This window comes from Euleptes europaea, chromosome 11 (genome assembly GCF_029931775.1).
Source record: "Euleptes europaea isolate rEulEur1 chromosome 11, rEulEur1.hap1, whole genome shotgun sequence".
Classification (NCBI taxonomy): Eukaryota; Metazoa; Chordata; class Lepidosauria; order Squamata; family Sphaerodactylidae; genus Euleptes; species Euleptes europaea.
Window position 1 is genome coordinate 45,555,239 of NC_079322.1, and position 72,089 is coordinate 45,627,327.

The 72,089-nt window shown below is 41.7% G+C and overlaps 2 protein-coding genes across 2 annotated transcripts in view; both read left to right on the plus strand.

Moving 5' to 3' along the window:
- Positions 1-28,307: 28,307 nt before the first annotated feature.
- Positions 28,308-41,129, plus strand: AGR3 (anterior gradient 3, protein disulphide isomerase family member). Its single transcript, XM_056857348.1, has 8 exons — positions 28,308-28,500; positions 30,681-30,819; positions 32,263-32,326; positions 35,268-35,320; positions 36,472-36,548; positions 36,649-36,712; positions 38,799-38,882; positions 41,015-41,129. Exons 2-8 carry the CDS (start codon positions 30,717-30,719, stop codon positions 41,062-41,064), a joined length of 495 nt encoding a protein of 164 aa, XP_056713326.1. The 5' UTR covers positions 28,308-28,500; positions 30,681-30,716; the 3' UTR covers positions 41,065-41,129.
- Positions 41,130-60,827: 19,698 nt separating this feature from the next.
- The window catches only part of AGR2 (anterior gradient 2, protein disulphide isomerase family member), a 12,724-nt gene continuing 1,462 nt past the window's right edge, over positions 60,828-72,089 (plus strand). The window contains exons 1-7 of the mRNA XM_056857345.1: positions 60,828-60,966; positions 66,243-66,395; positions 67,775-67,838; positions 68,052-68,104; positions 68,783-68,856; positions 69,353-69,416; positions 70,449-70,532. Coding sequence (XP_056713323.1) covers positions 66,251-66,395; positions 67,775-67,838; positions 68,052-68,104; positions 68,783-68,856; positions 69,353-69,416; positions 70,449-70,532 — 484 coding nt within the window. The 5' untranslated portion in view covers positions 60,828-60,966; positions 66,243-66,250. The remainder of the gene's footprint in view (positions 60,967-66,242; positions 66,396-67,774; positions 67,839-68,051; positions 68,105-68,782; positions 68,857-69,352; positions 69,417-70,448; positions 70,533-72,089) is intronic.

Sequence of the window (72,089 nt, forward strand, 5' to 3'; positions counted from 1 at the left end):
ACCAGCTATTGATGACTCTTCCACTCAAAAGAGACCATTCTTTAAAAAAAAGAAAAGAACTCACATTAAAAATGTTCAGCTTTAACATAGTTCATAAGTTACCATCTGCATTATGTGTTAAAAGGATACATTTTGAGATAAAAATTTCAGTCCCACAGAATGAGGTGGCAGAGTAGAAATGTACATTGTGCCATAGATTACAGCAAAGCTTTGACTATGTGAAACATGAAAAGCTATGGCTGGTTTTAAAGGAAATGGGTGTGCCACAGCATCTGATTGTTTTGATGTGCAACCTATACTCTGGAAAAGAGGCTACTGTTAGGACAGAATATGGATAAACAGAATGGTTTCCAGTTGGCAAAGGTGTTAGCAAGGATGTTATCTCCCTATCTCTTCAATCTGTATGCAGAACTTATCATAAGGACAACTGGATTCGATTTAGATGAAGGTGGAGTGAAAATTATGGGGAGGAACATTAACAATTTGAGATATGTTGATGATACTACACTACTGGCAGAAAATAGTGAAAATTTGAAATGACTACTGCTGAAAGTTAAAGGAGAAAGTGCCAAAGCTGTACATCAAGAAGGTAAAAGTAATGACTACTGAAGAATTACTTAACTTTAAGGTGGACAATGATGAAACTGAAATTGTTCAAGCCTTTCTATTCCCTGGCTACATCATCAACCAAAAGGGGGACTGCAACCAAGAAATTAGGAGATTGAGACTGGGAAGGGCAGCCATGAAGGAGCTGGAAAAAATTCTTCAGTGTAAGGATATGTCAATGACAACCAAGATCAAGTTAATTCACACCACAGTATTTTCTATTACTATTTATGGGTGTGATAGCTGGACAATGAAGAAAGCTGACAGAAAGAAAGTAGATTCCTTTGAAATGTGGGGTTAGAAGAGAGTGTTATGGATACCATGGACCGCCAAAAAAAAAAAAGTGGGTTCTAGATCAAATCAAGCCTGAACTGTCCCTCAGCCATGGAGTTGGGGGAAGGAACACCCAGGGTGGGGGAGGAGGGAAGGGGTGTGCCACACATGCTGGAGCCAGGTACCAGAGGCCCTGGTTCCCACTGGCCTTCACGTTGTGCCGACCAAGCTCGGTGGGGCTGTGGTGGGCTTGGCAGCGCCTGGATGAGCTGGTACACGATGTTCATGGGCAGCTCATTCCTGCCACCAGCATGGTGGGCATGCTGATGTGGGAGGCAGCTGGGATGGCCCTGCTGGAGGATGAACGGGGAGCGGTATGGCTGGAGGCCCTGCTGTGGTGAGACTGAGCCCGGTAGCAGCCGGCCCTGCACAAGGCGCTCCAGGCAGCCTCTTCCTCACAGCAGCCAGGCGGCGGCCACAGCCTCCGACCAATGACTACTGCCTTGGCCCATGCCGCCCCCTCTCTGCCGCCACCCCCTCTCTTCCCACAATGGGGGCAAGCACCCCCCCCCCAGCCCTCCTCTCGATTCAGCCCTGCGGTCCCTAGCAGCTAAAATGACCAAACTGAGGCTATCAATTATCAAATGAAACAAAAAGGTCTTCACCCACTGGCAGAAGATAAAGATAGAAGGGGATAAAGAAGGATAGGGGGCCTTCCTGATGTCCACAGGCTCATTCCTGTCCACATGCTTATTGACACTTTCAAAAAACTCTAAAAGATTAGTGAGCCAGGACCTACCTTTACAGAAGCCATGTTGGGTTTTGCTCTCATAACTGGTTCTAAATCATTTCCATACTTTCAGCCTCTGTTTCCCAGAGACAGATTCGCTAACCTTCTTTTTAAAGAAGAAATGCTGAGGCACGAAGATGAGAAGCTATTTACCTAAGAGCAGTATGTGCTAAATTTGTTACCAGGCAGGGGGGATAATAATTGTATTGTTTTCAATTTGGGCTGGCTCTACCCTTCTCCACCTCCCTTCACAAAGGTGACTTTTTTTAGCCACTACACTTTTTAGTTACAATGTCCACCTCTAGAAGCTGGGCAATCTATCCACAAGATCCTCACAGCTGGCCTGTCGGTTCTGCCTTGCCATTTGTACATGACTGCTCAATACACCCACACAGCAATGCTAAGCAGACTTACAACCTCTAAGTCTATGGACGTCAACAGCCTTTGAAGAGTGTACCTCTGCGTTGGGGTTGCTCTGAAATTCACAACACTATTGGCAATGCCAGAAAGCATGCATTACAGGATTCCTTTACAAGGTTATACCTGGCCTCTTTCCCTGTTGCTGGGTCCCTTGTGAATCTCATACAACAGCATTTCCCACAGATATCTCTGCAACATATAGATCTAGGGTATCACGATAGCTTCTTTTAGACTATCTCTTCTTTATCAGTGTTACAAATAGAACTAAAATCCTACCTCTAACATGTCGAGATCTAAATGCTAGATTTGAGCTGAGTTGGTTAGAGCACAGAATAAACTCTACAACTATACACCACAGACTTTGCCTCAACTTTTAAATAATAAAGGGACTAGGGAGATGAGAGTTGACAATGGCACTTTCACACATGCTGAATAATGTACTTTCAATCCACTTTTGACACACTTCAGCAATAATTTGCTAGTAGGTTTTGCCATTTCTCATAGTAAAAGCCAGTTGCAAAGCGGATTGAAAAGTGGATTGAAAGTACACTATTCAGCTCGTTTGAAACCGCCCATGATTCGGGGGGGGGGGGTTAGTTTGTTTTGTAATAGCATCTATCACAGTGAAATCTAAACATGAGGAGAGGGGAAGGAAATTCTAGATGCTGCCAAAAATATGAAGTCAATTTGGTGCATGTTAGTTTTTCCTATAGCCTCCTATGATCAGAGGTGATATTTGCCATGCCAGATTTAATTCTCATTTTTAATGGTTCACTTTGGCACACTAAATGCCAGCTCCTGAACAACACAATTAAATAGCCACTAGGAAGATACCGTGGAAGGCCAAAAAAACAAATCAGTGGGTTATAGATCAAATCAAGCCTGAGCTGACCCTAGAAGCTAAAATGACTAAACTGAGGCTGTCGTATTTTGGTCACATTATGAGAAGACAAGAGTCTCTGGAAAAGACAATCATGCTAGGAAAAGTTGAGGGCAGCAGGAAAAGAGGAAGACCCAACAAGAGATGGATTGACTCAATAAAGGAAGCCACAGCCCTCAATTTGCAAGATCTGAGCAAGGCTGTCAAAGATAGGACATTTTGGAGGACTTTCATTCATAGGGTCGCCATGAGGCGGAAGCAACTTGACAGCACTTAACACACACACACACACAGGAAGAAACTAGCCTGGAAAAAATCACTTTCAGAAGCATTTCAATGCAGAAAAAGAGTGTTAGACTGGAAATCTAAGACAAATATATCATAGCACAAAGTGTGATTGACATTGAACTATGACACCAAGAACTGATGCATCAGAGATGTTATTTAATAGTGTTAATTCTCTGGCCAGATGCCAGCTATTATTTGTTAGATAATTAAGTATATACTTATACTTTAGATGAAGATGTACTATCTGTAGCAAAAATGTTCTACAACATCTACCACTCTGGATTACTGTCAGGATTAGGGATATTATTGAATTTCTCAGCTTGACTGGTTTAGCCCAAAAAGCCTTGTTCTGATTGCAGTGATTCTTCTGTGAGTTGAACCCGTGCATCTTTATTGTTGAACCAGTTCCTTTTGCTTTCCCCCAAGTGTTCTGATTTCAATTAACACATTTCCCAACATCACTTTTATGCCTGTTGCATATAAAACAGTATAAAAGAAACAAACAAATTGGAGCCACTGGCAATGGAAAGGGGTAGAACAAAGTTCTCACAGAAAAAGCATCCAAAATAAAAATACATTGGGGAAAAAGCATGTTGGAACTTCCCTAGACTAGCTCTGCAAACCTTACAAACAGCCCTAATTCTTTGAAAATGTGAACAACAACATAGGTGGGAATTACTTCATGTTGGGACCTGGAGTAACAACTGATTTCCAGACTATAAAGATCAGTTCCAGTGGAGGAAATGGCAGATTTGGAGGGCTAATAGGGTTTCAAGATGTCTGCTAGGAGTGAAGGATCTCATGCCAGTATTCCCCATTCCTCACTGGTCCTCACTGGAGTAGCAGGGGGTCAAAAAGGGAGAAAATGGCATTGTGTGACATCACTTCTGGCTAGGAACCTGAGAGTGACATCACCACATTGTGCAATGCTCTAGGAATTCTCCCAATATCTATGGTTTTTACCATAGAGTTTAGGGGGAAATTCTAGAGTGTCGTCACTTCCAGTAATGCAGCCAGAAGTGACATTGCAGCACTGCACGATGCAATTTCACCAATCTCCACACCCCCAGTCTCACATCAGTTGCAAGTGCTGGACAGCAATCCTATGGGTAGACTCATGGCATTACATCTCTTCGGAGTGCCCTTTCCAAACTGTATCCTTCCCTGGGACTGTTCCCCAATCTCCATGATTTCCCAAACCACAGGAAAATGCTTCTATGGCAGAGGATGCCGCTTCCCAGCATATCTGACCATTGGCACCTCTCATGTTAGAAATTATGCAAATGCTACTCATTTATACGCTTGGTCTATAGAAAGTGACAGAAACAGTTATGTATAAATGAACAGTGTGTCCCCCCCCCCCCTTGTTTAAGCAGCTAATTGCCCTGGAAATTAACTCTGTAAAGAGTTAAACAACTGTCTCCAGAGCAGGCAAATAAAAAGAATTTATATGAGGATCTAACATCTTATTATCTATTCTATTCGGCTATCTGCCTTCCTTTAGGACACCATCCATTTATTAAGGGTGTGTATATGAATGTGATTGCATTGAAAAGTCTGGCAATTACATAGTCATAAGTAATGAACAGCATTGTTTAATGTTGCAACTTGAAAGTTGTTTTATAGATCACATGAGCTTATTTGGAATTTTTACTAATTGTTATAAATAGTTCCCATTTTATGGGGACCTTTTTTCCTCCACCTAAATCCTTGTTTGAGTTGAGAGGAGTGTTTGTTGGTTTTTAAACATAAAGTTTTATATTTGGTGCCCTCTAGTGACCAACACAAAGCTTCGTGCAGAGCCCTTTTTAAGGCTATAAAAGGCACTGATAACTATGTTTTTAGCTATTGCAAGCTGCCCAGTCTTTACATTTAAGTTGCTGGTGGATAGGAAAGGTTGGCATACTGCTGTCAACATATCCCAAGCCAAGTACTTCCAGTATATAAACCTGAGGCTGTCAGACTATTATAGCAAGCTTTCAAGAACAAGCTATGTAGGCACTTTCCTAAAATCAACAGAATGGCTGGCTGGCTGGCTGGCTGGCTGGCTGGCTGGCTGGCTGGCTGGCTGGCGGGAGGGAGGGAGGGAGGGAGGGAGGGAGGGACGGACAGACAGACAGACAGACACCAACTGAAACTGATGTAACTGTCAAAAGACATAAATAGTCTCACTGTTCTATAGTAAAATACAAAAACAAAAGTCATGTAATACCTTTTATTACTATCAACCAAAGAAACACAATGCAGCATGCAAGCTTTTCAGTTCTCTGAAACTCATCATCAGACTAGATGTTAAAAAACAAAACGGGGGGGGGGGGAGAAAAAGGAACATTCCAGCCATATTGACCTTATAGCTCCTTTGTTCTGGACGTATTGCTCTGCCGACTTCAGAGGGTGTGAAGTATGGTTGGAGGCAAGTACCTCCCCTGGCATTCAGCAAATCGTAAGCATTCCGGGTTGAAGAAGCAACAACAGAAACCATTCCACTGCCAAATAGCATTCTGATTCCAAACTGAACGCACAGGTTCTTGAAAAGGCCAAGAACAGAGGGAAAACGTATTAGCAACCCTGGAGATTAATTTTAGTCCATGTGGCTTCCCATAGGGTTGTTTTTTTTGGGGGGGGTGTCTATATTTGGTTTCAGTTTTTGCTTCTTTATCCCAGAATACTTAGAATCCCCAGAATGCCAGGGTACATCGCAACATTAACCATGCCTACACCTCTAAAATCAGTAGAACTGAGAGGAGCTATGACACCCAAGCTGGGCTTTTGTTTCCTCTTCCTGACTTAGGTATAAATTTGGGGTTTGGCCGGAGGCGCGAGCCCTTGGGCACAAACTGAATGGCAAGAGCCAAAGGGCACTAGGACCTTCGCCTGTGGCTTATCCCTTCTGGCCTAGGACCACCTGATCCACTGGATTCAGGACTAGGGTTGCCAGGTCCCTCTTCGTCACCGGGGGGAGGTTTTTGAGGCGGAGCCTAAGGAGGGTGGGGTTTGGGGAGGGGAGGGACTTCAATGCCATAGAGTCCAATTGCCAAAGCTGCCATTTTCTCCAGGTGAACTGATCTCTATCGGCTGGAGATCAGTTGTAATAGCAGGAGATCTCCAGCTAGTACCTGGAGGTTGGCAACCGTATTCAGGACTGACTTAGGACACCATTGCTTATTCTTGTGGGGGGGGGTTGTATATTTTAAAAATTTATTTCATTGTATTTTGATTGCATTTTAGTATTGCAAGCTGCTTTGGATCCTGTTGGGGGTTATGGTAAATAATCTTAATAACTATTCCACACTGAACAAAAGGGCTATATAAGGTCAACATGGTCTAAAGGTTACCCCCCCCCCCACCTTTTTAACTTTCAGCTTGATGAAGAGTTCCAGAGAAGTTGAAAGCTTTGTACTGCACCATGTTCGTTTGGTTGGTCTTACTGAAAAGTATTACATGGCCTTTGTTTTGGGATAATTTCTTAGCTCTTCCTTTCCTCCACTCCTCTTTTAATAAACCCGGATGTGACATTGTGGAAATCACTCACAAAGCATTCTTGGGGTCAAAACAGATGTGAAGAAGACCATGGATCTTTACCAGGCTGGAAAAAGTAAACTGTGTACACAGCTGCAATTTGGATGAGAAGAGATCATTTAACCTGTCAAGCCCTGCTCAGTTTCCTAGTTGAAACTAAGCTCTTTGTGCTATTATTAGCAGCTTTAAAGGGGGGGAATGCCATGTCCTTTTAAAACCTAACTTATTTTCTTAAAATGCTGATAGCAGCATGAGAAGCCTAGTTTTGATTAGCCAAACCAAGTTTATTTATTTTGTTTATTTTTGGTCCCCAAAAGGGACCTAACATAAACAACCTAAGCAATTAATGAAACAAATAGGACAACGAACAAGTCACACAAGTCCTTGGGGATCCTAAAGGTAAAAGTCCCCTGTGTAAGCACCAGGTCATTCCTGACCCATGGGGTGACTTCACATCCTGACGTTTACAAGGTAGACTTTCTTTATGGGGTGGTTGCCAGTGCCTTCCCCAGTCATCTTCCCTTTACCCCCAGCAAGCTGAGTACTCATTTTACTGACCTCAGAAGGATGGAAAGCTGAGTCAACCTTGAGCCGGCTACCTGAAACCAACTTCCATTGGGATCGAACTCAGGTCGTGAGCAGGGCTTGGACTGCAGTACTGCAGCTTACCACTCTGCACCACGGGGCTCTTTTGGGGATCCCAAAAGATGTCTTATACTGGTATAAAATTAGAAGAATTTGTGTAGAAATTAGTGTAGAAATTTCCCTCTAATCTCTTTGATCAATACCATAAAGACATGGGGGACTATCCTAGAGCCGTGTTGGCGAACCTATGGCACATGTGCCACTTCCGGCACGCGTAGCCCTCTCTGCCGGCACGCGCAGTTCCTCCAAGCTGCTGGCCTTTCCGGCTCTGCCCCACCCCGGATGGGGGAGGCTGTAGCCCAGGGGTGGGGAACCTCCGACATCATTGGCGGTGGCCCCCAGACTCTCCCACAGAAGCTGCCGCCATTGCCGCCGCTGGAGCGTGCGCGGCCGGCCAGGCAGGTGGGAGAGCGGGGAACAGAAGCCGAGCGCCCACACTCGGCATGGCCGGCGGCTTCTCCGGTGCCCTCTGGGCCTGAGCGGGCAGAGGGGCGTGGCTGGCCGGTGGGTACGAAGGAGGCGCCCTCTGCCCCAAACCCCGCCCTCCTCAGGCGCCACCCCCAAAACCTCCCACTCATGGCGAAGAGGAACTTGGCAACCCTAGCCTCTCCCTCTGGGCCCCCTCTGGGGGTGGTATTCAGGTTAAATTGCCTCGTTGGCACTTGGCGATAAATAAGTGGGTTTTTGGTTGCAGTTTGGGCACTCGGTCTCTAAAAGGTTCGCCATCACTATCCTAGAGCATAACCATGGAGGCCATTTTTCTACCATTTTCACCTGCTCCTCAATTTCTCAAGGGTGGAGAATTGGGATGGAGGGCGGAGGTTTACCCATTGCAGGCAGGCAAATGGCAAACCTACCTCCACGAGACAGGACTGTCTTAGAACTGGCATGGCTGCCAAGAAAGGCATGCACATCAGGTCTAATCTTCTGATCTACCTAGGGTTGCCAGCTCCGGGTTGGGAAATACCTGGAGATTTTGGGGCGGAGCCTGAGGAGGGTGAGATTTGTGGAGGGGAGGGATTTCGATGCCATAGAGTCCAATTGCCAAAGCAGCCATTTCCTCCAGGTGAACTGATCTCTATTGGCTGGAGATTAGTTGTAATAGTTGGAGATCTCAAGCTACTACCTGTAGGCTGGCCTGTTTAGAGGTCTATTCAATGGGGCTTACTTCCAGGAAAGGGTACTTAGGGTTTACATTGTAAAATATTCAGCCATTAGCATTGTAGATTAACATTTCAAAAGATCTTCCTTATAGAACCAATTGTTTCTAATTCACAGGTTCCAATCAGATTGAGATATGCAGTGTAACACTTCCAGATACAATAATAATGTAGTCCACATGATATAAAAAAACATGATATGAAGTCATGTTTATGAGCAAATTGCCATGAGCAAGATGACACCACATTAGAAGTTATCCCTTTCCCGGTATACTTATGAACAGAAGGTGCCCAACCCAACTCAATGCACACCCCAGTTAAACTGCAGAACATGAATTTAAACTGATATATGTTTCACTGAAGTTCAACTGACTTAAATCTGGAGTGGCGAATTATAATCTGGGTAATTTTACAGTCGCATGTTGCTCTTTTAGCTATTAGTTTTATTCTTGTTCACCATTTTATGTCTTGTTGTTAGCTGCCTTTTGGAAGGGCAAGATACAAATATTTTAAATCTAAATAAATATACGGACTGGGGTTTAAATATGGCATGGACTGGAGTACTGCCCAGTGCATATATCCACAGAATCAATTAACTTCCTTCCATGAAAAGTCAATTCAGCATACATAGCACAATCAGTATCACCCCCATAAGATCAAATCCATGCATGCTGGCAGCTGCTAGCCACATGTTGCGGTGAACTGGTTTTGTTCAAGTGGCAAGACCATTCCTCGTTCACTGGAGGAACATTAATAGCTGTTGCCACTCCTGTTGTTCTTTTCAGCTATGTTTTCATTCTGAAAGCTGTACTTAGTACAGGGAGAAAGAAGAACCATGTATGCCACTCTGAGCTCCTTGGAGGAAGGGAGGGATCACAGTACACTAGACACAGAGAGACAGATGTCACTCAACAGAAGGAAAACACCAATGGGAGCTTTAAAAAGAGGGGCAGAACCTGAATACTGGAGGGAGGTAACAGGTCTTCTGTCTCCATAATGAATACTAATTAGATATGTAAAATGAAATAAAAATAATATGTGCAAAACTAATATTTGCAAACTTCTTTGTTTACTTTATATCCTGCCTTTTTAACCAATGGGGATCTAGAGTACACATGAACACATGAAGCTGCCTTATACTGAATCAGACTCTTGGTCCATCAAAGTCAGTACTGTCTACTCAGACCGGCAGCAGCTCTCCAGCGTCTCAGGCAGAGGTCTTTCACATCACCTACTTGCCTAGTCCCTTTAACTGGAGATGCCGGGGATTGAACCTGGGACCTTCTGCATGACAAACAGATGCTTTACCACTGAGCCACAGCCCCTCCCCTAGTAGCTTACAGAATTTTCTTCCCCTCCATTTTACCCTTGAAACAACCCTGCTTGGTAAGGTGAGGCTGAAAGTCTGTGACTGGCTCAAAGTCCCCCAGAAAGCTTCCATGGCTGAGTGGGGATTAAAATATGGGGGCTTTTCTGCATTCCTATTTTTCTCGTTTGTAAATTCCTGTTTTTTTTTGGAGGGGGTGTCAGTTCCACACATGTTTTATTCCCTCTAGTGGTTGATTCGATATCAAACAGCTTTAAGTCCAGCATAAAAACTTGCAATTCAAATCTGCAGGGCGATACGTTGGATTTAAAGCTGTTTGATATTGAATCGGCCACTAGAGGGAGCAATCACATGCGGAACTGAAACCCACCGCCCACTCCTGAAGAAATGGAAACTTACAAGTGAGGAAAATGAGAATGCTGGAAAGCCCTAAGTCTCCCAGATCCTAGTGCAACCTCTACACCACAGTGGTCTTTATACCACACTCTAACCATTACATCAACTGATGTATCATATGTTTTCTATTTATGATGAGCATGTAACTTAAAAAAAAAATAGAAGGGTGATATTAAAATGATTAGCAAGATCGTGGGGCATACAGCTACCTCTTTCTTGCTTAGTTAGGGTCCCTAATAGATACTGTGCAGAAAGTGGATATACAGTGCAATTCTAAGAAAACTTTTCTAGGAATAAATCCCATTAAGCAGACTCAAGTAAGATTCTACATCGACCTGCTTAATGTGGTATTGACAGAATATAACTTGCCTATCAAATACCTTAGTCTAGTATTTCTTCCTTATTTTTGCTTTTAAAGACATAAATCTATAGGATATGATTGGACATAAATCTATAGAATAGATTTAGCTCTATGGATTTCCATATATTCCAGAATTTGAAAGACAGGCATTCAGACTCACAATTTAAATGTTTCCAACATTTCCAATAAGGCAGTTGCTGACAGCTCATAACACTGCTTAATGCTTCAAAAAGATAATATTCAAAGCCTGGATATCTGCTAATTTAGCAAAGTCTTGGGGCCTTCTATAAACCACATTCCAATAGAAGGGAAATACAATACTGTAGGCCTGCAAATACTATTGGGAAACAGTTCTACAAACAGAGTTGGACATGGAAACTTGGCTTAATATCTGGAGACCTATCCAACTCTTTCACTAAGTGCCAATATAAAAGAACCATCTAACAAAATCCATCTAACTTTTATACCAGGAGTAAAGGCAAGCTTATGCAGGAGAGAGTGTGACTGAAAGGAGACTTTTTCATCTATGTGATAGGAATGTGAAATCATACAAATCTTTTGACTGAATGTATTGGATCTAATAGGACATATGACAAACTCTCTCCATTAGATCCACCCTGTATTTTGCTGTTAACAGTGGCAGTTTCCCAGCAAATGTCTAATGTATGTAGGAGGAGAAGACGGTCTGCACGCTTAATGCACTTACCTCAGCAAAACTCCTGGTCAGACAGAAGTGGACTGTCACCCCACCTCCCACCAAAACCACACAAGATATGGAGAGGATGTCAGTTACATCTATTCGTTTAAAACATTTAATCACAACTCGGGGCTGCTGGGGAACATAAAACCATCTTCAACTACCTCTTAAAGATCAAAACTGAGGGGGCCAGGTGCACCTCCCTGGGGAGGTTTTTCCATAACAGTTGGGCTGCCACTGAAAAGGCCCTGTCTCATGTACCTACCAAGCAAGCTTCTTTGATTAATGGGACAGTCAAGAGGGCTGCTCCCTGTGATCTTAATTCTCAGACAGGAACATATGGGAGAGGACAGTCCTTCAGATACCCTGGTCCCAAGCCATATAGGGCTTTAAAGGTCAAAACCAACAACTTGAATTGGGTTCAGGAGTGGATCGATAGGCCGTATAACTGTAGTACTATCAGGGTCACAGCTCCCAATAGCTGGCCCCAAACATCAGTCTGGCCACAGCATTCTAGACTAGCTGCAGCTTCCAAACACTTCCAATGTAGCCCCAGGTAGAGCACATTGCAACAGTCCAGTCTAGATGTAATAGGGTTGCCAGGTGCCCGCTGGTGGTGGGCAAACCTCCGGCAATTTATCCCTCTGCCCGCTGACCACCTGAGGGCCGGCGGGCAAACGTGCACACACGCGTGCATACCTCGCGCTTCACTTCCGGTTTAGAACTGGAAGTTCCGCCTCGCAAGGGGCCTTATACCTCTTCGTTTGAGTGGTAAAGGGCAGCTTTACCACTCAAACGAAGAGGTAAAGGCCCTTTGCGAGGCGGCACTTCCGGTTCTAAACCAAAAGTGATGTGCGTGCGTCGGCGTGCGTGCATGTGCGCGCACACACATGCTTTCCAACAACAGCCTTCTGCTGGAGGAGAGGAGGGACCTTGCAACCCTATGATGAACCCATGGCATAGATCACTGTATATAAGAACCAACTCACAAATGCAACCAACAAAATTGTTTTAATGTCATCTCTAACATCTAAGGATATCAGCCTCAAACCAGACTGCAGTCATTTCTGTGTTTGAGGTGATACCTCACAACCTCCATGAGCAACCAGGTTAATTTTCAGCATATGCAAACTAAATTTCAGCTGTTGAGCAAGTGCCAGCGGTTAAAACTGCTCCTGGGCTCTTTATGGAGTCTTTTAGAAAACAGTGGTGTGTGAAACGACCTTCCACAATGACATTTGGTAAGATTCTGGAAATGGCTGCCCTGTCATATTGAGGTATCCCTATGTAAAGCTGCAGTTACTATTTTTATTTATTTGTTTGTTTCCCACCCTTTCCCAATAGCGTTAGGCTTGGGCGGTGAACATATAATTCAACATATAAATATACATATACATTCAACATATAAATAATCTATGACGATATAGGCTTGTTATGGTTACTTATTATATAAAGACTAAGCATACTTAATAGAAAGTATCAGTTGGTTATAAGCACTTAACAAGCTGAAAAGATCAAACATCTGGAAATGGCATAACTAGAGAAAGGATGCTGATTAATATCGGATGGTTTGGAGTTGTGTTCTAATAACATTTTCTTCTGGAAAACTTAGTAGGGAGGTTTAGAGCTAGTCTGAATGTTCTCCCATTTTAGCGTTTGGGTTGAAAATGGTGCAGTCAAAGGACAGAGATTATGGGTGCTTTCACACATGCTGAATAATGCACTTTCAATCCACTTTCAGTGCACTTTGCAGCTGGAATTTACTGTGAGAAACAACAAAATCCACTTGCAAACGATCATTAAAGTGCATTGAAAGTGCATTATTCAGTATGTGTGAAAGTGCCCATTGTCCCAGAACGTCTTGTAAAAATGGGCACTCTTTCAGTTCTGTTCACCACTATTGTACCCCCTGTGCTCCCGCTTTGGTGCCACACACACACACCCAATTACTGCACATTTTCCCAGACTGATCTACAGATAATTTCAGTTGTGAAGGGATTGTTTAATCAATGGAGTGATGTTACAGTGCTACATAGCAAATGAGTTCTGGCTGCATGCTGATATTACTGAGGGCAAACAAAGTCAATCCAGAGCAAGGGTGATGCTTCCTGGATTAATCACATGGACAATCCCAGCCAGTTGTTTGTCTTACAGTAAACAGATTGCATCACAAGACTATGTGGCCAATCAGATTTCACTCGGTGCTGTAGGCAAATGAAACTAACTCAGAATGATGGCAATACTTCCTGAATGGACTTTGAACCCCTTTTCAATAATTTTTTTTTAATCTTGAAATTAAAATTAGATGCTGATAAAAATATTTGTGACGTGTGTCCTCTTTGGTCCCAGTCTGCACATTTCAGAGACTAATTCAGGAAATAAATTGCCCCAGTCTAGTGACTCCATTTGCCTCTCAGCGGATCAGTTGATACGCTTCTTTGCCCTTCTCTGTAGCATGTAGCTTTGGTTTGGCTTCCCTGCTTGAGTTACCTTCAGCCAGAGTAGTGCAGTAGATTCCTAGCCAAGATCCAAGTAGTGGATGCCTAACCAAGATCCAAGTTCAAATCCTGTCTCAGCCATAACATTCATTATCTGAACTCTGCAACCTACCCCAGAGGACATTGTGAGGAAAGAATAAGGAGAGAACCATGTGAGCTGGGGTCTTTGGCAGATGGGTGGATGGATGGAGACAAGCAGGGAGAGAGAGGGGAACAGGGAGGGAAGGAGACAAAGAAAGACTGCAATCTGATTTGCACTTAACCACATATGAGAGATACTATATCACTACCCAACAAATTATATATGACAAAAAATAACAGTTGTTGCAACCAAGCTATCTATGCCTCTGCAGATCATTTGTATTATGCAATAATGTAAACTTGCTACCCAGGCATTTCCAGAGGCCCTGGATATTTCATTTGTGACTAATTATCTTTGATACCACCCATTTTTATGGAGCCAGCTGCAAATATGTGCTCATAGCCTCCAGGGGAAAGCCAGAAAAAATTAATTATGGCAGATGCTATACTACCATGAAGAGTTCCCAGGAGGACCATCATTCAGCCATTTAAAATTTCATGTGGCTGTATTCTATATTCTTTTAAAGATTATATAAATTTTATTTTAAAAAAATAATAACTGCCCTGGTATGGATTTCTTTTTTAAATTATTCTGTCACTTGGTGTATATTCAAAGAAAGATGTTGTGACAATTAAACTTATTAAAATCTTTTCTCTCTTTTTGCATGCATATTCAGCTATCAACACTGAGTTTCTCATTATCCAAGATTTTTTTTTTTTTTAAAGGCATTATAAAGGATCTCTAGAAGAATAAAGCAGGGCTCACTGTTTTTTGGAGGTGATGAATTTTTAAAAGGATGTAAAAGTGAAATGGTGTTGAATAATATGTTTATCCTTGGGACCATATTTAGTCATGTATGTAGACATATGAGGTATAAAGACCCATTAGATGCCTGGTACAAAACACAATGTGTCTTTCTTTAACTGTATTTATGGGCCGTTGAATTATCTTTTGGGGCTATAGTGCTGTTATGATCTCTGGGCGCCACTCCTGGGACTTCGAAGAAGGAAGAGTGACCTTTCTTGTCTGTCAAAGGTGTGTTTCAGCTGTGAGTGCCCTCTTCTTTTATTCTGGAATCCTTTAACACAAATGAAGAAGATATTCAGTTACCCCTTCAGTTTTTCCACTCTGAATAATTTACAGTTGCTCTTTTGTGAGGCTAGTGTGATCCATCACTAGGCCTCACTGGAGGGAGGCAGCGTTAAAAAAAACACTCTTTCACAAAACACGAACACACACAAGTTCCAGTTCCAGTCAGATCTTCCACTAAATATAGAAAGCTTATCCTCCCTTTACTATTATATTTTGGAGCAAATTTTCAGTAACAGCAGTTGGTCTATATAGCCTAGCCTTATCAGCCACCATCTTGCTTCATGTTTTCTCTATTGCATAGATGTCTGAAATGAGTTACTGAAGATAACTGTTCTTGTTTTAAGAAAATTGCCTTTTCAACTGCAACTTCTTGCAGTTCGGTGGTATTACATTAAGAGAGTTCCATTTCATGATAAAACATTTTGGTATGTCTTAGCATCTCAAAGGACTCACTGCCTCTGAAAAAGCTAGGCCTCCCTGTTATGCCAGCCTTTAACATGGGATGATAAATTCAGACATATTTGAGCAGGCTTTTAATGAGAAGACAACATTAAACTGGGTGGAGTTGAGTGTTACTGTGGACTAGGGCCAATACTATTACTTCTAATGAGCTGCAGGATTAGGGTTGCCAGCTCTGGAGATTAAGGGGATGGAGTGTGGGGTTTGGGAAGGGAAGGGATCTGTGCAGAGTTTAATGTCACCCTCCAAAGCAGCCATTTTCTCCAGAGGAATTGATCTTGGTCATCTGAAAATCAATTGTAATAGTGGGATATCGCCAGGTGCCACCTAGAGATTGGCAACCCTATGCACGATGCCTAAGCAATGATAACAGTGAACCATTTTAACAGACAGATTATCTAAACCAAAATGATACTGATATGGGGAAAGGAGGAAAAAAGAGGAAGAATATACACCCAATCAGACAAAGTGAAGTAAAAGAAATTTGATTGGGAAACAGGGACGACTTCATATATGTTGACTTGAATTTGTAACCAATTTACAGAAGTTATACCTATGGAGCTTCCACAGGAACATACTTCCAGTGCATTGTTTGGAAGGGCTTTGGATGGTTCAATCATGTTCACTAAGTTGGCAAAAATGAAACAAGCATCTGTACAATTTTGTTCTTTAGAAGGTGCATCCACGATAAACCTGTCCCTGCCTGGGGTGCTGTAAATGGGAAACAACCACGAATTAACAGTGCCCAAACACATAGGGATGAAAATGGCTGGATTTATAATGGATTGTAATTTATAATTTATACCATTACAAGGTATTCATTTTTGCAACTAGGAAGTTGGTATGGGTGTCGCTTTTTAATATATAGTCGGTGTTCAATTAGTATATGAGAAATCTGTCTGATGGTACCAGCTTAATCTACTGGTGTTACTCTACAAGGAGGCCATTTTTAATGACACAGTTAAATGCTGTGGCAGCATCAGGAACAAAGAGATGAAGAATATAACTGGCTCCACAGCACTGAACATCTTGTCTTTAAGGAGCAATTTGCAGCAATAAAAAGAAAATGGAAAACGAACAAAATGTGATCCAGACAGGCGTACATTTTCTAACAATTTTAAAATGTTTTCCATGAGACATCAGTTGATCATTAAAAGGTCCAAGTACAAGAACACACACATTCCATCAGAGTTTGTCCATAGAAGCTGGCTTTGCAATACAGGGCAGGATGTATTATTGGGCAACATTAGGTTACCCAGGCCAAACCACTAAGAGAAGAATCATAACTAAAGCAAAATAATTTTAGAACTGCCTAAAAAGGTGTAAGAAAGTGCTCAAAAAGACAGAGCAGATGAAAATATGGACACTAATACCACTAAATGAGATCCAGCACATTGTCATGGTTAGAGTGTTGGACTTGGATCTTGGCGATCGGGGTTCAAATCCCCACTCAACCATGAATTAGACCGAGTGTCCTTGGGCTGGTCACTGCCTCTCAGCCTAACCTACCTCAGATGTTTGTTGTGAGGACAAAGAGAGAGGAAAGCCATGTATACCATCCTGAGGAAGAGCTGGATAAATATGTGATAGATTAGATATATAAATAAAACCCAGTGTGTGCCCATGAACAAGCCTCAGTCCTTTAATCTAATCTGTTTCACAGGACTGTTGTGATGATTAGGGATACTACATTTATTTTTCAGGAGACAAAAATAAAGTCGTTAACCTGCTTCTATGTCATTGAGTCATAGAGTTGGAACCAATACATTGTCTGGAATCAGTTCTGGTTGTAACAAGGCTGAAGGTCCCAGAAGGTGATTGAGGGCAGGATAAAAATCAAAATAAATAAATATTGGGAGACTACCCCTGTGTTGTGCCCACTGGCCAAGGTATTCCCTACCTTCCTTCTTATTTTGAAGGGCATGTTGTGTTGTTAGGCTTTTGTTTATTTTCTTGGTTGAAGTATTTATGGCTTTTTGATGTTGCTTCTGCCTGATATTTTTATTGGTGGTTTCTATCAGCTTCTGTTTTTCCCATTTTTAATTACTTCCTGATGCTATTAGCTCTCATGTGGATTAATTTTATTATTTGATTTGATTCCTTTCTAAATGTTAACCACATTGGGTGTTATGTCTAAAGCAGAAATATATGCTATTTAAAAAAAAATAGAAACACTACAGCATGTAAACTGTAAATAGGTGCATTGGTTGGCCAAAGACTATGAGATATTTGGTGTAACTGCCCTTTAACACTAGGACTCAAAAGGCTGTACTGTAATGCTTTAAAATAATGCCATCACAGACTTAAGAGAAAGCATCATTGAAAACCTTGGTCCTGATTTCCCCAGTGATCATAAGGAACACACACAGAATCAATAATTGTGCTAAAGTGCATGTAAATGCTTCACTGGGCACATGACAAATCAGAAGCAAATAAAAGAAAGAAAGTGCATAAAGACAAATATGACACATGAACAGAGATATCATAAAGAAAAATAGCAAATTGTTATACTGCAACATGGTAAACAGTAAGGCTCCCCTGCTCTTAGTTGGTCTTGTGGTGGTCTTAGTTGGCTACGGTGTCCTGTAGCATGGTGGTATTCTCTGAACAGGCCTGGTCTTTTGGCAGGTTAGGCTATAACTAGTTTTGGCAAGGATACTGCAAGTTTCTATAGTATAGGTAGGGATCATTGGCAAGCACCGTGAGCCATCTATGGATGGGGCTCTTCCCAAGCAGGGTTGCCAGCTCCAGGTGGGCCTTAGATTTCTACCAGAATTACAATAGATCTCCAGAATATTGAGATCAGTTCCCCTGAAGGAAATGGCAGCCTTGGAAGGTAGACTGTATGGTATTACACGCTCATTGCACTCTCTCCTCTCCCAAAACCAACCCTCAAATTCCACCAGTCCATCCCCAAATCTTCAGGAATTTCCCAAGCTGAGTCGGCAACCCTATTCCTAAGCTAGCCCGTTGTTTGTTCCAGTAGCCTGATGGACTGGGGAAGCAATGCCTTTGGTGATTGAGCAACCTCAACTGAGCCTTTCGTTGCTGAAGCAGCAGGTGGAGGATGAGGCCCCTTAATCATAAAACCTCTCAGCACTGTTTTACATGGAAGTGTGGATCAACAAAGCCAGTAGTAATGCTGGCTAAATTTACAGCCACAGTGGACTTGCCCATAAATCCTGGTAGCTACATTAAGCTACTTGTTATCACCAACTTGCACTAATTTGGGGATGTTTAACTGATGTAGATCAGCCATTAATAAACTACCAGATCTCCTGCTAAGGTAGGAGACTTCATGCTGGCAACTGGCTCTTCCTGCCACCACTCCTTCAAGGGGTGGGAGGGAAAAAATTGACCACTGGCGTCACGCATGAAATGACATCACTTCTAGGGGAAAACTAGATGTGATGTCACATTGCTTCAGGAATCACTGGAAGCTCTATGGTTTTACCATATAGTTTGTAGCAATTCTTAGAGCAATGTAGCATCACCTTTCATCTCCCCCAGAAGTTACATAACATCGTGCACAGCTCTGGTGCCCCCATGTTTCTGCTCTCCATCTCCCACCAGGTTCCAGCCATTGCCTGGCTACCCTAACCCGCATACTGGTGTCTTGTGTTTTTTATTTGGGGATACTGGTACAAAAACAGTACCAAGAACATGCAGAAAGCACAGCAATTCCCCAGGAGCCCAAAGGAAAACCGCCACGAGTTAGCAGATGGAATCCATTAGTTTCAGCTAGGAAATTACATTGGTTTGAACTGCAGCTGAAAAGGTATATTCTGCAGATTGATTCCCAGCACAGCCGTAGGTATGCAGGTTTCAATAAATGTAACTTGTTTTCAATGAAAGGGATTAATGCAAAAATAACCTGTAGCTTTGGCTAGGATTTCAAACACACATGAGAAACATTTCCCAAGTCTTCAGTACATAAGAACATAACAGAAGAACATAAGAAAGGCCCTGCTGGATCAAGCCAAGGTCCATCAAGTCCAGCAGTCTGTTCACACAGTGGCCAACCAAGTACCTTTAGGAAGCCCACTAACAAGACAACTGCAACTGCATTGTCCTGCCTGTGTTCCAAAGCACCTAATATAATAGTCGTGTCCCGCTGATTGTGTATCCATTTCTAGTTCTGGCTCTGTATCCCTTGTTCTCCTACTTGTTTTAGCACTTACTAAGCACATTGTGCCAAATCTTAGGGTTTTTTTTTTTTTAATGCCTTGGTTTCTAAGCCTTTGTGATCAGCATTAATGAGACAGGATAGCTCACAGTCCAATCTACTTTTCTCTCCCATTTCTTTTCTTTGTGATCCTGCAGTTCTGAAAGCCCATTAGCAAATCTGACTTCCTCCAACAGAAACATCTGTGATATATTTCCTGCAATCGTGTGGTTGAAACTACTTGCCTTATTAGCGTGCAGATATTCACGTGCAGATTTTGTTCTATGGAACAAAAAAGATGGCAATTAACCGGAAAGCTCTTTCTGTATGTTGTGTTGCCAAGATAAAGAAGAACAGATTAAGACAAAAGGGGTCATCTGACAGAGAGAGAACAACCTAACACATTCTGTGCAGTTGATGAAACCAGTTGCCCAGTTTGATGCTATGTGGCAAAAACAGTCTATTTAAATATTTTATTTGAACTATGGTAGAGCTGAACGCTTCATTTCATGTTGCTGTCCTGTTACACGCTTCCTGACCCACAAAAATAATTAATAGGAATAAGTTCCGTTGGTGTTGATTATATTAGTTTGTTTAGTATATTTTTATCCCACCCTTCCTCCAAGGAGCTTACGTAGGGTTGCCAACCACCAGATTCTAGTTGGAGATCTCCTGCTATTACAACTGATCTCCAGCCGATAGAGATCAGTTCACCTGGAGAAAGTGGCCGTTTTGGCAATTGGACTCTACGGCATTGAAGTCCCTCCCCTCCCCCAACCCTGCCCTCCTCAGGCTCCACCCCAAAAACCTCCCGCCAGTGGTGATGAGGGACCTGGCAACCATAAGCGTAAAACAGTATGTACTCTTTCCTAATTTATCTACACAACAACTTCCTGAGGTAGGTTAGGCTGAGAGTTTGCAATTGGTCCAAAGTTACCCAGCAAGCTTCATGGCAGCATGGCTATTTGAACCCAAGTCTCCCAGAACCCAGTCCAAGAGTCTAACTGCTACATCCACAGTAGTGGTGTAGCTGTCGTTCCCCCCTTCCCCCCCCCACACACACTGGCTTAAAAGAGCCAAAACAGCATTTTTATTAGAGAAAGAGAACAGCGATAAAGACTTAACGATACACTGATTAGACTTAATCTAATGCTGTGGCACTGAATTATCTCCTCACCTGGCTACTAGTTAGGCTAAAGTTCACATCTGGGGGTTGGATCTAGGATCTCCAGCATCATATTAAATGCCACAGTACATAGTTCAGTTTTTTAATGCTACAAAGCCAATAGAAAATTAGCTGGAAATGTTACAAAATAGAAAGCTGTTATTTTAAGTCCAAGGTATGAAAAGGCATTAATCATACATGAGAAGTTTCAGTCAACAATCCTGTTTCTTCCAGTCAGAATATAAAATAATGCTTCCCTAGTTTTTAGTTATCAACAATTAATGATTTGACTTTTAAAATCTATTTTTATTTTTTCTGTGTACTGATTTTTTATATCTATTCTATATCTGTTTTTATATATATTTCTAATAATAAAAATTACAATTAAAATCAATGAAAATATATTCTGTTACTTACATGCAGAGCTATCACGTTCTGTGAGACAGCTATCAAGGTGTTTTTTCTTACTCATAATAAGCAATAATCTAAAAAGATCACTGTCATGAATGCTTTTGGAAAATATATTTTGATCATTTTATTATTATATTACTCCTGTCTCCACAGAACATGTACGAAGATGTTACTTTTGTAATGTTAAGCACTGAAAAATGCCTTGAAACCTGGAACCAGACTTAATATCTTGCTTCTCCAGGATATCATATCAAGACACCAGAAGAAGCTCAGCAGATATATTCCCATAAGTAAGTTCAGCTTTGGAAACTATTGCCTATGGCAACTAGGTATCAATCAAAATGTTAACAGAATCCGTCCTGTGACCTTTCCATGTCTTGCATAGATACTAAAAACCACTAAAGGCACCAACCGCCTACTCAGCCAGAAACAATGGCTAGTGGCAGAAAATACAAAATTCCTAGCAGACAATTAAAACCATCAACACTTTAAAAATCAAAATGGCAACTTCAGCACAAGTGCACACATAAAGGAAAGTAGGAAATATCTCTGAAAAAATGTGGATGTCTTCAGAGATTAGGATTGCCAACTGCCAGGTAGTAGCAGGAGATCTCCTGCTAATTCAACTGATCTCCAGCCGATAGAGATCAGATCACCTGGAGAAAAATGGCCGCTTTGGCAATTGGACACTATAGCACTGAAGTCCCTCCCCTCCCCAAACCCCGCACTCCTCAAGCTCCGCCTCAAAAATTTCCCGCTGGTGGCGAAGAGGGACCTCGCAACCCTATCAGCGATGGCCCAGGACCTATTGGGACCTGAGGAAGATTAAGTAAAGAATGATTAAGACCCAGCTTTCAGCTGTATTAAGCTACTCAAGAACACTGAAGTTTCAAGTACTAATCAGATAAGCCATTTCTTAAAAGGCAGTTCAACCAGACCTTCTGTTTTATTATCACTAGGTTTGAAGCTGGGACAATCAAAGCACAAGGCCAGCACAATAATCTCACCCAATAACCTCCCTGTCTTTTTGATCATGACCAAACAGGAGGAATGGGGGGAAGACCAGATATGGAAGCTGAAGGGGAAAACCCTCAGCCACAAAATTTGCCAAACAAGAAAGTAATGAAATCATTCCTTACAATAATACAGCAACTAGCAAAGATCCACCATACACTTTGAAGGACAGAATAAACAAATAAGAGAAAGTTAGGATAAGAATTGTGACAAGTGATATGGGATTATATAGAAGCAGTTATGTCCACCCATCAAATCTCTGACTGGGTGAGGAGAGCTGACCGACACAGGGTCAAGCCAACCAGATGTATGCTGATAATGCAATGTTTGTATCAGAAAAAAATTACCTTCAGTTCTCACCCACAAAATACTTCCGGTCAAGCAATATTCAAGAGGAGGTGTTGTGAGTGAGCATGTTCCCATGTATCTCCATAAGCAAAAGGATTATAGAGTGTTATGTTTCAATAAAGGTGAAAATTGAAGAAAGGTCCCTAGAATACACAAAAGAGAACTACAGCAAAACCCCTTCCATGCATATCTATGATTTTTCTCCCTGGCTCTCATCTTCCTTTATACAATTTTCTTAATTCAGAGATACAACAAGATCAGTGCAGGAAAAGTACTGTAAAGTGTAAAAGTACAGTAAACATGTAATCCTCCAGCAGATGGCTGGCTGGCTCATTTCATCACGGCCACAAAGTATTCCAATCTGTTTCCGGAAAGCACTCTCGCTTCTGAAGTCTTTACTGGGACATTTTAAATACGAGGAAATTAAGTTGCTTTTCATTTCTTGTGGTAGTCAGAGCATTTCATTGGGGGCACTTAGTGGTTTCCCAGCACATAGTAATTTCCTGCCTCTTGACCTTAAAATCTGGTTTGGCTTTTCCACCATGGCTTTTCCACAGTTCTGCCCCCACTCTTAGAATTTACATTCCCATATTTATAATGTTTCCATTTTTATGAGAGCTTGTCATTTTATTTAACTCACTTTAATGACATTATGTCTATTACAAGAACATTTACAAAGAAGCATCCCTGAGAAAAAGACATTTGTTGCATTTATTTGTATATTGCTGTATATTGAGGATCCTGTGGTCCTGAAATAGATTTTGCTGTTTTAGTAGTGACTTCATAGCCAACAAGTGAAAAACCCAAACTACATAGTTTGTATTCAGCCTTAAAAATAACCCTCCTCAAATATTGATACATGGAATATATATATGCAGCTTTTCAGCCAATCTGAACTATTAGGGCTTAACTATTAGTGATTAGGGTGAAGTGATTCTGGGGCCCATTTAATTGGACAAGTCATGTGATTTGTCATTATCTGCTATTTGGATTCAGTTTGTATAGGGTTTGGGAGGTAAGAAAATCTTTGGGGAGCTTCTGATGGCCCTGTGTATATTGCTATTAATATTTATTTAAAATATTTATATTGCCATTCCATAAAAGAACTTTGGAGCCCAAACTTTATTTCCACTGAGTGCCTAACTACACATTACATTTTTCCAAGTCAATTCCTGGATCAGGTTGATAGACATAGTCACAGCCACACATGGACCCAATTCAGATCATGACTGTGGTGTATGGGGAGAGGGTCTTCTGTTTTCACCCTGCATCATTTTCTTCACCTGAAATTGATTCAGAGAGCTCCTGTTTGCCCCCCCCCTGGAGGAAACTAAGCAAGACAGAGACTACTTCAGTTCATCAACAACTCAGAAATCATTCTTGATTGGTTTTTCATCAAATGTAGAGCTTCCTGTGTCAGCACAACAGTCAGGCAATCATCATCTGAAGTTGCCTCATACCAACTTAGACCATTAGTTAATTAAGTTGCCTTCTTTGATTAACAGCAGCTCTCCAGAGTCTCAGGGAGAGAAGAATCTTTCCCAACACTTGCTACTACCTGAGATGTTTTAACTGGAGATACCTAGGACCTCCCGTATGCAAAGCATGAGGTCTACCTGTCAGCCATGGTCCCTCCCCAAATCTCTGGTCTGCTATGTTCATTGTCAATTCAAACATAACTCCGCATCATAAACAAAACTTATGTTTGAGGCTCTACTAAGCAGAGTATCATTGGAATTTCTTTCTTTGAGTGAGTCTCTCTTCCCAACTTTATCCTAAAACTTAAAGTGAAAAATTCCCACAAACCACCACCACCAACTGGGAATTTTCCAACTTGATTCCCTGTCACAAGTTCTTTTTCTCCCGGTTGCATTTCAAAATTGATTTTGCATGCAGAGGATAGCAGATCCTCTAGTAGATGATTGGGAATACAGCTGTAATTAATTCTTACAAATGTACATATCATTGCTGTACCAGCAGATGGCACTGCTAGTATGAATAATGAATTCAGTTACCTACTGGAAGAATATTCACTTTCACCTTCTCAGGCTAAACTGTCAGTGACTTTAGAATGGCATTATTGTGCTTAAAAGTGAATGAAAAGACGTTCTAATAGCTAGTACCTAAACTAACATTTAGAATAAATAAATACATTGCCATTTGGGGGAGGAAGTTCTTTCCACCTCAAAGTAATCATCAATTACACCTGGAGCCTGAAAACCCATGACATCTAGAAGAGAGAATATTTAATACAAATGCAACCCTTGACTTCTAAAAAGGCCTCAAGTTAGAGAACACAGGCTACAGCAAAAGAGTGTGAATGTTAATTATTTATTTGATTATTTATTTATTTATTTATTTATACTTCTATTTATAGCCCACCATCCCCGGCATAGCAGGGCTCAGGGCGGGTAACAACAATTTAAAATATACTAAATAAATACATGGATTAAAACAAAATCAAAACAGTACACTAGGTGGTGCTAAAAAAATCAGCAGTGTGCAGGTTCTAATAGTACTCCTGGCCTAAATACAGCTGTCAGTTCAGGCACTGGGAGCAAATGCACACTGGCTAGCCGGACTGGTATGGAGTCAGCCAAAAGGTCGGATGATCCAATAGCGCATAATGTGGGAGAGGGGCCCCACAAGTGAACTTGCTGATTCACTCAAGGATTACCCATCTTCAGTCCTGTTGAACAAATAATCAATAATAATGTTCAGCTGTAATCCTGCTTTGGCACTTTCTGCCTTTAACCTTCATCAATAGTCATTTCAAGTTTTCACAATTTTCTGCCAGTGATTCCAGCTAAACATCAAGATGATGAAAGTAATGACTACAGGGGAATTACACAACTTTAAGGCTGACAATGAAAAAATTGAGATTGAGACTCGCTGGGAAGGGCAGCCATGAAGGAGCTAGAAAAGATTCTTAAGTGTAAGGATGAGTCACTGGTGACCAAGATCAAGTTAATTCATGCCATTGTATTCCCCATTACTATGTATGGGTGTGAAAGTCGGACAATGAGGAAAGCTGACAGGAAGAAAGTAGATTCCTTTGAAATGTGGTATTGGAGAAGTCTTTTACAGTTACTGAGAACTGCCAAAAAGACAAACCAGTGGGTTCTAGATCAAATCCAGCCTAAACTTTCCCTGGAAGCTACAATGACTAAACTGAGGCTATTGTACTTTGGTCACATTATGAGAACACAAGCGTCACTGGAAATGACAATAATGCTAGGAAAAATTAAAGGCAGCAGGAAAAGACCCAACATGAAATGGATCAACTCAGTAAAGGAAGCCACAGTCCTCAGTCTGCAAAACCTGTCAACAGCAAGGCTGTTAACGATAGGACATTTTGGAAGATATTAATTCATAGGGTCACCATAAGTCAAAAGTGGTTCATAAGACAGCATTTAACACACACACACAATGTTATGGCATCTGCATATCTCAAATTGTTAATGTTATTCACTCCAATTTTCATTCCGCCTTCGTCTAAATCTAATCCAGCTTTCCTTATGATATGTTCTGCATATAGATTGAAGAGATAGGGTGAAAAAATACAACATTGTCTGACACCTTTGCCAATTGGAAACCATTCTGTTTTCCCACATTCAGTCCTATCTGTAGCCTCTTTTGCAGAGTACAGGTTGCATCAAAACAATTAGATGTTGTTTCTTTTAAAATCATAGCTTTTCATGATCTATACAGTTGAAAGCTTTGCTTTAGTCTATAAAACACAAACTAATTTTCTTCTGAAATTCTCAGGTATGCTCCAGTAACCAATGTACATTTGCACTATGATCTCTAGTGCCTCTTCCTTTTTTGAACCCAGCTTCAACATCTGGCATTTCTTGTTCCATATAACGAAAGAGTCTTTGTTGTTAAATTTCGATCATGGGAAATTAATGCAGTAGTCTGGTAGTTGCTGCACCTTTGCAATTGGAAACCATTCTGGCTTTTCATATTCTCTCCTGACAGTAGCTTCTTGTCCAGAGTAAAGGTTGCACATCAAAACAAACAGATGTTGTGGTACACCCATTTCTTTTAAAACCAACTATAGCTTTTCATGATTCACACAGTCAAAAGCTTTGCTGTAATCTATGAAATACAAAGTGATTTTCTTCTGAAAATCTCTCGTATGCTCCAGTAATCACTGTAAATTTACAATTTAACCTCTAGTGCCTCTTCCTTTTCTGACTCCACCTTGAACATCTGGCATTTCTCAATCTATATAAGGTAATATTCACATAAGAAATTAAAGTGATGGTCCAATAGTTGATGCAGACTTTGACATTTCCTTTTTTCAGAATTGGGAAAGTAAATTGACTGTTTTCAGTCTGTAGGCCAATATTTTGTTTTCCATATCTATTGGCATATTCTTATTAAGATTCTGATGGATTCCATTTTGGTGGCTTGGAACATTTCTGTGGCTTGGATTCCATTTCTGTGGCTATTGATATCCCATGTACTCCTGGTGATTTGTTTATCCCAATTGCCCTCAGTGCAGCTTTCACTTCCCTTTCTAAAACTGTAGGTTCTTCAAAAGTTTCTTCTTCAAAGGTATCTGTCATCCTTTCATCTCTCCTGTATAGTTCTTCAGTGTATTGTTCCCATCTTGTTTCTCTTCAGCCTTGGTCAAATAGGCTGTAACCAGAGTTCCACTCAGGTAATTCACTCATCCTACCTAGATCATTCTACTGTCTTATCACCTCACCTAGCATGATCCTGTTTGGACTTCCAGTTCCTCTAGTACATATCATCCTCTGCTTACCCAAAAATTCACACCCACCAATAGGAAACAAGTTTCGGCAGAGGTGCCCAGACACAAGATAACATTCCCATTGCCTCAGGTTCAGGACCAGCCATAGTTTTCAGCTATATTCATAGGCAACAACCTCAAATACTTATAACAAGCTGCTTTTTAACCCATCTATACTCAGAGTGACTCACCAATCAGGTAGGGCTTTTAAAAGTCAGATAGAAAGATGGTGACATTTTAACAGCAAAGCTTTAATGAGCTGCTTTGGGGTGGGGAAGGTTGCCAATTTTCTTTTTCAAACAGATCCTCTTATACTACACACTGAATCTAACTCTGTAAGAGCTTCCCCCCGGCCATCAGGAGCAGCTCTTTGGAGGACTGCAGAAGAGACAGGCCCATAGTCTGCTCAGCTCCTTTTAGATTCCATACAACGTATTCAACCTCCAGTGCATTAAATGTAAATGAAAGGGCAAAGGCAAGGAGGAGTGTATTCAAAGATAACAACAATACATTGAAACCAAGAAAATCAAGTGAGAAGAACAACATTAGGGAAAAAAATCCAAACCAATGATGTGCTTTAGCTTAACTATTCTTTGAAATCTTAGAACTTTTTTTTCTTGTTGGGCTCAATATATTTTTTTACTTTCATTTCTTAATTACATTCTTCTGCACAAAGTAACTCTTGTATCTTCCTATTCGTTTCATACCTAATCTCAGAGTCCCACTGAACTCAGCCATTCATTGGGAACAATAGCACCTACAGTTCCAGCTTTCATTGCTGGTTTCTTATTTCACTGAACTTGAGCCAGGCGGGAACCATTTGGGAGGAAAAGTCATGGACGTACACAAAACACCACTTTTTTTCAGTTCCAATATAATGACACCTGATACACGCAAAGATGGGAGAGAAATCTGAGTATTCATTCAATATGCCAGAATGAGAACTCGCAGGAGCAGATCTTCAAGAAGAGGGAGGGAGACAGGGGCAGGATGGGACAAACTAAGCATTTCTATCCCTTTTACTGTTCTCTGGATAAACTGCCTGGGTTGGTCAGCTGTTCTTGTGTGTATAAATCACACCCACTTTATAACATTTCACTTCCTTGACAAGGAACTTCCACCAGCACAACTGAACAGCTACGGTGAGCAAATCCAAGGTTTAATGTTTTCTCTTGAAAATTATTTTAACCGAAATAAATAATACAGTGGGGGGGGGGGGAATGAGATACAGCTTATCAAGTGACTGTGAAGAATGTGTTAAAGCAACCTCTTCAATGTAAGCATAGTATTCAAAATAGATCACATAAAACCATATCTTCTGACAATGAATTTATACTTGTCTAAGAAAAGGCCAAAGGTTTTCCTTAGAAGCCATCGTGACTTCTATAAAGGTAGATAGGCGTTGGGAAAAAACATTGCAGTTTTAGTAACAAACTAAGCATATATGTGAATGTAAGGGTAATGTTAGTGGCTCAGGGATTTCTTCCACAAATGTTTGAACTGTTGTGCACAATGGTTTTTGAAGCTGAGTTAATAGCTGAGACTATTTTTCAGAAGCATTTAGAAATTGTTGTTATTAAATGCTTATCAGGTTGCTTAAAAGTGCTTATTTAAGATTATCGTTTTACCCATAATGATCTACTATGTAGAGGGTTTGAAGTTAACTTTTCCTGTTCCTTGGAGAGATTTCCTGGCAGAGGAGATTAAGTGCCACTTGCTTCATTAAAACTTTATCACTAATGTAAATGGCAACTCCCCAGTTTGTTGCAATGCCAGTTATTTGGCTCTTTTTTTTTAGTGGGAAAGACAGGAAATGAGATGTATAGTCCCAAACTGGTGTCCACAAAACTAAATTAAGAACATTTTGAGCTTCAGAATTTCAAGATAAAGGAAAAGCCACAACATTTGTAACACCTGCGACCTATTATGACCCTTTTGAAAATGTATTTGGAAAGAATTCAATGCAAAAAGCAGAACTGGGAATCATGATGTTTATAGAGTGGACAAAGTCATACACGGCTATGCACCAGAAAACAAGAATGGCAAAGATATGTATATCGTTGACATTTGCAATAATTTTTTTTGTTATTTAACAGGAAATGGATTGGGGCAATGGAAGGCAAAATTCACTTGAATTTTTTTTTAATTTTTTTACAAGAAGGTCCTGTGTTTTTCTATAACTTAGTGTTGACCCAGCCCCGTACTTGAGTTTCTGGTTAGAAGTGAAGATCTGGTCATGTGTCATCACTAAGTGAATAAGTAATACTATAGGAGGTCCCCAGTTCACGTCTCTCCTCTGCCACCAAGTAACTAGGTAGCCTCAGGCAAGCTGCAGCTTTACCCACCCACCGACCCGTCTGCATGCAATATGGAATAAAAATGCTCACCTTTGAATACTTTTGAAGGGACAACATATACACCAAGCACTTTGAACACTGGAAGTAGTTTTTTACATGTTATGTGCAATAATGCTAAGGATGATCAGAAATAAATTAACATCAGAGATATCGCTGGAAGCACTGGGTATTTGATGTCCACATTCAAGGACACAAACAATGGTTGACATTAGTTTATTATTTTGTTGCTATTAAAATCTCGCTTTGCAAAATATGATTATTTCCTTAGAAAATGAATTTGTAAACATCCCTGCATGGCAAATGCTACTTCTCTTTACTGATCTGGAAACGCAACTCCTGAGATGCTTACATGAGTCCCAGCTTCTACAATCTACTTTATTAGATTTTGTCCACAAGGTGAAACAGTTGTTGTGAATAACTCTTGTATGGTCATTTACAAGAGCACATTTTGAAAATACCTGCTGCACAATGAATCACTGCAGCTACCGCTTTTGAAAAGCAGGAGTGCCTGTGTTTGTTATCGTTCTTTTGTTTCCCCTTTGAAAAAGTCTCACACCTAATTTCCACAGTTATTTGTAATAGTTCAAAGCATTGCACAAAGGGTCTTGGAGGTGTCTTCTGGAAAAGCAGCTGTTGGGCACCTGCACAGAACAGGCAAATGTGTGTCTCTGAATCCCAGCAGCTATCTGAAAGCACAGTTGATCAGTGCTGATCCCTGTCCATCAAAGGGATTATTTGTAATATAGCAATTAGTGATAGACTCAAAGTTGCAGGATTTTTAAAAATGATAGATTTCATTTTAATGGAGAAATGAATTCATGATAAAAACCCTAACAGTTATTCTGTTTATTCTTTCAGTGAAGTTTGTGTTTAATTGCAGGAGGCATTTATCAAGGGAATCAACCCTTTGTTTCTAGTAACAAAACTATATATTTAATTTATACACTTAATTCTTTCATTATCAGGAATTCCCCCGAAGGAGGCTGAGAAAAGAAAAGAAGATGCATTCAGCATTAGGATTATCTTTCCTGCTCATTGCCATATCCTCCAATTTTGCAATGGCAATCCAAAAGGAAAAAAGAGTTCCACAGACACTATCAAGAGGTTTTATATTTTCATTTTAGTCTATTAAATCAAAAAATACTCTAGTATATCATAAACACATTCACTCAACACCCCCATGTTTCTCCTTTCCCCATCCTTCCAGCCAGTAGGACTGATCTTCAGTGTGGTGGGAATACCCCTCCAAACCCGCAGAAAATAGCCAGAGCATGTGTTCCTATAGCTTCCATCATTTTGCTGCTAACCTGTTTATTGGGGAGACAAAGAATGTTTTGGATTTCTGAATTGGGAAGACAGTCTGGAAGATGAACATTGTGGAGAGCCCACGCGGAGTAATGGTTAGAATGTCAGACAAGGCTGTGGGAGACCTCGAATCAAAGCCTCATTCTGCCATGGTATCTTGCTTGGTGACCTTGGACCAATCACTAGGGTTGCCAATCTCCAGGTGGTGGCTGGAGATCTCCCGCTATTACATCTGATCTCTAGGCAACAGAGATCAGTTCATCTGAAGAAAATGGCCACTGTGGAAGGTGGACTCTATGGTATTATACCCCATTGAAGTCCCACCCCTCCTCAAACCCCACCCTCTTCAAACTCCACCCCCAAAATCTCCAGGTATTTCCCAACCCAGAACTGGCGACCCTACCAATCACACACACTCAGCGTAACCTACCTCAGTCACAGGGGTGTTGTGAGGAGAAGAGAAGAATGATGTAAGCTGCTTTGGGGCCCCATTAGAGAGAAAGGTCAGATATAAATGAAATAAATTAAATAAATACATAAAGGTTGTTTACTGCCTAGGGAAATATTTCATCTGGACCCTTAGGATATCACCCCTTCTGTACCACAACATGATAGGATGGTGCTCCTAACTGTGTTGAAATAAGTATTTTAAAAAGAGCAAGTTCTACATACTTCTTTTTTAATGAATAGCCTACATGCACAAAACATAGGGTTGGATCCAGACCTATGACGCACAAGCAGGAGTTCTCTTCTGGTTGCGCGAGAAGGAGAACACCAAAGATTGGTTGTGTGAACAAAGAGTGCTACCTGTTGTTTGGCTCCATCCTGTAATGTAAGAAATGATCCTTAATGGCAGCTGAGGGTTACCTCATTATGTATTCCCAGCGATGTATTAAGAGTTTGAAAATGTTATAAAAAATACTGTTCGCACTTTGTTTGCCCCCTTTAGCTGTGAAGACAACTTCCAACAATTTTTTAGCCGTGGCATCCAAAAACCGTTTTAAAGCGATGTTTTTTATAACATTTTCAAACTCTTAATACATCGCTGGGAATACATAATGCGGTAACCCCCTGGATAATTTACAATCTGATAAACTACTACCTACTTGAAGGAAAATTTGACAAATTGCACTGTAGGTTTAATTCAACAGAGTTGCGTAATAATTTTTAAATTGTTTGTTATAAATTATATATGATATGGCAGAATGGTAACAATCCAACTCGGATGTATTGGTATTCCAGGATGGGGAGATGACATAACTTGGGTACAAACTTATGAAGAAGGACTCTATCAAGCAAAAAAAAGGTAAAGTGGTCAATGGTCATTTGTTTAGAGAAATCTGAAAAAAAGCAAACTTTAGAGCAATGTATGCACATTAGATATGTGTCTACTTGTAACAACCAGTAAAACCAGACAAACCAAAGCTGTGCACCTTGACCTGAATAAAATGTTACCAAGATAGCTGTAGAATATCTCGAGTAGGGCAGTTGTGAGAAGAGCAGAACTATCTCACTCTCCTTTGCCTCTGTCATCACCTCTGCTGCCCCAAACCTCTGCCCAGGAGCCAGAGCAACTAACTCTTTTTGCCCTCCCCAAGACACTTTAAAAACAGTGCTGCAAGCCACGTACATCACATAGAGCTTCCAAAACTCTTGCAAGATCCTTGTTGCCCCAGCAACAGGCATATGGTGGCAGAACACTCATAAGAGGGATGAATTCTTTGAGGTTTGGGAAACCCAATTGGAGAGGTGCAGTTTACTGCGCTTTTTTAAAAAAATGGCAGTGGTGGAATGACACAGTCAGGAGGATTCACTGTTCTGGTTCACAGATAGGGCAGACCATCAAGGTTGAGTCAACAGGGACAGTGATGTCTCTGTTCTTCAGCTATTTACTGACACACACACACCCATTTACACAATACAGGCAGACCAGCATGTATAAAGAAATATGTTGCAAATATGTAAAGAAAACAGATAATCTATCTTGATTTGGAGCCTTGCTCCTCCAGTTCATTGGACTAAACTGGATAAAACGGAAAACAGTCACCTCTATTGTTTTACAGAATTGCAGCTTCTGAAATATTTTTTTAATAACTACAATAACGTGTAGTAACAAAGCCTTTGTTTTTGCTTTAGTACTGACAGGCCTTTCAGATGAAAAAAAACACACTAGACTTTTCATTTTGTCTTTTAAAGTTTTACAATTATATGGTTATTTATTTAGAACATTTATTAGCCACCTTTCTCCTTTGTGGAACTCAGGGTGGCTTACAATATTAATAGAACATTATAAAAACACAATAAAAACAATGATTATAAAATCCATAAAAGCCACAACTAAATCAATCAAAATGTAGTCCTAATTGCTGGTCTGAATGCAAGTGGGGTTAATCACCATGTTGACAACCAAACCAGGTTTTTTTAAAGAACTGAAAATTCAATAGCACAAGATTTTCAGAAGTTGCTTCTCTCCAGTATCAGAGGAGCATGCCTATTATATTAGGTGCTGTGGAACACAGGCAGGAGTGAACAGACTGCTGGACTTGATGGGCCTTGGTCTGATCTAGCATGGCCTTTCTTATGTTCTTATGCTTTTTCGTGATGGCTTCAGTAGGCGTAAACAATCATCTATTAGCTGTATGCCAAATATTTCTCTTATTTGTTTGAACACATGGACACAGGAAGCTGCCTTATACTGAATCAGGCCCTTGGTTCATCAACATCAGTATTGTCTACTCCTGTGTTGGCGAACCTATGGCACGCGTGCCACAAGCGGCACGTCGAGCCCTTTCTATGGGCACGCGTGGAGCCGCCGGGCCCCCCCGCCCGTCCTCCGCCCCCTCCTTGCGGCCTCGACGCCATCTGCCTCCGTTGCCCCGCTCCGCCTTAGCAGCAGCAGCAGCGTCGCCGCCCCACCCAGGCGCCGCTCCAGACCCGCCGCCGCCCGCTCATGCTCGGCCCCGAGGGCTGCCCTGCCAGCCGCACCGCTATGCCTGCCGAGTCGCCCCCGCTCCCTCCTCCCCCCCTTGGCTGCCCGTCCCCCTCCTCCGGCCCTCTTCGCGGCCTCGACACACGTTTCTGCCGCGCCGCAGCCAACTTTGTCGAGGGGCAGGGGCGACTCGGCGGGCATAGCGGGGCGGCCAGCAGGGCAGCCCTCGGGGCCGAGCATGAGCGGCCGGTGGCGGCAGCGGGTCCAGAGCGGCGCCTGGGTGGGGCGGCGGTGCTGCTGCTGAGGCGGAGCGGGGCGGCGGGAGGCTTGCGGGAGGCTGGCGGCGGGCGGCTCTTTCGCTTGGACTTGCCACTGAGATGCACATTTACCCCATCCAGATTCTCGAAACTGGATGGGGGGGGGTTGTTGTCTATTTGTGAAAGAGAGGTTTTGCCTTGGACTTGCCACTGAGATGCACATTTACCCCATCCAGATTCTCAAAACTGCATGGGGGGGGGGTTGTTGTCCATTTGTGAATGGGAGGTTTTGCCTTGGACTTGCCACTCAGATGCACAACTCAATAATAAGCCCCCTGCAGAGTTTTGAGAATGCAGATGGGGAAAATGGTGTTTGTCAGTCATTGCCATGATTTAATTTTATGGATGACAAAGGATAGTACAGTTAGTTCTGAAAATGAAATCCTTAAAGTGTGGAATTCTCTGCCAAATAATTTTAAATCAATGAAAGCACTTGGGATTGCTTTCCTTACTTTGTTTGGATCATTTTATGCTTGTGAGCATAAGATGTTAACGTATGAGTTGTTTTTTCTAAACTAAAACCTCAGTATTCAGGTTAAATTGCCGTGCTGGCACTTTACGATGAATAAGTGGGGTTTGGGTTGCGGTTTGGGCACTCGGTCTCTAAAAAGTTCGCCATCACTGGTCTACTCAGATCGGCAGCGGCTCTCCAGGGTCTCAGTCTTTCACATCACCTACTTGCCTAGTGCCTTTAACTGAAGATGCCAGGGATTGAACCTGGGACCTTCTGCATGCAACGCAGAGGCTCTACCACTGAGCCACAGCCCCTCTGACTGTTTCCCCTCTCATTGTTTTTATGATGAATTTAGTTTATGAGCTGCAATTCTAAGAAGATATACCTGGGAGTATGTCCTATTGAGTAAAGTAGGACTTATATCTGAGTAAAAATGCGTAGGATTGCAATCAGTTCATTGCTTGTTCATCTACCACCCCCAGTACTCATTTTACCCAATAGAACATGGAATTTGCATTTAATTCATTTTTTTTCCTTGTTGAAAAAGTAACAAACCACTGATGGTCATTCATCATTTGGAAGATTGTCAGTATTGCAAAGGTAAGTCATGCCTATTTAATTTAACGTATCTACAAACACGTAATTGTTTTGAACCCTGCACTGTAGTTATTAGCTACACTGAGATTCCAGTCCATAATTCTGAAAGTATCATAATGTTGGAGATGTCATTTGAAAAGCTCTGGAGCAAGTGCTTCAAGATTTGCTAGTCAAGTCATCACAAAGTTTCATTTAAGATGGGCTGCCCCGGGCCTCAAAGCCAGTTGTGAGTACAAACTCTTCACTTTGGACAGAATTATTAAAAGGAAAAGTACAGAATATGTACTCTTTAATGTATGTGCACAAAATATTCCTCCTTCACAATGAAGATAGATTCAGACAATCACTAAACTCAAGATGGCTGATCATACCAGATGTTACCAGTAGCACTAGAGCAATTACCTCAAAAAGCCCTCTGTTGGCATGGTGAGGGGAAAGTGGTAATGAGCGGCTGAAAGAAGAAAGTGTGCAGAAGACCAGTGTGCAAACTCCATCACATATATGAATGACTCTGCATTCACAGCAGCAATGAAAGGAACATGGAGAATCCTTGCTGTGCAAAAACAGCCTCAGTAGGTGCAGACTGTTTTAGTTTCATTGGACATACCCCTATTAATGGCTATTGACTCTCCTCCCTGGTTCTCAGGTTATGAGTTTTTGTTGAATTATTTGATCATTTTAATGTTGTTTTTGATTGCTCTGATGTTTTATGTGCACCACCTTGGGGACCCTGATCAGGTAGAAAGGCAACATAACAATGTTTTAAATAAATAAATAAGTAAAAGACAGCTTCACAATTTGGGACTTCATGTGAGTGCTTGATAGTACTATCAAAACTGGTAGCAAAACTGTAATGGTTTCAACCAGCAAATTTGCACACACAGCCCTCTCTTGCAGGCATGTAGCTCAGAATCAAAGCCATTAAGTAGCATTTCTGAAGAGTTGTGGGGGTGCTAAGAGAACTACAGACACATTATCTTGTGTAACTCTGTCAGATAAGTCAGCATTATAATTCCTATACTGTGAATGGGGAGGGTGAACCTGAGAAACTGTGGGCCCTCTACTAAGTTCATAGCTAAGGAAACATTCAAACTAGCAACTTCCTGATTCCTTTATTCAGCCAATGCAGTTATAATCTTTTCTCCTTTCTCTAGCACTGAAGAAAGTTTTTGCAGAAAACCAAGAAATACAAGAAATGTGCCAGAATGATTTCGTCATGCTCAATCTCATGGTACGGATGACCCGTATATGAAACATACATGGGAGGAGTGGGTTTCACACAGTCATCAGTCATCGTGATTGATTAATATGATGTCAACTTTTCCCACCAGCATGAAACAACTGACAAGAATTTGTCACCTGACGGACAGTATGTACCTCGCATCATGTTTGTAGGTATGTCTCCTGAGAACTGAGCTTCATTTCAGTGTAACATAACTATTACAGAGAAAATGGCCTTTCATTAATTTAGAATTCACACGGTAGTTTTTCAGTCTTTACATTTGTTGATATCCTGGGGACACAAATAGCTCACTCAAGCACATAAAATGCATCAACGGACAAACCATTTGCTGTACAAATGGTTATGCTCTGAACCCCCCAAATTTCATAATACAGTAATTTGTAATGTAGCTATATCATCATTCCAAGGTGAGGCTGAAGTTGCTGAAACCATCAGCTACACAACTCTGAATCTGTTCCAAAATGCCAAATACTATTATTTTGTATTTATTGGGATACAGGTTTCATCTGGTTCATCTATATCCAAATCCTTCATCACAATCAGACAATTAAATAGGGAAAACAAACAACCTCATGCTATTGGTTAATTTCCTTAAATGTCTTGTTGTCCCAATCACATACTTAGTTGCCATTAAATTGCTAGCCCCTGTGATTTGTTATAACAGCTTGAAATATAATCTAACAGTGCATTCCTGAATGGGGGGGGCGCGAACCGTGGCTGCGATGGTGCAGCTAAGAAGCATCCACAGAGGCTTCCCAGCTGCCACAGAGGGGGGGGAAGCCTTTTTTCAAAAATAAAACTAGGGAAAAAGGCTTCCCCCCCACCATTGGTGAAAGCGGGCTTGTGCCACCTAAAAAGGTGGCGCAGGAATGCTGCCATCCAGGAGGTGTTCCCGGGGCGAAAGGGGTTTGGAAGCTGCCTAATGGCAGCTCCGCCCCCTGGAAAGCTCCGGGAATACCTCCTGGGACACCAACGTGGGAACTTGCACCGGAGGAATACTGGCAGGAGGCCCTGCCGGCGCCTGAGCCCTGCGCTGCCGCCGTGGTCTGGGGGGGCCGTGTAAGTGACACTACACCAGCATAGGGATCATGCCAGCTCCTAAAAACATTCACCCCCCTTCAGGAATGCACTGTTAGGGTAGAAATATATGTTTTGTTTATACATGTGTAACAAAAGTTTAACTGCCGCTTTGAGAAGGATGTATTGGACTGGAATGGAGAAACCATGGGACTAGGGCATTTAAACCTTTTCACAAGTGCTCCTTTTCCATTTCAAAAGTCCTGCTCCCCACTAAATAATTTTCTTTGTCCCACTGGACCCTGGCAGGGTTTTCTCCATGCAATGGAAGCATCAGGAAGGGAGCAATTTGTAGTAAAGTAGTGATAAGAGGGGAAAGGCCAAATACTTTAGTTTTATGGCTTCCCTCCCACAGTTACGTTTCCTTCAACAAACAGCCATTGAGCTTTAAAAAAAATAGTTAAGGCCCTAAACTGATAGCATATTTTAAGGAAGATAATCTTATCTGGACTCTGGTCCTGGCTTTTGACTGTAGGTTGGCAGTACTGTGAAGATAATAGCAAATTGTGATTGTCAAAGTTCAAAAGGCTAAGAATTAGCATGAATACCATGCAAATAAACACTATATGTGGGCATATGCAGAGTTACTCCAGATTGCTTCCTTGCAATCAATGGGCTTAGGCTGCAGTAACTTTGCATAGGATCGCAGTGTCTGCCATTTAAAACATGCAACTGATTCCTGGACATCAGGGATGCAAGTGATACATCCACTTCTTTTAAACAGAGTCCATCCAAACAATTTAGGAGCAAATACCTGCAATCTTGAAAAAAACTACACTTTAAAATCTCATTTATTTGAAATGGCCCTGACCTGGATGGCCCAGTCTTGCCTGATCTTGGCAGATCTCAGAAGCTCAGCAGAGTTGGGCCTGGTTAGTAATTGGATGGGAGACCACCAAGGAATGCCAAGGTCTCTGTGCAGAGGAAGGCAATGGCCAACCACCTCTGTAAGGTTTTTGCCTTGAAAACCCTATGGAGTTGCCATAGGGTGCAACTTGATGGCACTTTACTCACATACCAAAATAAGTATGTTAAAATTACTGTCATTTACTAGGAGCAGTGTCCCTCACAACATTCTTATTCCCTATTTTATATACTAGTATGGAACTGAGTAAGACGTTGCTGCTAAGAGGATAAGTAATGCTTTGATTACGTTTCCAGATCCTTCTCTCACAGTGCGAGCTGACATCACTGGAAGATACTCTAACCGACTCTACACTTACGAGCCTCAAGACTTGCCAGTGTGTAAGTTGGGTTGATAGCTACTCATGAAATACAACCTTTCCATTACTTGACAGCCTAGAGCTAAAAGGAAGGGAAATGTTTTCTTGTGTCAATAGGTGGGATAATTTAAAAACAAAATCCATGTTAGAAACGAACCAAGAAACGTCTTACATGTATATGCGGTTCAATCAATCCACTGGGCACAATAGGGTCCTACACCCTCACCACTTACACTCGTCAATATGGGAATGACAGTCTTGTGCATGGTTGCCATATTCCCTACGGGCTGCTTCTAGGGTTGCCATGTCCCTCTTCCCCACCGGCAGGAGGTCTTGGGGGCGGAGCCTGAGGAAGGGCGGGGTTTGGGGAGGGGAGGGACTTCAATGCCATAGAGTCCAATTGCCAAAGCGGCCATTTTCTCCAGGTGAACTGATCTCTATCGGCTGGAGATCAGTTGTAATAGCAGGAGATCTCCAGCTAGTACCTGGAGGTTGGCAACCCTAGCTGCTTCAGCTGTGTGCCATTCAAGACACACATGCTATGGACAATTAGCATAGCAGTGTTAGGGGAGGACATAGGTTGGACAAAGATTTCCACTTTCCTATGATGGTTCCTCACTTGCACAGAGGAGAAGGGCCTGAAAACCACACTCTGTTGAGCTCAGTGAGATTCCATTATGTATGGGAACTATGCCTGTGCTTGACTGGATCAAGCGTGGCTTTTTATTCGCCACAGGACTGAAGGCAAATGACAATAAAATCAGTAAAACCACAACAGAGTCAATAAAACTGGCATTAATCCATCATCAAGCATAAAACAAGCAAAGCAACATTCAGCCATCATAAAAAAATATCCTCCTAAACAATTCCATTTTGCATAAACTGTAACAACAGTGACATCAGTGGAAACTATGACAACAGTGTTGGGGCCTTTCTGAAGTTGTCAGGAAAGCCATTCCTCCAATGGCTACTGCCAAGAACGCTCACCAGTTTTACCTGCTTGCATTTCCACTGTACCTACAGTTGCAACCAGCCCTAAGCCCAACTAGATTGCAACATGGCTACAACCTAGGGTTACCAGGTCCCCACTCACCTTTGGCAGGAAGTTTCTGTTCAGTTCTTTTGTGCATGCATGTGTGTGCGTGTGCACGCACGCGTGCCGATGCAGCACTTCCGGTTTATAAACGGAAGTGCCACCTTGCAAGGAGCCTTAGACCACTCAAACTAAGAGTTTGAGTGGTAAAGGGCCGCAGAGACCCTTTACCTAAGGCTCCTCTAAGGCTCCTCGTGAGGCAGCACCTCCGGTTGTAAACCAGAAGTGCAGCATCAGCACGTGCATGCATGATTGCCCGCCGGCCCTCAGCTGGTTGGCGGGCAGAGGAGCACATTACCAGGGGTTTGCCCTCCACCAGCGGGCATCTGGCAACCCTACTATAACCGCTTCAGTCAGTTTTGCAAGATGTATGAGATCTATAAAAGGAAAAGAACAAAAGAACAACTAACAATGAGAAAAGAATGAAAAGTATGTTTTGAAAAATATATACAGTTACATAGAAGAAATATATACAAGAAAATCCAATAACTATTCACAAGGAAAGATGAACAAGAAAATTACACAAGAAGAACTGAGCGACATCATTAAAAAGTCAGCCACAAATCACAAAACTGAAAGGCTAAGGAATAACATATATTACAACTTCCAGCAGCACTTCAAATTATCTTCTTCTGGTAAATAAATGCTATCCTTTCCTTCAAATATGAAGTGTGCTTCATTCTTTCTTGCATGAAGCCACTGATCATATGAAGAGCTGAAGATACCTCACACTGAGTGACCTTGCATTGCGTGAGTCTGTTAGAAAGAAAGTGGTATCTTGAGCTTTTCATGTGATTGGTGGCTTCATGCAAAAGAAAGAAAGAAGCACACTTCATATTTGAAGGAAAGGATAACATTTATTTATCAGAAGAAGATAATTCAAAATGTCCTGCTAGCAGCTGTAGTATATGTTATTCTTTAGCTTTGCAACTTTGTGATTTGTGGCTGACTTTTATCATGAGATTCATAAAACATTTAGGTTACACCTTTATTTCCTTTCCTATGGTGTTGTAGCAGTCAAATTCTACTTAATCAACATTCTCTTTACTGTCTTCTTTCAGTAATAGAAAACATGAAGAAAGCATTGCGTCTCATTCAGACTGAACTGTAAGTGGTAGCTGAGAGATCATCATCTCCCCAAGTTGAAACACTACAATGAAATCCTCAGATTGTTTTTAATATGTTCTTAGGTGTTTTTGCAATTGAGAAACATTGTCCATTGTTCGAAGGAAGAGTTAACGAGAAGGTGATCTAATGCAGTTTTGAAACACTGGCTCAGATATATTCCTCAAAATAGAAATTCTTCCTTTTTACATCTAGAATTCTGTTGTATTTGACTGGCTAAAAAGCAATAAAATTAAAGAACTGGAACAAGAGGATAACTGTTCTCTGTGCTAGTAGTCTATGAACTGTATTCCAGGTAATCTGTTTCATGAACTAGAAGATCAGAAATGGCTGATAACCATACCTGAAAGTCATTTTGTCAATCACTAACAATCTTTCCCTGCAGTGCCCAGCTGCAGGAGAAAGAAGAAGAAGAAGAAGAAGAAGAAGAAGAAGAAGAAGAAGAAGAAGAAGAAGAAGAAGAAGAAGAAGAAGAAGAAGAAAAAGAAGAGATGGTTTTTACATGCTGACTTTCTCTACCCGCTTCACCAGATTAGCGTCTACCACTCATGTGGAGGAGTGGGGAATCGAACCCAGTTTTCCAGATCAGAGTCAACCACTCCAAACCACCGCTCTTAACCACTAGTTCTAGTTCATACTGGCAAAGGCCAAAATGCCTGACAAAATTTATTCTGTGAACTGAGTGTTTACTCTAGGACATGCCTAGGGTTGCCAGCTCCAGGTTGGGAAACACCTGGAGATTTTTGGGGTGGAGGCTGAGGAGGACAGGATTTGGGAAGGGGAGGGACTTAAATGCCATAGAGTTCAATTGCTACTATCTGGAGGTTGGCAACCCTAGACACGCCTCAAAATCTTCTGCAGTGTGCAGTAGATGTGTGTGCAGGGGTTCCTTATCAAATAAGCAGGTGTTGAAAGGGTTCCCCACTGCTGAAAACCACTGCTCTACACTAGCATAGCTCCCAGAGTCACATGCCAGCATCAAATTCAGAAAGATTCTTGTCTGTTTCTTCTTCTGTCTTTTCTGTGGCTTGTCCTCCATGTATTATTGCATTAACCTCAACCACAACATTCAAGTGAAAAGTCTGGGAGGCAACTATCTATGTAACTCAACAAATCCCAGCTTTATCATTAGGCCATACATTTATTACAAACATTATTCATGTAACAGTGGCAACAGAGTATTCTCATGTTACATTAAATACATGTATTGCTCGACATACTGTTTATCCAGGTGTTGCTCTTCAGTTTCCTTTGTAAAGTGAACACTCATTGGCTCTTTCTTACAAACAGATGCATATGCAGCATGTACATGCGTTCCCTGTAACATGTGAACAGGGTTAATGTACAACTGGCTTTTTTATATTTTATCATATCAGAAGTGAATGTGGAAGTTGGGCCTTGGACCAGTGTTTACAAAATGTCCCCATTCTAGACTGAATTTAGCTTCCACATCAATGTGTGTTCCATATGCGAGTATGATTTCATTATGTGCTCCACTACTGTGCATGTGTTTCTGTGGGATATTAATCCAACACTGGCTTTAGAAAAAAAATTAAAGGATAGCTGCTACCCTGAAACGTTAGAACAAAGCAACAGCTCTCCATGAGTTTCTTTCTTTTCTAGTTAGTGTGGGTTGGAGCTTTGAAAATGCAGTCACTCACAAGAAATCAATGTGATTCTGTTAACACCTTCTGTCAGGGATGTTTAGCCCCCTAATTCTGTCTATCGAGGATTTTGTTCCTGATGTACTATGTGTCTTTCTCTAGAGCTGCCTTGCCTAGGAGGCAGCAGTCATGGCTGCAAAGCTCAAACCTCAAACAATGGGAGGAAAGGTTTGATTTACCTCAGGATGTTCTCCCCTAGAACTTCACACATACTATTCCAGGTATCTTGTGCTGACACTGGTGGGGCTCACTGCTCAGTTTAAGAACCTAGGCTTGAGAGCACAGTACACTGAATCAGACCATTGGTCCATCAGGGTCAGTATTGTCCACTCAGACTGGCAGCAGCTCTCCAGAATATTAGGTAGAGGTCTTTCCCATCACATCCTACCTTATCCTTTTAACTGAAGATGCAAGATTGAATCTGGAACTGCCTGTGTGCCAAGAAGATGCTCTGCCACTGAGCCACAGTAACACTGTTTTCTTCTGTAGAGGAAAAGAAGCTCTGTTTCAGGGCAGCCTGAATCACACACACAAAGTATGATTCAGTTCATCCTGGATTAACAGGGATTCATTGTGAACATAAGAACATAAGAAAAGCCCTGCTGGATCAGACCAAGGCCCATCAAGTCCAGCAATCTGTTCACACAGTGGCCAACCAGGTGCTTCTAGGAAGCCCACAAACAAGAGGTCTGCAGCAGCATTATCCTGCCTGTGTTCCACAGCACCTAATATAATAGGCATGCTTCTCTGATGCTGGAAAGAATAGGTATGCATCATGACTAGTATCGATTTTTACAAGTCGCCATGAATAGCCCTCTCCTCCATGAACATGTCCATTCCCCTCTTAAAGCCTTCCAAGTTGGCAGCCATCAGCATATCCTGGGGCAGGGAGTTCCACAATTTAACTATTGTGAACCAGTGGGAGCTCTTCATGGCTGACTAATGCTCAGATGTATGCCAGGGGGAAATGTTTTTTTCCCTTTTTCCAGGGATGCTTTTTGTCCAGGCCTGTTGGCAACCCTAAACTTCACTGACCAAAGTGTTTTGGTACGGTACCAATCACACAGCCCAGACCTTCACAAGCTAATTAAACTGCTCTTTAGGGCCACAGATCATGAGAGACCTCAAAATAACACCCCTAAAAATTACAAAATTACAAAATTTGGGGGTTAATGCTATGAGGCCTCTTAGTTTAGGGCCTTATCATGCCTTAATCTGCCCTTGACATAATCACAGAGAAATGCTGTTATTGAGAAGTTCCCTGTGAAACATTTTACTGAAGCTGTGAGAATTCAGAAGTTTCGAGAGTTTCTAGAAACCTGCCAATTAAGTTATAAGAGACCTCTCATTATTTTCAATTGTAATTATTCTTTTCAAACTTCCAATATGGATGTGGAATGAACTAGAGAATTACCGGTACAGGGAAGAGAGATACTGCTTCCCACAATAAAGCATTAACTTGTTAGCAATTGTCTTTAAATGCAGATTAAAATAAATAGCTACAACACAATATAATGGCTAAAGTTGGTAGAGCGGGTGCAGTGCCCTTTCAACACCACAAAGAGGCACTGTGCTGATGCCAAAGATTTCCCAGGTAGAAATCAGTATAATACGATAGAAAGAGGTAGTAATTACAGAGCTGCATCCCAGACAACTTAAAGGCACTGATTCTGCTTATTTAGCCACTTCCCATCCTCAGTCCATATCTTAATTTAGTACTTATTTCTCCTTCTCAGCGCCTCCATTAACAACCTAGAGGACCCATTTACCCATCACAGTCCCCAGCCTCTTTTCTAACACCCCCATCACCTCCTTCTAAAGTAGATTGCAAAGCTTCCTTGCAGCAACTTTCTTACTCTGTTCTCAGGCAAACTGCTGGAGCGAAATGCAGAACAGGAGTGAAACAAATGGACAGTAGCAATTATGGATATATGGAGAAGGGAAAGTTGCCAACTGAGGAAAGGTGCCAAATAGTGTGGCACAGGGCTTACACGGTTGAATTAGGAGTTGGGAGACTCACTTAGCCATTATGCTGACTGGGTGACCTTGGGCAAGTCATCCTCTCTACCATGTTGGGTTGATATGAGCATAAAGTGAAGACGGGAAGGACTATGTACCGTACATTGCCTTGTAGGAACAGTGAAGTAAAACTGATAAACAGACACCACACAGAGATACTTCATCCTCATGGACTAAGAAATAGGACTCTTCTGTAGAATTAGTGGCTTCAATCTCCCGTGCGGTGTCAGCAGAGCTGTGCTGCTGAAAAGGCAACCTTCCTGCCTACCCTATCCTGGTGTAGTCATCTATGCTCCCTGAAATTGTCTCCCCATGGGTGGGTGAACTCCCAGGAAGATGATAGGGATCAAAATGGGGGGGGGGGGAGAATTAGCAAAAATTGCCTTCCCCCTGTTCTATGAGCAGAAGAGTCTACCACAAGCAGAAAGTCAGTTTAGGTTTCAAGTTATAACCTGGACTCCCATATCTTCAACAAGTGAAAACAAATCTAGAGAGTTACAATATTTTTCTTTTGTTTTCAAATACTCTCCCCGCATCATGCAGAGAGACTGGCAGTCTCATTCCCTTGTTCACACACACTGGCTCAAATTTCAGAGCCTATAATTGAAGCGGGAAGGAATGTCGCATGATATAGTCTCGTCTCATCAGATCTCAGAAGCTAAACAGGTTACTTGGAAGGGAGACCAACTAGGAAGACTCTGCAGAGGAAGGCAATGGCAAACCACCTCTGCTTCTCATTTCCCTTGAAAGCCCCTTGCTGGGGTCACCAAAGGTTGGCTGTTACTTGGCAGCACTTTATGCACACAAATAATTGCAGCCCCTCTGCTATGCAGTGTAGAATGATGATGTTCCATTTGCTTCTGCCAAAGGATCTACAAGATATAGTGGTCACAACACATGGGACCTCTTTACCACAAGGGTAACAAGAACAAGACAAGAGATGGGTCCTTTGCAACAGGACCTCATTGCACAGATGCAATATTGCAATAATGACCTTTAGTTCAAGAAAGCCAAAATGCTGATGAGCAAAAGTGCCTAGAGCACAAAGAACTGCTAGGAGATGCTAGGGGCATTGCAATGCTAATGCAGACAACACCATTTTCAGATTCCTGGTGAAAGGGGATGTATGTGAATCAACTCAAATGAAACAGGATACTAATGGAGGGGATCTAATTTTGATATTCTCATCCTTAAATCATTCCTTTTCCTTCATTGGACCTAACTTTGCAAGAGATAAACTCATCCAAATAACTAACATGCCATTCAATAAATGACATACATATTATGCCATACTGTGGCCGGGGAGGAAGGCAGGATAAAAATCCAATAAAATAAATCAATAAAATAAAATATCAAGCAACGAAAAAGGTACCTATTTGCTTCCCTTACAACATTTTAATCCCACCCCTTCCTCCAAAGAGCTCAGAGTGGAATACATGGTTCTGTGCTCCTCCATTGTACCTCAGAATGCTCCTGTGAGGTAGTTTAGGCTGAGAAAGACAGGGACTGGTCCAAGGTCACCCAGTGAGCTTCATAGCAGTGTGGGGATTGGAATTAAGTATCCAAAGGTCAAGAAAAACAACACCATCCAAGGCCAAAAGCCATACGATATAAAGGTTATGTCAATACAAAATATGTATATATTTAATACAGGCTAAAATCAATAACTAGGGTTGCCAGGTCCCTCTTCACCACCGGCAAGAGGGAGGTTTTTGGGGTGGAGCCTGAGGAGGGTGGGGTTTGGGAGGGGAGGGACTTAAATGCCATAGAGTCCAATTGCCAAAGCAGCCATTTTCTCCAGGTGAACTGATCTCTATCAGCTGGAGATCAGTTGTAATAGCAGGAAATCTTCTGCTGCAACCTGGAGGTTGGCAACCCTATCAATAACATATATAAGGCCCTGCAATAGCCTATTAAACCAACATGCTCATGTAAACCTGCAACACAAAAATACATAAAATCACAAAATCACTTTGACCAAATGCGTTTCGGCCAGATGCCCTTCTTCAGTGGTCAAACAATCGCAATTCCAGACTAAAAATGTACATAACTTTCTAAAACTCTTTATGACTGTAGGTACATTGTGTATGCAGGATAACAATATATATAAAACTGCAAGACTTCCTCATCTGATTTAGGCTTCCAAACAAATGGGAAACTAATCCCTGTGTGTATTTCCCTCTTAAATGAGGAGATGTTATATTTCAACCATAAATAAAATTGTCAGCATCTCATAGTCATAAAGTAGTCTCAAAGTCTGGAGTAGTTGTAAAGTACTATGTGTGTTAAGTGCTGTCAAGTTGCCTCTGACTCATGGTGACCCTATGAAGTATTAAGGACCTGAATTATGGAAGTTATTGACATAACATTTATATTGTATAACTTTTGGCCTTGGTGTTGTTGTTTTTGACCTTTGGGTACTTAATTCTGTTGTTTTTAGGGTTAAGTCTTTTTCCGCTTTGTTGTTAGTGTGGGGATTGGAACCAGGATCTCCCAGATGCTGGTCTGACACTCGAACCGTTACACTTTGGCTTACCCTTCTGCCCCAATGAATTCAGTAATATTGACTGCCCATTTTCATTCCATTATCTCAGCCATTTCAACCTTGCTTTTTGATTTGTCAAATAATCATCAGGATTAAAATGTTTCCACAGTAATTCTCACAAAATTGCAGAGGAATATACTGATTGCACTGACATCCATTGCCCAGAGAGCTGCAGTCTTTCATGCCTTATTTGGGGTACGTGACATGTTCATTGGATCACTCTGGGACCTACTATAAATGTCTGCAAAAGAGCACATTCTCAAGCTGGCAAGATCATTACTGTTTCCAAAACTGCTAATAATTTGGATGAAATGAAGAAAAGTTCTTGCAGCATTCTCAAGTAAATGCATACACACCCCATTCCTTCGTGAACTTATCGGCAGCAATCTGTACAAGAAACAAAGACTCCACCTCCCTGCAGGGGACAGAGGTCTAGAAACAAGAAAACTGACGGAACAAGTCGTTGCCCCATATCCGTCTCCTACTAGGAGGGCGGTGGCTTCCCTAAGCATCTGGCAGGTGCATAAATGCATGGGGCTGAACTTTTCCCACTGTACAAATATTTGCTGTGAACTATAACAAAAGACAGACGTTTGCCATGGTGACCAAAGGCTTTGGAACACCTCAGCAGTTAAGCAACAGAAATAACACGAAGTGGATGAATGAGTTCTGATTTACTTTGGATTGTTTTAAGTGCTACACCTTTCGTAAAACTCTAAATGCTGATGTGTCTTAACCGAGTGGCCAGTCAGATCGAGACACATAGCTTTCCTTTATCTGAGGGGAGCAACAGAATGGAAGCCTTTAAAATCTTTGTAGCCCAACCTCACCCACTTTTACCAGGACACAAGGCCTATTTTCATAAGTACCTGAAAAATTAAGCAATAAACACAAAAGATCTTTGGTGAGTTTATTCTTCAGAAAGTTACTCTCAACTTCCAAGTCCCACTATTCTCCTTGAAGTTTCAGTGGGATGTAATTCTTCAGCCAATTTATTATTTTTCACAGTCTTTTCAAGTAAGGTGATAAATCAGTATCCTCTTTAACAAATGTGCAGTGGGAGAGTCTAATTTTTAAAGAACTGGGCCTACTTCCATATGAATCCTTCCTATGCCAACTCTTACGCAGCTTCCCTTTGGTACCAACAGCAGGCACCCATCTTTAACTTGTTTCAAGATAGTATGTTACAGGAGCACCTATTGAGTGTGATTTCACTTCTCTCTGTGCTTTGGATTAATTACATCAGTTAATTCAAAGGCAAGAAATCTCTGGGATGTGTGTTCATCTGAAGAATAACTCGCCAGAAAGGGAGGGGAGAGCATATAATTGGTCTCACAGCATGCTGTACTGAACCATGAAACTACAAAGACATTAACAGTATCACTGGGGAAGGAAGAATTCACAAACTTTATGTGGTAACATGGTGATAATTACATCCTACAGAAGTCCTTGGAAAAGTGCTAAGAGACATATAATGGTCCTCAGATTAAAGCTTGGAAATAGCCAAGGTTTTGATTGAAGCCTATAGTTTCTTTCCAGGGTTGGAGGTTAAGAAAGACCCTATTGTGAGTGTGCAAAGCAGTTGCATCTTAACATCTCATTCTAAGTCCAGACATTTTTACGATCTGGAACTAGAAGTGTCTGGATGAAGCGGGAACCTGAATTTATTTCTCAATAGCTCCCCCCAAAATGTTGATAAAATGAATGTCCAAAGATGTAAATAGCAAAACTAAACAACCTATCTTCCATAACCAGTAGCCCAAGTGGCCATTTTGTCCAGGGGGACTGATCTCTGTCACCTGGAGGTCAGTTGTAATAGCGGGAGAGCTCCAGCTACCACCTGGAGGTTGGCAACTCTTCTTATGGGAGTCATAGAAACCCCCCTCCCCCCACACACATATCATGTAAATACCTGACTCTGCCATCCATGACCCTTAAGGAGAACCCATTTCATCTACTGCCCAGATGCAAAATCAACTTGCAAGCAAGAAGGAAATGAAACTGAAACATTTCCGTTACTGCACAGCTACAACTATTTGGCAGCTACTCGAGGCAGACAGCAGTTTGGTGACCATTCATAAACTCAATCCAGAGTGATTGTGACTATCAAACACAGTGTATAGTCACCTGCAAAAAAACTCTTTATCCCAAAGTTCTTTAACTTTCAACTCATCTCCCTGACCTAACCAAAGGTTCAAAACCTGTAAACATCATATTAATCAACACTCTGGCTGTTATCCAAAGATAACCAAAGATATTGTACAAAGTGAGCAAAGAAACCCAAGTTATATCCTTAGTTCAAGCCCCCCCCCACAAAAAAAAAGTTTATGAAGTACCATAAAGGTACTGTATTTTACTTTTAAAAGTGAAAAATGATTATAAGGAAAATCAGAATTTGCAAAGTAAAACGCAGAAAACCGTTAAAGTGGCAAAAGTATTAAAAGTGGTATAACACAGGCTTTCTGCCCAACAGCAGTACCCTTTCTATAGAGAGACTTTACTGATGCCGGAGGGCACAAAACTTTTCTAAAGGGAGTCTGGCTTATGACAAAGAAGCAGGGAGATCAACTCATGCTTGGCAAAAACCTACTGGAGACACACCTTGCATCCAATAGGCTCCACCTTCCTATGGGTGAGGTGAAACAATCATTACCTCATAAAAGAAATGATTAAAAATTGGTCAACTTCAGCCAGGATATAGAGTGGGATACAAGACTAATAATAAATAAAATAGATAAATCAGCCAATGTGAGAGAAATAAGCAAGTTAGGTTTTAAAATCTTTATACATATGAAGGTAATTCTACACTGGATACCTATGAAGTGTTGAATCATTGTTGGCCTCTGCCCACACACTCACTGTGGAGTGGCCTAACAGGAAGGAGCACATTCCCCTGAAGCATTTCCAGTTATACTGCTATAACTTGGCAGTGGGGGGGTATAAGAGTTGTTGCTTCAAATGACAGATACGAAGGACATTCTATATCATACAAGAACCATGGTGAGTTGGAGTCTTAGACGTCCTGTTAGACAATTCAATTGCTGAGATGCCAGTTAGGGTTGTGTGAGGAAGTCCTTGTGAACTCTCCTGATAAGACATAAAATGTACTAATTTAAAAGGAGGTTTTTTGTCATCTTCTGGGCATGTAGAAAGGGTCACTGGGGGTGTGGGGGGAGGTAGTTGTGAATTTTCTGCATTGTGCAGGGAGTTGGACTAGATAATCCTGGTTGTCCCTTCCAACTCTATGATCCTATGACTCTATGAGTTGTTGTTGTTTATACCTCACCTTAGTTCCATCATGGAATTCAAGACGCTATGTGCCGGGTTATTAGGGGGTCTTCCAGCCAAGAACGGACGAGACCCAGGCTTGCTTAGCTTCATCAAACTTGTTGAATAATGTGCTGTCCAACTCCTTTATAGATCAAGGTGATACCTTGAGAATGAGTAGCAGTGATGTGGAACACCTGGATCACCTTAATAGTGAACATGTAATTGGCAGGTGTACCATTTCAGGCTGAGGAGGAAGTTCTCACTGGGAAGAAGACAAAAATTCTTAGCAACATTAAAAGGCTAGTTCTTGTTGATTTTCAAAGGTTAGTTACCAGTTCTGCTCACATCATGCTGAATGGTTGCAAGCAGTGAGCTGACCTGTTGGTAGTTACTGCACATGTATGAAGATGTTTATATGGTGCCAGGTGCAAGACAAATTTTGCCAAGGAATACTGAGGTGACCCAGGAGATTTGAGTGCAGTGCCTGGGAAGGATGTGACTTCCCTCCCAAGTGACACTCTAGAAAATTAACCTAGACCAGAGACACACGAGGAAGTTCCTAGTCCATCATTATAGAGGCTATTTCCAGCCATTTTTCTTCCACTCCTCAATTTTTTGAGTGGGGGCTGGGTCTGAGGGTGGAGGGTTGCCTGTCATAGGTAAGCAAAGGGCAAGCCTACCCAATCAGAGGCTTGCCTCACACATAACTAAGCTCACATCAAAATTCTCAGCATTACCATTAAAGGTTGTCACCATATTTTGCAAAAACATTTTAACATCATTTAGTGAGATAATAATACATATCATAAGGATAATCAAGACTAGCCTGACCTCATTAGAGTTTGAAAACTAAGCAGAGTCAATTGTTGGACCGGATACCCCAAAGAAAGACCAGGGCTGCTGTGCAGAGGAAGGCAATGGCAAACCACCTCTGCTCACCTCTTTCCTTGAAAACCCCATGAGGTGGGACTTTGTGAAGTCACCATGACTCAGTTGTGACTTGACTGTGCACTTTACCCTTGATCAAGACATGTCAAACAGGCAGCCATTTAAAAACAAAGGGATTTGTGTCTTAGACATACCTACCTACTACATAGGCCCATTTAATTGTGTCTAATTATCAGTCAGTGCATAGGACCAGGGAGCCAATTAGAGAGGAATAATTTCATGTGGTCTGGAGGCACTCCAGGTGGCTTCTAATTGCATGTTGAAAATGCAGTTTCTGGACAGATAAAACAGCAATGTATTGACATTCCCAGCTTTTATATGTTAGACTAATCACCTCCCTTTAAAGCTACCTTGGCAAATGTATTCAGCTCGTAAGTCCAAGAATTCTGAACTGGCCGGTTTTGTTATCACTTAATGAACTGTGTTACCGGGTGAACCAACATTCTCAGCAACTGTGTTATCCGATTCCCCTTATTCGCCTAACAATACTATACACGGAGATTGCAGAGATAATACAGTCATTTCAGCCTAGTTGAAGCGCCAGGCCAAGTTATGGAAAGAAAGAGGTTTTCAGCCAATCAGCTCTGTGAGTAAGCAATAAGCAGGAACTGACTGAAATGAAGTTCCTGGAAACTTGTGCCAGCATTTTGTACATGAACACTCCACTGCACAGACAACTAATGGGTAGATAGTAGAGGTTTTTCCTTCGAGGTTAATAATTTATACTGACGTATGAATGGGGGGAAAGAAAGCCAAAGATCAAGATGTGATAAAAATAATACTGTACTACCAGGAAACTCCTTCATACAAGGAACTCTGCTACCCAGCAGTGTGAATATGATGCTACATTTCACACAACGTCTTAGTCTCATTTCCTTGTTTGAACTTTTCTAGGCTGCTAATGACAAAGCCCATTTTCTACCCTTCCTTGAAGACTATACTTCATGGGTGATGTCACATCTATGACATCGCATCACTACTGAGCTCCCTCCCCAAATTCTGCCATCGTCAGGCTGTGCCCCTGAATCTCCTAGAATTTCCCAGCCCGGAGTTGGCAACCCTTCCTGAGCCCCTTTGCGTGAAACTGAGATAAAAGTTGATTAGGTAGTTTTTCACTGTACTCCCCAAACAGGGACACAAGACACCAGTAGGCCATTTAACTCTCCACATAAGGACACAAGACACCAGTAGGCAAGTTAACAAGTTTATCTGCATCAATTAAACATCCCTGCTAACAAACAGCCTATCACAACTACCAAATCACCCTGGCAACAAACTTAGCCAACACTACCAATGAATTTGTTTATCCTCACCGGCATGTAAAATAGTGCTGAAAGGTGTTAACTATCATCCCCACATGCTGTTCCAGAAACTAAGGGCTCAGATGCTGCTGCTCAACCTCAAGGGTACTCCCTCCACAGCCCGCCAGGCCACTTTCGCCAATGATGGGCTAGCTTGGAAACAGCCCCCCCATGCCTCAGAGTGCTTGCCAATCAGCACTTCCTATACTGTAGCAACTTGCACTATTACTACCAATACTAGTTATTGCCTAACCAGTCAAAAGACCAGGCCTAGTCAGAGAATACCACCATTCCCTCAGACACTGTAGAGCCAGAGAAATAAGGCCTCCTTCCCAGACAGTTCAAAGGAGGCCCCCCAAACATTCTGCTTATAGGGTTGCCAGCTCCAGGTTGACAAATGCCTGGAGATTTTGTGGTGGAGTCTGAGGAATGCAGGGTTTGGGAAAGGAGAGGAGAGGAGAGGCCTCAGCCAGATATAATGCCATAGAGTCCATAAATAAGGGCAGGAAAGAGGAATGTGTTGCACTCAGTCAGGACGTAATGATGAATATGAAGACATAGAAATAAGCTGTAGCATGGGAGACTTGATCTTATTTTATTATATATATAATATATAATATATAGTATTTTAAATTACGAAGACTGTCAGTAATTCTGCTTTTTTTATTGTTGTTATTGTCATTGGTTTTTTTCTAATAATTTTTTTAAAAAAATGCCATAGAGTCCACCCTCCAAAGCAGCCATTTTCTCAGGAGAACAGATCTCTTTCGTCTGGAGTTTAGTTGTAATTCCAGGAAATCTCCCGGTCCCATCTGGAAGTTGGCAACCCTATACAGGGATGCCAGATCTAGCAGGAAATCTGCCAGCAGCCTGGGTTGCTTGCTGCCACTCAGGGGCAGGGACCTGACTGGGGGCAGGAATACACATAATTTCAATGACATGGCTCCAGAAATAGCATCATAGTAGTGATGTGACACACTAGGACTCCCCAAAAACTCTATGGTAAAACTATAAATGTTGGGGGACTCCTACAGGGTCATGCAAATGTGATAATGTCACTTCCAGTGTTATGACAGAAGTGTCATTGCAGCATCAGAATGATGCTTATTTGCATGTCCTTGCCCCCATAACCTCCAGTTGGCTGCCAGCACTTAGCTAACACCTTCATCCTAACTGTACCCACTGATGAATTTGTGAGAATTCTAGTGTAAATATCTTGGTCAGTGACCTTACCCAACAGTTAGTATTCACAGGCTTTACTTCCTGCCAGTATAATAAATCTTACATAATGGCAAAAAAATGTGCTAGCTAAGGGCCAATATAGATGTGATGCTAGAAGAACCATAACCAGACATTCCAAGCATGACTAAAAGACTGTTGTGGAGAGGGTCCATGGCTCAGTGGTAGAGCATCTGTTTGGTACTCAGTCAGAAGGTCCTAGGTTCTATCCCTGGCATCTCCAGTTGAAATGATCAGGCAGTAGGTGATGTGAAAGTGCTCTCCCTGAAACCCTGGAGAGCCACTGCCAGTATGAATGGACAGCACTGATCTTGACGGACCAAAAGTCTGACTGAGTATAAGACAGCTTCATCTGTACATATGGACCCTGAGTCCAGTTGGAGCCATGGTAAGAAGAGGTTTACCATTCCTCACATGGATTCTAGCTGAAGCTAAGCCCCACACCATGCATTTCCAGTATTAGCCCTAGAATGGAAAAGAGGTGCCTTCTCTTTTCCCACTGTTTTTTTTTTCTTTCCCGCGTTAACAACATTGTATGGGGGGGGCGGTAGGGGAGATTTCAGTTGGTCATCCTGGGGGGGCGGGAGTGGAAGGTCTAAACCTCTTCTTTCCATGTATCTCTGTCTCAATCCAAACTGGGACGCCACTGGCAACTATTACCCATTTAGAAATATGGAGAAGATCTGACCGTACAATATCATAACCATTTGGCCCTAGCTACCTACTCTTAACAAAAGTTCAAGACACTGATGTTACAATAAGGATTTCTCTGGTATGTTTTAATGGACATTTTGTCAGAATTCTATGATAAACAAACACAAAAATATATTAAAACTACCCAACTGTTCACAAGGTACAGTGCTGAGGCAAGATCGTGTAGCAAGGAACCAAAAACATTTCCTTACATTAATCTAACTGTTAGAGAATGACGAAGGTTTCACATAGCCTGATATGAAGAATATATGACAGAAATTGCCCTTCGTAAAAACAATGATCAGACACAGCTAATTTAACTGTATATGAAAGTAACCTTCGATTTCTTAAGATTTTACCTGTCATACCTCCATTTCTTTGCCACCACACAAAATTCAGTTGGCACATAATTGAAACTAAGCCACTCCTTATTGGCACATTCTATAAAAATCAAAAACCCATATAGCAAAAGAGAACATGAATTCAATGGGACAATGAAAAGTGGGAAGGGCTGTGGTGAATTCCACCTATACACATGTGTCTATCAGATTCTTCATAATCTACTGAACTTCATAACGGTCCCTTATTAATTTCAGAAATTAATCTGTGAGGGGGAAAAGGTTATACTGGACAGAAACAACATTTGATAGTGACATGCTAAGCCCTCTATCATGAAAACCGTCTGGCTGCTTTTTTGTAAAGACTGTGTGCAGGCTTAGCTCTTTAGAGGGTGGATAGACACACAGAGAAAAGAAGGTCACTTAACATAATGCAGTGCTGTAAGAGAAGCAGTGCTCTGACCCTGATGGCTCAGCTCGCCTGATCTTGTCAGATCTCGGGAGCTAAGCAGGGTCAGTCTTGGCTAGTACTTGGATGGGAGACCACCAAGGAATACCAGGGTCATTATGCAGAGGAAGGCAATGGCAAACCACCTTTGTCAATCTCTTGCCCTACTGGGTTGCCATAAGTCATCTGTGACTTGACGGCACTTACACACAAGGGAGGCTGTAGTCTTGTTTGGATGGTCCAATTTATTAGAAAATGGAAAGGGTAGATTTATACCCTACGTGAGAGGTATTAAGCCTCTAACAAACATTAACAATGAACAAAGATGTCCTTCTATATTAGTGGCAAAGTGTATTGCTGGTTTCCATTGCTGTCCTAGGCACTAACCAATAGGTGCTTATAACAGGAAGGTATACAAATTCTGGTATTCAATATCAAAATTCAAAGATGCTGAGCTCAGAGCCACTAAGCAGGTAACAACCTTTGCTCTAAATAGGGAAATATCAACATTTCCTGAGCTACGAACTAGTCTAGTTGCCATTGTAAAATACCCACTTCTAAAGGATACCCAAAAGAATATGTGCTAGCCTTAAGATGTAACTCTCTCCAGCCCCAGAAATTACCAGGCGAATAACTATCCCTCAAGCTTTGGAATGATGACTAGGCCTTAAGAGTTAACAATGTATCGTCACTGTTTATTTTCAGGGCTGGGAAATACAGTATTAGCAGGAGCAAGGCAATTGCATCGTCATAGCTAAGCACAGCAGGACTTTTCACAGAAACCATGCACATAGAGATCCTCCAATGAAGTTTCTGATTAGGGTGATGTTTATTTGAAACACACATTTCTAGAAACTGGTGGTATAAGACAGTCTGGGGCTATTGCTTCTGTAGTACAGATTGCACTGTGGTGACTGATGGCTGATATGGCATCTAAAGACAGGTCCTTATGGCTTCTGATTCTCAGCTTTGGAAGCAAGGAATTATTGCTTGTAACCAATGCACATCTCCCATTCTCTCAAGATTACAGCAATAATGTGGGTCTGTAGGGCTGTGCAAAAAAAGAAGAAGAAGAAAAGGTAAATTTCAGGTTTGGGTTTACTGGCCCTGAATTTTTTCAGTAAACCTGAAATAAAATAAATACTCATACTGGTAAATGTGTATTCGGCTTTATTTCTGGGTTTCCTGAAAAAATTCGGGTCCATTACAGGCTAAGGAATTTATTTTCGAGGCTCCGGAGGGGGCATTTTTTGAGGTAGAGTCACCAAATTTGCAGCATAGCTGCAAGGGACTCTCCTTAGATGGACATCGAAGGTTGGTGAAGTTTGGGACAGGGGGTCCAATTTTATGGGCCTGCAAAGGGGTCACTCCTGTCCACCAGGCATTTGTGAGAGCCGGCTGTCAATTGGTTTTCAGGTTCAGCAGGTCAGCGTTGCTGAGGACTAGCGGAAAGAGCTGATTGGCAGGCTAGTGCCTAAGAGTCCGGGGGCTCCGTTCATATCTGGGATGTTTGCATGATGTCCATGGAAATTAGTTTCCAAACTGAGGAAAACTGCTTAAATGCAAGAAAAATAGGGCATGGAAAACATTTCTTTTGGTGGCAAATGACTTCTTGTGAACAGTCCTTTAATATAGTCATCAAAAATCTGATTTCAAGAGATGGTCACGGTATGGGGAAACGAAGCCACTACTCAGGGCAACCTTCAGTTTGAAAGCAAGTTTTCATGGTGTGTGTGTGTGGGGGGGGGTGATACTGGAGCCAGCTGAAGTCTTGACCAAGGCAGCTCTTCTGAAGGAGATTGCTCATCCATGTGGGTGAATGAGTCTTCTTCAGAAACCTGATCAGCAGTTGTTAAAAATGGTGCTTTTAGTTAGAGGGTTTATCCCTCCAGATGGGACTGGGTGAACCCCGTCTTTTAAATGACTTTTCTGCTATGCAGACTAGTCTTCTATTGGGTGATGTACCTGGAAGGTTGGTCAGACCTAGTTGGCTCCAATAACACAACCTCTACCACAAAAGGGCCCCAACTATGGGGTCCTAATAAAACCAGTCAAAGAGAGAAAAATGGGAGAAGGCACAGAGCTATGCACCTGAACAAAGGCGAATAGCCGAAACCTGAAAAAGCGGAATATCTATTCAGGCTTTTCAGGAATCGCCTCTTCGGCTTCGGGCAGATTCCCAGGTTTTGGTATTCGGCCGAAAATAAACCTGAATATTGCTGAAACAGCTAATTTCAGGTTTATTTTCCGTTCCGGTTTATTGATATGCACAGCCCTATGGGCCACCCTATTTGAACACAGGACGGAAATGTGTGATGCCTCCACTCTGTGTCACAGATGATGATGAGGCTTATGAGGTAAAGTTGGTATCTAGCCAGAATAAAAATACTGTGGCTCTGAAAAGCCACACCTTAGGAAGTCTGTTTGCTATTGAGAAGGGAGGGGGATTACTGCTAAGCTTGTAGGTACACGTATCACTAAAGGTTTCTGTGTGACATACACAGTTTACATGGTCTTTACTGCTTCTGCAGCCATATACCAAGACCACACAGACCACTAAAATGCATCAGTCACTGAAAACAAATCAGAAATTCCTACTATGTGAATAAGAAAGCAGTCTGTACTATTTCAGCAAAACCAGATAAGCCCTGTAATTCATTAAAACATTATGGGACAAACAATACTAAACAAGACAAATAGCAATTACAAAGAGAACAGAAAATGTTAGTCTAGATCTCTAGTAACTTCATGTACCACTTTGTGCATTTGATGAAATAGGCTATTATTCACTAAAACTTACAAATCTGTTCATCGTTAAGGTGTAGCAGACTTGGCTGGCTTTGTTTCTGCAACAGACTACCAGGGCTACCCCTTTGGAATTTCTCACTGAAGAAAGCAAATAATGCCATTTACCTACGCTATCAGGCCTTTATTACTGCAATGATTTTACCAGTGCAGTTGTTGAGATTTTGTTCAAGAAATTCTTCATATGCAAAGAGATATTCTGAACAGCATCTATCTCAGTCACCACCATAGGTGGGTTACTAACTTTGTCTTTGCATCCCCTGTAGGGCTCCACAAGGGGGTCTGGATCATTGATCATAACAGTGTTTTCTTGGATGGCATCTATGCAGCAGCCCCCAGATGGGGGGACTTCTTGGGCCTTGGGGATTGCCTTCAGTCACCTGGATAGGTCACAGAGGAATACCCTGGGCCTCTCTCCTGTTCACTGTCTTGGGCCAAGACTTCTGCCTGCCCCCTCGCCTGGTGCTATTGCCATCTGGCAAGGCGTGATCTCCCAGGCTGAAAGGGGGTTGACTTCGCTATCTCCATGGCTATGACCTTGCAGACTCTCATCTCCAGTTTCCCAAATACTAGCTGCTGTGGTCGGAGCTGCTGGAGCATCACAGAGAGTGTGGTGCCATTTCTCTGGACAGAGTGGACTCAGCCAGATGGCAAATCAGCACACAGCATGGCTGCTTATCGCATCTGCGGGCGGACTCCTGATTTGGCACCTGGACATTAATTTCAAGCAGGTGGCTCTTTTCAGAGCTAATTGGGTACACCAGCCTGAGTGGGGGTCTGGATATTTGGCTCCATGATGTTTGTCACAGGTTGCTTTGTTATCTGAAGTTGTTGGAGCTTTGGCAGGAGCTAGGGCGGTTCGCTCCACTCTGGTGGCAATTTGGGCATTGAGATGGCTCCATTTGGGGGAGAGGCGGTGCCTGCAATCCCACCTCTCCCATTTTGGGGACTCCCTTAAGGGGTCTTAGGGGTGGAGCCATTCAGCAGCATACCCAGCTCGAAACTGACTGCTGGTGGTAACCACCAGGTGGCAGCGGCTCATGCCCCCATGGGATCCCAGGTCTTGTCCATGGTTTCCCTCCCCCAGCAGGCAGGCTAGGAGGATGAGGCTATCATGCCCCCCTAGCAGGCAGGCTGGAAGGGACAGAGCTATATTGGGCAGCAGGTGGGTTGCTCGATGTTGGATCCATCCCCATGCTGTGCCAATGATCCTGCAGCTGTATTCAATAAAGTTGTGGTCTGTTTTTCCCAGGGTTGGCTTTAAAAGGGGATTAAAGAAATTTGTGGTGGATAGGTCCATTAATGGCTATTAGCCATGCGGACTAAATGGAACCTCCAGATTCAGAGGAGGCAAACCAATGAATGCCAGTGCTGAGGGTAACCAAAGGAGGAGGCGGGCACACCAATGCCCACACTGAAAATTAAAGGAAAGACTGCTGAATTGTTCTCATCAGGACAAATTCACACATGGGCATTTTTGCACACAAGGTATCCATTGTAAGTCACAGGAGCACAGAGGAGATGGACCTTGAGCAACAACTAGGGTACTCTTACCATGAGCCTGGGGAAAATGTGCCTTCACTGGTGTTGGAGAAGGTGCTCCACAGTAACTACACAGGGTAAAAAATGGCCATAAATTGTAAAATATGACTTACAAATGTAGCTTATTTACTAAAACTTTGCCCAGACTTGGCACTCAGCATGAATGTCTATTGTGCAGATGCAAAATTGCTTAACATTTAAGCATCATCAAGGTGATCCAAAAAGACAACTTGACTTGCATGTATGTGTGGAGTTGGATCACGTTACAGTTGACTGGCGAATGGTGATCACATTCGCATTGAAGCCCTCAGCATCCCTGGTATTTAGGATACATCACCCTTGACATGGAACTTCACATAGAATTCAGTCTGTCTTAGTTACATTGCCACAAAACAGTATTTATTCCAAGTACTGCATTCATTTACATTGTGTATGAAAACATCATGGAATTTAAAAAAACATTTATGGAAATCTTATTTTTAAACATGGCTGCAGAATAACTGCAGTGATTCCAACTGGCTCTTTAGGAGCCTGCCAAGTTCTTGATCTGGAAGTTGTCGCCATGATCACTTTATATGTAGCAGCCATATATAGCAGCACACCAACAACCATTCAATTATCCCTGAAAGAGTGATCCCAGTAATGATTTTCACACTCTCAAAGGAATTATAGAACTCTGCATCAAGCTAAAGCTTCTGCCCAATCAAAGACAGACAGATCAGCTTTGGGGCAAATCAGAAGCCTTGATTTATGCTTACCTGGATTTGGCTCTTTGCCCAAACATTAAGAGATACATGCCTAAACTCTCCTTTATTCCCATAAATCCTACTTTCTAAGTTTGATGAGGCTGATAAGAAGATGATAACATTCTTTGTCTTAAAAATTATTTCCAAACATTTTATTCTTAGATGAAAACTGAGAGGGTTGACCCGATAACAAAAGTATTCAAAAGCCTGGCTTTGTGGGTGGAGATGAGGTGCCGCTAGGAGCATAAATAGGCATTCCACACCTTCTTTGTTCACACTGAAACTTGGAGCACTGAACCTGTTCTTCCAAGGAGGAGGAGGGCAGAGAAGGTAAGACTAGGGCTTGCTTAGCAATGCACCTGTTGGAATCCTGACCTTTAGAGTCAAGTTACTGATTAAAGCACAGAAAGAAAGAGCTGAAAGGGGAAGGGCAGAGGAGCACCGCTTGCTAAAGAAAACAGCCGCTGGATAATGCTTTTTCTTTCTGTTCTACTAAACTGATGAAGGATGAGACTCTTTTTTTAGCTTTAAGAATATGTACAGTGTTTAAGAAAGAGGCATAGAACCTGTCAGTCATTTCTTTCCATTCTTCATCTGGTAATAGCCTCAGATTTTCTGCCTTCTGACTTCCTCTTCAGCAAATACTGGTGCTTCCTATTTCTTTTCAAGTTGCTTTTCTTCTCTACCACTTTGACGCTGTATTAAATTAGCACCAGAGCTGGTCCTGAATCTTTCCTGGTTTTTCACACCCATGGTTTAAAGGGACAAATGTATTATTCCATACACTTTTATTTCCTGTTTCAGTCTATTAACTGTCTCTATATCATATGTTTTTATCTTGCTCTTCCTTCAACAGTATCAGGGTGACATATGTACATCTCCTCTCTTTCGTTTTGTTGCTGAGAAAGAGTGACTTCCACAAGCTCACCTAGCGAGCTTCAGGTTGAGTGGGGGTTTGAGCCCGAGGTGCCCTGGGACCCATCCCAATTCTTGCTTTTTTGTTTTGGCTGCTGCTGGAAGTGGCATTAGTCACACACTGTGCTGGAAAATGGTTTGGCTAGGTCTGTGCTTTTGCCTGCTTCAATTGCTCCTTGGCCTCAGAGATCATCATCTGCCTGCCATCCTCTGCCTGAGACCCTGGAGAGCCGCTGCTGGTCTGAGTAGACAATACTGACTTTGATGGACCAAGGGTCTGGTTCAGTATAAGACAGCTACATGCGTACATGTGTGTAACCCTATGCTCCTTTTGCTCTTTAAATCATACCACTTAGACCTGCTTTAAATATGATCTCTGGAGGATCTCTGATGGCATCTTACTCATGCAGTCTTTCATGAGTCTCCTGGCATCTCATTGAAACTGGGGCCCTCAGCTGTCTTGCATGCAGCTCCAGCATGCCAGAGATTCATGGCCCAGAAAGGCATTGTGTCAGCAGGCTCATGTTGCACAGGAGGCAGCATTGCTCACAGGGCAGTACTGTTGGAACTAGGATGGTGGACCCATCCAGGATCACAAGTTGCGCTTGTCTCTAGTGTCATATAAATCAGGCCTTTATTTGTGATCAGGGCAGACCCATTTTTAAAATGCACACATGGATCTGATGCTGCCAGTGTAGGGTTTAAGCCTAAATTGGGATACTTATCAAAATGTGATTCAGGCATGTGGATTATCCAAATGAAGATCGGGGTCACCATCTTCTCAAAAATCTGAGAAAAGGAGGTGGAACAAGATTGTAGCCTGTGCTTAAATTGTAAGGATAAAAACACTTTACCACCACTGTTCAGTGAACATACCAAGCAAAGCAACCCACCTTTTTACATTCTAGAACAGCTGCATGAATTATTGTCGAAGGCTTTCACAGTCAGAGTTCATTGATTCTTGTAGGTTATCCGGGCTGTGTAACCGTGGTCTTGGTATTTTCTTTCCTGACGTTTCGCCAGCAGCTGTGGCCGGCATCTTCAGAGGAGTAACACTGAAGGGCAGTGTCTCTCAGTGTCAAGTGTGTAGGAAGAGTAATATATAGTCAGAAAGGGGTTGAGTTGAGCTGAATAATTGTCCTGGAAAAAGTATCAAAGGTAATGTGCTAATCATTGTCCTGTAAGTATCAAGATAATGTGCTAATGAGGGTGTGGTATGTTAATATGGAACCATTGTATCCTGAAGTGATCTGTTGATGTGTGAAATCCAAAGCTAATCTGCATGGCTATTGTTGACTGTAGTCTTTGTTAGTCTGGAGGTTTTCAGGACAGGAAGCCAGGAATACAGGAGGACAGGAATAAGGCTTGGCTTCCTGTCCTAAAAACCTCCAGACTAACAAAGACTACAGTCAACAATAGCCATGCAGATTAACTTTGGATTTCACACATCAACAGATCACTTCAGGATACAATACCAAGACCACGGTTACACAGCCCGGATAACCTACAAGAACCAGTTGCGTGAATTGTTCCTAAGGCTGCTGAAGAACCATTTCACTTTCCACAAATCTATTCAGAGGCCCGTACCTATCAGTGATGGATCCTATTAAAGCCTCTTTAACATTAGAATAAAATGGGAGTTAATCAGTCATTCAGAACTGTGCTCCCTGTCAAGCCAGAAGAAGATGAGAGAATAAACCTGCTTGCAGAACTGGAATATGCTCACTCCTGGATAATCGCAGGCTTTTTATATAAATAGTGTTTTTAATCTTTAAGCATTCATAATGTATGGGCTTTAATCGTTTATTTTTAACTTTCCTTATCCTTAAGCAAGTATCACCCTCAAGAATACTTATTTATTTAAAACATTTCTATGCCACCTTTCCATCCAATTCAGGGTTCCCAAGGTGACAAAGATTTCAACATTAAAAAGGGAATCGCCAAATAAACCAACATAAAGTACCCATTAAATATTTGACGCTAAAATAAATCATCATTACCTCATAACATCTTAGTTTTAGCTCAGACAAGGCTGCACATTTGCAGAATACAGTCAAGCTCAAGTTTTAATAATCGCCAAAGAGTAGGTCTACTCAGAAGTAAGTCCCACTTTATTCAATGAGACTTATTCCCAGGAAAGTGTTAGGACTGCACTTTACAATGCAATCCTAAACCACTGGGTTTAGAAGGGTGTGGCTCTGCATAAGATTGCACTCTTAAACATTCCTGGACTAATTCTCACTGAAATCAGTGGAATTTACCTCAGAAGGAAGAGGAGTTGTATGATTAAAACTTTAACGCAAAGTCCTTACATAGTACACCCCAACTTTAAAATGCTTTACATGATTCTTAGAGTCAAACTATAAGATACATTTCCTTTCATGATCATTTACAGAGTTTCTTTTTTTCCCAAACGCAGCTACAGGCTATCCTGACTTTTTCCTCAGTACAGGCAAAAGCAGTTCAGGCAGGGCGACTTTTTTCAGAAGAACGACAGTGAAGAAATGGTTAAAGGTTTCTCTCCCTCTGCACCATCCTCCCTTTCAAAAACAGCCACCCCAGTAGTTGCGTTTTGGAAGAGGAAGTAAATATCTTTAAAATTATTGTGAAAGAAAACTTAAGGTGAATTTGAGTTTGAGATGGCCAATAACGCCAAGGTGTTAGAGAACAGAAGGGGAGGTCCACACACAGAAGAAGAAAAAACACTTTTGGTTCATTTTCACTTTTCACTTTTAATCAGTTTTATCATTACCACTGTTTGCTTTTTGCTGATAAGTTGCTTTTCTTTTTTCTTTTTTCTTTTCTTTTTTTACTGGTTTCTTCCCTTTTCCTTTCCTCTGCTGTGCAGGTTTGAGCCACAGCTGGCCTGGCTGGGCAGGGGTCTGCAGGCCAAAGATCTCTTATTCTTCCCTCCTTTCCTCAGCATCTTGGACACTTTTTTCATCTAAGGTGTTGCACTTTGGTGCACCCTGGGACACTCATAAAGTCAGTCACCTAAGAGGTACAATTTCCCAGAGTGCTCCCCCTTCAGGGGAGGGGGAACAATCCTCTGCCCATTGGCCTGCCCCAGCCCCTGACTGGCCAACTAAAAGTTTTTAAAAGAGCCATACTGAACATACCTTGGGGGCCTTTGGTAAAGAAACATTTACTACTGCAGGAACTTTAAAATTAGGGAGTGACAAGCTGGGTACCGAAAAGGACTAGTTGGGAAGTGTCTCATTTTCTCCTCTCCCGCTATTTCCTCTTTCCCTTCCCTGGCAGTCCCCATAGCCTCTCCCTTTTTTCTGCCTCCTTCTCTCCTTCCCCCATCCACCTGCCAACCTACCTGTATCTGCCCCACTGGTCTTCAGCTTTCCCCCCCCCTCCTCCCCTTGGCAGGTGGGAAAACTCTGGCTGAATTGTGCCTCTAGGTCCAGTTGTGTGGGGCCTGGCACCAGGCTCTGACCCAGCTGCAGTGTGGGGTAACTGCAAGGACTTCAGGGGGAACCTCATTTCCCCCTGTATCTCCCTCCCCACGCTACATATTCAAATTCTCAACACTCCTCCTGGTATCCCCCATATCCTCTCCCCTTTCCCTGTTTCCATCTCTCCTTTCTACTTACCAATCAACCATACTTTTATCTGCTCCCATCTTCTGCTATATTTATAATTTATTTACTTTATTTACACCCTACCTTTCTCCCCAATGGGGACCCAAAGTGGCTCACATCATTCTGCTCTCTTCCATTTTATCTTCACGACAATCCTGTGAGGTACATTAGGCTGAAAGTGTGGTGGCTGGCCCAAGGTCACCCAATGGGCTTTCATGGCAGAGTGGGGATTCAAACCTGGTCTCCCAAATCCTAGCCTGAAACGCTAACTGATACACAACACTGGTTGTCAAGGGTGACTGCTGTGGAACAGTAGAAAGCAGCCAGTCCTGGATGAGTCATGCAAGTCACATGCTGATTTTATTATGTTGTCAGGTTTCAACCCCCCAGTTGTTGGAGGTTTTTCGAGATTTTGGGAGGGGGGGTGTTTGTTTTTTGCAGACCTGGGGCTTTTTTCTGTTCTGTTCATGGCTCTAGTCTCCAGATTGAAATCTCCAGATGGGACCATGTTGAGAATTAGATATGTTGATTGTTGCTTAATACTTCTGTTAAGGGGTTTTCATACTTGATTTGGGGTATAATTATTTTTATTATTTACTTTATATCTTATTTATATTTTTCTCACTAATGGGGGACCCAAAGCAGCTCACATTATTCTCCTCTCCTTCATTTTATCCTCACAACAACCTTGTGAGGTAGGTTAGGTTGAGAGTGTGTGACTGGCCAAAGGTTACTCGGTGAGTCTCCAAGGCAGAAGTAGGGATTCGAACCTGGGTTGCCCAGATCCCAGTCTGATGCTCTAACCACTACACTGCGCTGGCTCTAATACAAGTGTAAATTACACTGAATGTCCCTCCAGCCAACAGTTACTGCTTTTTTTTTTGTATTAACAAAGATCAAACTTTCGCACAAATAGTGGAAGAGATACTGAAAGCTTCATGTACCAGTTGTTCCTTTTCAGTGTGATCAAGGAAATGACACAACTCCACGGCTATGCTATTATTTAGGCAACTGCAGATTTGTTGTATGCCATCATTGTTCCTCCCTGCACATTGTCTTGTTCTGAAAGCTGAATAATCCTAGTGCTTTTCCTCCCCCTAGCTTTAGCCATGGAGAAGAGCTTAGTATCTGTGCTTCTTTTGATCGTTGCTGTCGCACATACCTTGGCTAAAGACTCTACAACAAAAGATGGAAAAAGGGACACAAAAGAAGCCAGAGACACCAAAATAAAACTGCCCCAGACTCTCTCCAGAGGTAAAAAAAAAATACTAGCTAAAGCTTCTGTCTTTTAATTCACTACACACATTACCTGTCTAGAATTTATTACTCTGGCCCTCCTACACTGATAAAGGAAATTATTTCAGGGATATATTATCAGATATTTATGCTTCTGATCTGATGGTTGCTGCGGTTATACTGAAGGATGCTACCAAATTTCACAGCCACACTTTTTCAATTCAGACCCCCCTCTGCCATATTTTTTTGCTTTTCTTTTGTGCAGTTTAAACCCAGGAGTATTCACACCATTTTCATACTGCATTTTCCCAACATTGAGAAGAGCAGCTATGAAAACACACAAAGTAAAAAAGGCTCACACAGATCACATTCAAAAACGCATATTTATATATTCCCCTGTTCAGTACAATTACCTTTTTTTTCCCTTAAAAAAAAAATTGAGACAGGAGTTTAAGTCCTTCCTATTTCTGCAATGTGTTTGTTTGGTTTGGGAGGGTCTTTGTCTCACAGGCAGCTTCCACACTGAGGATTTTGTGGGGATTTGGGGGAGGGAGAGGGGGGACATCCACACAATGTTTTGTCCTAATTGTGCTCCAAGGATCCTTTCTTTGTAATCAGAACGCCATTTCCCAAACTTGCTTTGCTACCTCCTTTTTGCAAAAGCACGAATTTTCAGAGATCCTGTCCACCACTTCAACACCAGTTTCCTTCCATCAGCTTTCAAAACTGCCATTTGCCTGCCACACTTTTTTTAAAAAAAGTAATTGTTATAGCATTAAAATGCTGTACCGATTACTGATTATTTTTTTTTAAAGAGCCCTCCAATCATACAGAGAGGAAAAATGCAGGGGAAATGGGGGCTGATGGAGGACAATGTGCATAAAACTCTTGTGTGGGGTACTCCTTTGCCACTGGACTTCCCTCTGCATTTACAGCAGCAATGAACACAAAATGGAGCATCCCCACCTCCTGTAAAACAGGAGTAAAACTGGCCTATGTTGAGGGTTCTTATCAAATCAAACACCAACAACCTTAGTTAATAACTTACTAGCAAAATGTAGTAAGCCATTAACTATATAAGGATGCTGGGAAATGGGGGAGCCCTTCAAAGACTAGGCCACATTAGGAATTAATTATCTAAAAGTTACAGTAAGTAGAGGGACAAAGATAATTCATTTCAATGCCAGCTTTCTAAGAACCTTTTACATTTAATCAAAACCACTTTTTAAACAATTTCTCAAAAGAAAGTGGCAGGCTGATAGAAACCAGATTCAACAATTCATTTTTTAAACTTAGGATTGCTTTTCTTCAAGAATTTAGCTAGTTTCTGTTTAGGCATGAAATTAACACTTTTAATCACATTTTAAAATTTAATTCCATTTGTCAATTTGCTTTAGGCTGGGGTGATTATCTTATCTGGACTCAGACGTATGAAGAAGCTCTCTTCAAAGCTAGGACAAGGTAAGTTCTTGTATCTCCAAGACGTATTAAAATAGTACCACCTTGTGCAATACTGTAGGTTTTTTCCTCATCATTTTTAGCCATGAACAATGAGAAACATTTGCAAAGTTTCTTCAGATTTAATATAACACCCCAAGTTAATCTCCCACATGAGTCTTTATTTTCCTGTAAACTACTGTGGAATTCTAAAGTAGAATGTCTTTTTCTTTTCAGCAACAAACCTATAATGATCATCCACCACTTGGAAGATTGTCCTCATAGTCAAGGTACACTTCTTTCTGTTTTTGGTATGCACGGAAGTAAAACAATTGTTTCGTTTAAAAAAAAAACAGCTCTTATTTAAAGATCCTGTAAAACAGAATAACCCCTGCTCTTACTGCATAGTTAAAAGCAAATCAGTGTGAGGTACAAAAGACTGGAGATTTCCACCTGCAGTTGTCCTTGTTGTGCCTTCTTACAGATTATGAGTACCTGAGAGGATATGTTCTGACCCCCAGACATTTGAAATTTGGGGGCAGGGTTTCTACATCAGAGGGTATAGCTTTCAGCCAAGTTCAGATTCCAGCACTTTTCAGAAGTGAAACAATAGCTGTATTGTTCAAAATAATCAGCCAGAGGTCTAGTTCCAGATGGAGCAAAGCAACTAGTTCACAAGTGTGCCCACTGGGTAGAGACTTCTGCCTTAACTTTTGATTTTGCTAGGCAAATATATCTAACTTTTCAAAATCATACACATTGATTGTGATAACCTTGAACAACATTTGCTTGAAGACCTGGGTACACTCATTTATAGCTCATTTTACACAGTTACTTGTTTCTAGTACTACACATGGAGAGTTCATGACAGTTGTCGGGATTTGTAACAACAATAGGTCTATACCACATTTTTTGCTCTCAATTTCTTTTTCCCCTCAAAGAGTAATTTTATTTTTTCCCCTTCTTAGCACTGAAGAAAGTATTTTCTGAACACAAAGAAATACAGAAGTTGGCTGAGAAATTTGTTCTCCTCAATCTTGTTGTAAGTTTGATATTTCATTAACTGCCCTATTTTTAGTACTCATAATTATTAGTTTGCCCATGGGAGGTTGAGAAATTCATTATAAAGACAGACAAGTATTTAGTTCACCATGTAGTGCTCTCACCAACATCCAAACGTGTGTGCTTAACAAAATAGATACTCATGTATCCTTCATGTAGATTAGTGGACATGTTTGATACACAATTTTCTTACATAAAGATTATCTCAATTTAGGAAAGATTTTGTGAAAAGCTAACACTAACCATGACCATCTCTGCACCATGGTTTATTGCAAGTGTATGTCCAGCCTTTGATCATGATAAAGTCATTGGTAAAACTAACAGTGCAATCCTAAAGAGAATTACTCCAGTCTAAGCCCATTAATTTCAATGAGTTTAGACTGGAGTAGCTGCATAGGATTGTACTGTAAAATAGTTAATAGTGTGGTCTAAAGGGTAAACCTTAAAGGAATTTTCATTTTCTGTTTGTATTTTAGTATGAAACCACAGACAAACATCTCTCCCCTGATGGCCAGTATGTTCCCAGAATCCTGTTTGTAGGTAAGTATTAGGATTCAGAGATACCTGTTTGAAAACTGGTTCCAATGTGTATACATACACATTTCAGGTGCATGATATCAAATAGCAGTACTTATTTGTAGAATAAAATTTCCTCACATCAATCACTGTAAATGGGGAAAAAACAAAGCAGTAAACTGTAGGTATGGACCCATTTACACGATCATTTACTGTGAAAAAATATACCTCTTAAGTGTATTTTCATCATCAAGGAGAAAATGCAGGACAATTAGTATATGAATTCTTATGCCAACATACACACAGCCACTATTTGGTGGGTGTTTTAAATTGTTCCCTGTGGTACCTGCTCTTTCTTCTTGACTGTATAAGCAAGTGTGAGTTCATGCCATTTCACAGTGATTGTACTGTGTTAATAGGCTCATAGCTACATGGCCCATTTTGCTCTTCTGGCCCACCAAACAGAAAGCCACATTAACAAGCCCATCAAAAGTCAGGAAGCTTCTCCCTGGGAGAGCTGTTGGGGTCAAAGGATGCATAACAGGGAAGCCTAATGGTGGGTCTGTGGCCATTTTCTTTAAGACTAAAATTGGACCAGGACCATGGCATGAGACTATATTAAACTTTTCTTTTCATAACAAACCCCATCTCTTATTTCTTCAGTATGGCTTATCCATATGAGCAATACAGATGCATAGCTTTGCCTTCCAGCAGTAGATGTTGGGTGTCATTAAAGAAGAAAGTTCACTTCCTTCAATGGATGTAACTATTTAGGAACACTTTAATTCATCTCTCTCGCATGATTTTAAGAACATCCCTAAGTAGTAGCCTTAAGCCCCTATTCATCCTGTCCCTAGACACACACAGTTTGCAATCTGTTCATCTAACATGGGGGAGGGGGGGTCAAGCTGAGAGCAGAATACTGTGAAATTAACCATGTGGAAACACAAATCTTGATTATGCATAGTAGGCACAAAGGTCGATGCCATTTGCATTAAAACCAGTTCCACTGACTTTAACTGGAAGTAAATGGTTTTTACCCCTTCCCTTCTCCAGATCCTTCGCTGACAGTTAGAGCAGATATTACTGGAAGATATTCCAATCGCCTCTATGCTTATGAACCTGCAGATATTGCATTGTGTAAGTATTTTCTACTTTGTATTTGAGCATCCAGAATACCTCTGGAATGGACAGGTGACTGCCATTCTACAATAGGAGTTCCATTCTTATAGTGCATTGGCTCTGTTTTCCAGTTTGGGTAAATCACACCATCTCAAAAAAGGACATTGGATGCACTTCCCATTACTGTGTTGTTCCTTGAATATATCTCACTTCACCAACAAAGTCACCAGGTGACATTAAGAAAAAGAAGAATTGGTTTTTATATCCCGACTTTCTCTGCCACTTAAGGGAGAATCAAACCAGCTTACAATCACCTTCCCTTCCCCTCCCCAGCTGGCTTCATGTGTAGGAGTGGGGAAACAAATCCAGTTCACAATATTAGCCTCTGCTGCTTATGAGGAGGAGTGGGGAATCAAACCCGGTTCTCCAGATCAGACTCCACTGCCCCAAACCACCATTCTTAACCACTACACCACGCTGGCAAGGAATTGCTGAACCTCAATCCCCATTTGTATACAAAGAGAACAGTGACCTACTTTGCTATTAATTACATTTTTATCCCACCCTTCATCCAAGGAGCTCATGATAGTGTACCTGGTTCTACCTCCTCTATTTTGTACTCACAATGACCCTGTGAGTGCGTAACTGGCCCAAGATTATCCGGTGAATATCATAGCTGAATGAGGATCTGAACCCCAGTCTTCTTATAACCATTGCATCAATTTGGTTTAAGTTTGTTTTTGTGGTAAGGGATTCTACAGGCCCTGAAAGGCATGAGTTCATGGAACAATCTCTTGCTTTTCTCCATTCTCATGCATCTACCAGAACCTCTTGAAGGTTGCTCTTGTGGGAGGAGGACAAATACATGAACAAAGTGAGGTGCAGCACAGGAGACTTCATGTGAGGAGAAACTGGCAACATCACTCCTACCCCTTTTGTGTGACTTCTATGAGGAAAGCAGAGCTTGTGTGCTGAGGGGGCAATTTTGTCTTCTTTCTTGTTAGGGAGTGTGTGACTTCTGTGGATCCCCTCCCCCCAACACACACACACTGCTGAGTCTCCCCCTAATTCTCAGAAGCAGCTGGAGTGGGCAGGAAGCTGCAGAGGGGAGGTAGAGAGATTTGTTTTGTGGACTTATGCCATTCACGGTTGGTCCGGTCCATCCCACTGCATCATATAATTCATTAAAGTAAAATGTTCACAGTAATTTTATCATACATACACAACTTAAAAAAATTCCAGCATCATCTTCTGTAACACATTAGTTTTGGAGGCTTTACAAAAAAAAATCTAGTTTGAAAGAAAAGGATGCAGAAGTTGACGAGCGTGGAGGCTGATTTACCACAAAGGACCAAACTAGACATTACTTGAGAGACGAGTGGGGTCAGGTTACCTGACCTGACTCGTAGTCACATGTATGAGTGGAGATGACTTGAGAGATGATATGATAACCATATTCAGGGACTCAAAAGGCTGTCATATAGAGGATGGTGCACAGTTGTTTTCTGTTGCCCTAGAAGGTAGAACCAGAACCAACGGGTTGAAATTAAATCAAAAGAGTTTTTGGCTAAACAT

Excerpts from the sequence above, each read along its gene's own strand:
- AGR3 (XM_056857348.1), top strand. The coding sequence starts at position 30,717 with ATGCATTCAGCATTAGGATTATCTTTCCTGCTCATTGCCATATCCTCC. Across the intron at positions 36,549-36,648 it reads TCGTCATGCTCAATCTCATG|CATGAAACAACTGACAAGAA; the intron begins GTACGGATGACC and ends TTTTCCCACCAG. Across the intron at positions 38,883-41,014 it reads GCCTCAAGACTTGCCAGTGT|TAATAGAAAACATGAAGAAA; the intron begins GTAAGTTGGGTT and ends GTCTTCTTTCAG.